Source organism: Chelmon rostratus, chromosome 9 (genome assembly GCF_017976325.1).
Source record: "Chelmon rostratus isolate fCheRos1 chromosome 9, fCheRos1.pri, whole genome shotgun sequence".
NCBI lineage: Eukaryota > Metazoa > Chordata > Actinopteri > Chaetodontiformes > Chaetodontidae > Chelmon > Chelmon rostratus.
In genome coordinates this window covers 19093023-19165111 of record NC_055666.1, presented here as the reverse complement: position 1 = coordinate 19165111, position 72089 = coordinate 19093023, and the positions used below count along the sequence as shown (strand labels likewise).

Here is a 72089-nt window from a genome sequence, read left to right as displayed (position 1 = left end):
TGTGACTAATCAATCCACATGAGCAATATATATAGAAATGCTAAATTATAAATAGCAAAGCACACAATATTTAGTCTTCATAGAAAAAGGAGACATTGCAGACACCAACATTTGGCATACATTTTTAAACTCAAAGGCTGAAACATTTGCTGCTATTACAGCAACATCATGAGAGTAGTTTCCTCTCCAATACATTATGCTTGTTCTGCATGACATTTAGGCCAGCATCGGTTTAAGAACACTAATGCAAAGTTATGACAGTGTAAAGAAACGTCTTGAAATGGGGTCACATGAGAACCTGTAAAACTGGTAGTAATTTTATAGCAGCTGTGCATCAGGGCATTCTGGGAAAATGTACATTCCATCAGACCGCGAAGCCTGTTTCTAAGGTGCTTGGGCAATGATTATTGCTCTCAGTCTCGATTCAGAGTTCAGTGGGCAAACAGCTGCTGCTTACTCCCATTGTGCTGAGTAGGCTACAGCCAAACAACTAAGCCTGCCTATTCAAAGGACCATGTAGTTGCACCATCTAATACAAGGGCTGTTGTGACGGCAGGCAGGTAGCCTTATTTCCTCTGCCTCAGCTTTGTAATGCACAATTAATGAGCCATCTCACATGGGTTATACAAGGCCTTTTAAATCGTGGGATACTTTCATGAGCACTCCTTTTTGGACTCTTTTGTCATGCTAGACTGGCCACCTAGAAGATGAAATTTTTAAGGTTTTTTGTCTTGAACAGCTGTGTAATGGCATCTTTACTGGAAGCGAAGCTCTTACAATACTCTTTAGCAAAGGATTTGATTAATCATAATTGACTATTGAGGACAGTCACCTCACAGCAAGAAGGTCACTGTTTCAAGCCAACTCAACAATCTACAGCCTTTTTATGTGTTGACATTGACTGCTCTCTGTGTCAGTGTGGGTTTCTAACGGTCCAAAAACTGCAGAATGCAGGTTAGGTAAATTGTAGACTATAAAGTTGTCTGTAGATGTGAATGTCAGTGTGTGGTTGTCTGTGTATGTTAGTGATATGTTGGTGACCCCTCCAGGTTGTACACAACCTCTTCTCCATGACCCTGAAAGGAGTGGTTCAGAGAATGGATGAATGGATAATTGACAAGTGAATCAAATAATACATGCTTTCATGTAGGATCTAGATTTGGTTAAAGGGACAGTTTGTTTATGGTTTTTAGCACTAGATTTTTTCCTCAGTCCATTGTTGGTGGCTATTTTTTCTGAAAAAAAAAACATGTATAATGTATATCCTATACAGGTATTTGTCAGGTACAAATGATGAATGTATGCTCGTGTAAAGGAATGGTGAATGGGAGGAGGTGGGGGTTGAGCCTATGGTGGGAGGTTGTCTAGGACCAAAGGCATCAATCTGGAAGTGGCTGTAATTGGCTGCAGTGTGGCGTTATCTCATTAATATGGAGCCCAGGGGAAGGAGACAGCCAACTTCCCCCTCTGTGTTTGGTTGTTTGACTGTATCTCCATTGATGCTAAACGCAGTGCTCCCAGGGCACCCCATGCCTGTTGCCTCCTTCGTTAAAACCAAGAAAATGAATATTAATGTCATATAGAGTGGAAGCTGCAGTAGCAGAAGGGGGTCGTCAGTCTAAAGGCTGTTACTGCCGATTTCTGGGTTTACTTAATAGGGTCTTTCTGAGAGGGTCTGATCCTGCAGGAGGGCATGCTCTATCAACATGCAAAGTGCTGTTGGCATCTTATTTCCCTGTCTATATATATATATATATATATATATATATATGTGTGTGTGTGTGTGTGTGTGTGTGTGTGTTAAAGTCACATAGAAATATATGACTTTAACATGTTAGGTATAGTTCTACCTTTTAATTCTCAGTGGCTAAATACTTACTACAAGAAGTTTTGAGCGTATAAATATATATTCATGGCACCCACTGGTGCAGAGTAAAGTAAATTGACAAACCTGTGTCTGCACGGGCAACTGGAAGAGTGGAGCTCCTTCAGCCTTGATCTTGGGAAGGCAATAAATCGTGTCAGTAACCACAGCAGTAACATTTCTGACAGCTACCACTGCCTGCTTTCAATTTCCTTGACACCAGTAACACCAGCAAGTAGATGTGTCAATTCATCCAAAGAGATTAGTAAATAGCCACAGATAGCAGCACTATACTCTATGTACAGTTGATGAACTTGCTTGAAGGACATAGATTGGATCAGAAATCTGAGAATCTCTCAAAACAGTTTTGAGTCTGTCTCATTTATTCGCACATACTTGGAGAAGAGGCACAGATGCCAGAAGAACTGCTGAATAGTAGTTGGGCGATGCTTTCTTGAGTTAGATGAGAAACACAGAACAATATCACTCTTAACTGTCCCTTAACTATAAAGCTATAGCATGGCATAAGGAGTGCAAGCAGGGGGTTTCAAACGTGTTATTCTAGATCCCACTGGCTTTGGAGAAAAGGGATCCATAATAACTACGGACGGTATAAATGTTGGACAGAGCTTCCAGGTCTGAAAAGCGAAAGCGATGCAGCAGTGTCTTAAACGTGCATCATTTCTAATGGCAGCAGGGGGCCACGCCACCGGTGTATGTAAGCTTATGAGAAAATGACTCTCACTTGATTCATTACCTCAGTAAACATTTTCCTGATAACTTTGTGGTCTCAATCACTAGTTTCAAGACTTCTTCAGTACAACATGATGTAAATTATGGTCCTGTTTTAGGTAATGTGTTATCTTTGTCTGTTGTTCTGTGGTTTGTTTGTATTAAGTATTGTATACGTTTGTAGCTCTTTTGTAGTACTTTATTTTTTTTGTTCAAAGCTATTAATAAACTAAAATACTGTCTATGGACAGGACTTGAGTGTATGTGCTTCCTGAGAGGAAGTCTACAGAGTCATTTTGGTAGAAAGAAAAAGTAGAAAGTCAATGCTGAATGTAGTATTGTTACATAATCAACTATAAACACCTCATTAAGGTTGGGTGAAGAGACTGCCCAAAACTACTAATGTGTCAGTCCCTCCACCAGACTGCTATCTGTTAGCAATGAGCTGATGAATTATTAATTATAGAATACATAGAATTCTCACAAGGGAGCTACTCTGTATCCTCAGAGCAGACAACCGCAAAGGGACGTTCAAGGTCAGATAAAATAGGTTCCTTTGCCAACAACGTAAGGATAAAGATACTGGAAAATACCTATAATTGGTTTAAAACACTGCAATGTGGAAGGCTCCCCACCAGCCCTGCGGTCATAGCTGCTCTTTTTCCAGCTGAATTTCAGCGCCGTTAATAAAACTTCAATTAACCATCAGGGGTCCATCTTCCAGCTCACCTTCCTAATCTAGTTTGATGGAAGCAGTTAAAGAATCAGCAGAGCCAATTTATACCGCTCGCACCTTAGTAGTGAGAGGCAGTATCAGATACTTGTAGTCATAACAGTGACACCCTTTCACTGTCAGACAAACTGTGCAAAGCTGCATCGTGTGTCTCACTTTCTTAACCCTGTTTGTCTTTAGCTTCCCTCAAAATGTGTAGTTTTATAAACACTGACACATTGTAGACCTGATGTCACACTGCTTAATAGGATCTGACCCCTGATGGTTAAATTATTTAGGTGCTTTGAAGAGAGAAACCCAACAAGCCTCCCTAATTGATACACCCACACACAAGCACACACACTGCTGTGAAAGGGTGTGCAGATCCCCAGCATTGCAGAGGCACCATTGGCCCTTTGCCATTCTTCTCCCAGCAAATTGGAGGTTTTTAATGAGCGACCACCCTGTCTCTCCAGCATTGTCTGCGGCACAGCTACCCACAGCTGGACTTTAGGGTCTGAAAGACCTTCTATTATGTTTCCTCAGTAAATGAGATGAACTGCAGTAATAGATTTTAGTTCTGTTCTGTTCAGATCAGTTCTCAATTATAAGTTTCCACATAGTTCCTTTTACAAATCACTTCCATCAGTAACTGCATTTTGTTAATCTGCAATCTGCAAAAAGTCCCTTCACGGCCAATTTAAGTTGATTAATCACAATAATTTGGGATTTGTGAATTTTTGTGAACACTTCCAGATCACTACCATTAAATTACAGTTAAAGGTTTCATCATTATTGTCATTATACAATACAGGGCTGTATAATGAAGTAGCGTTGTAGCTCCCATCATGCTACACACAATAAAACAATCAAACAGGCAGTAACATAGAACACATGTACCAAAAGCAGCGTGCAAGGAAGGAATAAACCAAACAGAAAACTGAATTAGATTTAGGAGGAACAGCTATTATATATTTAGTTATTATACGTACAGTATGAGTGTGGTGTAGAAGGTAGCAATAATCATTTTGTGTCCTTCACTAAGAGAATAATGTGGAATTACTAATCAACACGTGCAAAACATTCTGTGGAGATAAATACGTTAAGTTAAGCTCAGCACTTTTTGAATAGATTTTATTTCCTGTTTTTACCATGAGAGGCTGCTGCACTTTTGCAAAAAGTAGCCCCCTTGTCCAAGTTGGCTCCCCTGCAGAAACCTGAATGTGCTGAGCAAAATAATCACCTCATCAATAACATATCAATTTTGTTTGCCTCAGACATCGCGCTGTAATTCTACTCCTTTTTCCTCTTGGGGTATCTCCAGAACATTTGAAGGACTTGAAGGACTAGTGACCAGAATGCCATTTGTGAGCTCCATGGCGCGTAGGTAATAACATAACAGCATAATTGCTCCACTTTCTTGAAAATAATCTTTAAGTCTTTAGAGGGACAATTGCTCACAGATATCACACTTCAGCCAGGATACAGTGCACACATTGTTGTTTGGGTGCTGTGATAGCTGTCATGGCTGTTGTTGAGGGTCAGGTGGATTTTTAAAGAGCATTCGATGGATCAGGGATTTGTTGTCCCCTTTAGAGCTGACATTTTTGGTAAATACAACACTGTACACAAACAAAATCAAACCATGGATAGAAACAAATAAATCTTACAGTGTGTGTGTGAGCTTCTTCACTCATCCATACTGTTTACTGTGAAGGTTTAGGAACACAGCGTTTTATCACTTAAATGCAAAACATAGCCTTTCCTGATCTGGGTCCATTTTTCCAACTTATCCACCACCATAATCAATATTGACCAAATCTCATCAACTGCTTCACTGATATCTTTCTTGCCGGTTCACGCAGCTCCCCAGTCGAGTGAACTGTACACTCTAACAAGGGCCAATTGCTTTAACATTTCTATGCTTACTCCTCAGTGGCCATCTGCTGCTTGCTGTTTACGTATGCCATGTGTAAACTAGCACAAAATAAACACCAGAAATTCATCTCATATACAAACTGAAAATGTCTCATTAGAATAAGTCAGCATGTGCCAGTATGATGGATGTCACGCAATTTCTATTAAGCTCTTCACAGAATATTACAATGTGCAAGAGCTTACCTGTGAGCCATTCATCTACAGCTAAATCAAACTGTGATCATGAGAAAACAATAATAAAGCATCTTATAATGATGCATAGTTTGTATGATGCTAAATGCAGTATATATGCTAATAATTCATTTGATAATGTTCGCTACCGAGTCAAACCTTATTGTGCAGAGAAAATACAGATGATCAACAGAGCGCTAAGAGGAGCTCAGCAAAAGATGCTGTCAACTCACTGTTACTATGGGTAATGGTCATGTTTTTTGTTTTAGACAATTAATCTTAATTGTTTGAATGGAAACGCTTCCTGTCAATACGTGCACAGAGAAGTGAAGGGGGGTCTTGCAGCTGTCAGTTTGTCAAGCAGTGTAAGGTTGATTTAATGCTCCCTCCATATGCTTGATCATGTAAAACACACAAACCTGGTGGTGATTTGTTGGCTGCCAGTCTTCCCCACATCCAGGGTGAGCCAGTGGATTGATCAAGCCAGCTGGATGTTCCAGGTCCACTTTCACTTTAAAGCCATTAATCCAGGCCTGTCTTTGTGCTTTTGCTTTGTTGTTATTTGACGTAAATTAACAAAAAGCATCCAATCTGCTTCATTTGCTAGCAGATCCAGTTTCACTGAACGCAGGATTTTTCAGTGTCAGTCTGAACCCACACATGCTCGCCTGTAAACATTTTAATGAGGTGTATACATTATCATTGGAAATCCTCTGTTCATCTAGTATCTTATAGAATAAAACTGGAGGAGAAAGACACAAAAAAGAAAATGGCTTGCTTGAAATTCAAGTTATGAAGAAAGTAATGCAACCCACATTAGAGGTCAAACTCCCAGGTACACAAGTTGCACCTCACTAGTACAAAATAAAGAAAAATGTGATTCCTCTTTGTCTGTCCTTTGGCACAACATGCATGAGGAACAAAAGAAGTCATTAGAGTTTTCATCTATTAGTCTGCAGGCACGGAAATGCATATATTTTTATGCATTTTCTGTCTTCTTCAATCTAACCAAATCACATTAAAAAAGACTTTTGAATGTTGAATAAAACTACCTGAATCTAGTTTTTTTATTCTAGGTGCAATTCCAAGTGTGAATATGTATGAGTTATGCACTCAAACTCCATTGTTGTCCATTTATGTAAAGTAGTGTGAAGAGCCAGGTTCAAGAGCCAGGTACATTCAAACATATTTAGAGTTAGAGCAGTCCTAAAGTTAGGTCTCTCTTTTTCTCTTCCAAGCCATCTCTCTCTATATTCATCTACATGTATGCACAGAATGTGAAATACTGGCTAAAATAGCAAGTGATAAGTAAACTGCACTGTGAAGTTAATTAACATTGGTGCCATTTTTGACAGGAAAAAAAAACACATGCTATAGTTATGGAAGTTTCTCAGGTGCACGTGCACGTTTATGTACGTGTGAAAAACACTTTAAAGTGATCAGCTCTGGTGGAGAACTTTTAACTATTAATATCCTGCTGGTTGCCATTACTAATCTCTGAAAAAAGGGTTCTACATACTGTTTATGTGCATGGGGTCATGCATGCACATATTTATGCCACAATCAGTTGTTAACACCTTCCATGCTCTATTAATTTTGATTGGAAAGGGAGTAGTTATGGATGTTAAATTCTGGATTTTAAAAGGTTAAACTTTGCTGGTGTATGAGTCGAACAAATATCAAACAAATGAAATGTCAAAGTTAGTACCCCTGAACAAATGAAATGTCAGGGACAATACCTTGGCCCAAGCCCTCCCTCACCCTGCTCATCATCTCCAGGCAGTCATATTTGTAGTCAGAGGGCAGACCAAATAGGCTTTCTTTCACTGAGCTGACCTATTAGCACCCTATTATTTGAACTGCTGAATGAAAAGTGCTAGGGTCCCTTCAACTCACTGCAGAAAGTTAAGGTCACAAAGTAAAATTCTCTGGTACTTTTCTCTGTCCTTTGGCTCCGGACTCTGCTTTCTCCTGTTTCCTCTGCCTGGCACAGAGCCTTGATTCCTCCCAGTGTGGACATTCTCCCATGCACCAACTCTGACTATCAAAACAACAGTCATTAGGCAAATTTGCTTTGGTGCAGGATTACGTTAATTATCATGGAATTATCACTTCATTAAAGCAGGCAGAGATAAATTATCTCTGATGAAACGAATGCAAAATGAGGAAATAATGATGAAGCCCCCCCAAAAAAGGGGGGAAAAAAATTAAGAGACTACTCGTCGAAGGGAATCAACTCATTGTGTTGCACAGAGTTGGTCCCTGAGAGGCATTGCAGCACAAGACAACATGACAGAGCAAGTGGGTTTCCACAAAGAGGAGTGAGGACCACCTAAACCTTTATCCAACGCAGTCCAATTTTCCTCCCCAAGCCTCAACAGAGCCTGCACTTTTCCCTGCAAATTGCAAGTATCATTAATCATGCCAAATACCAATTTTAATGAATGCCTGCATCAGCCCAGTAATGCTCTTTGTTTCCAGGCAAAAAGACTGTGGCGCTGCAGCAGGGCCATGTGATTTCTCTAACTGTAATCACTCAGTAGTATTTTCATGGTCACAAGCGTTGCACTGTTGACCTCACTGCAACCGTGGTAAAATGATGGCTATCCAGACGACGCCACCCAACCGGGTTCAGACTGTGTATTTGCTCCCAACAAAAATGATTAAAATCTGAAGAGCCTTGGCTGTAATCTTTGCTCATTTGCGAGGGCAGCAGTAAAAAAAAAAAAAAAAAAAAATCACACTGATAGTTATTTATAATCCAGTGTGCTCAGTTTTAATATTGAATTAATCATTTAGTTACTCTTGCTTTCCACATTGTGAGAGATTACTGGGAAACATGCATTTGTTGGTATGTTTGTACCACTGTATGCAGCACTGGTAGTTTAAAAAGCCATTTCTTGTTTGATTTAATGACAGTATTGGCATTGTACAACTTGTTTTGACACACCATTAGCTCTTTCCTCGTGATCTTTTTAAAGCGCTTCAAGAGGAAAATAAATCCCCTGGGGTGATCGATATTCTTCTCCCTAGTCTTTGTTTTTTAATCCTAAATGACTGCAGCACAAGGACACTGGTCTCTGCTTGATTTATAATCATTAGAATAAGCATATTTCTATGGCAACGTTAGCTGGGGTCCTATCTTTCCACTGCTTAGCACTATCCACTGATGTGCAGTATGTATGAAATAAAGAGATCCTACTAAGCTTTACACAAGATGAGTGAGAATTCTGTGGGGGAATCATGAGGATGCAATACATATATGCCTGCATGTATTCATGCATTTCAGCGTTGCCAAAACGATGTTTTTCCTTTCTTTATGCAGCAGGTTTGATTATCCATTTTGTGGCTTATTCTTGAGGGCTAACACTGTAATCTGTGATGTCACGTTGACTGACAGATTGTTGCTCTGCGAACTGAAAAAGCTTTTGTCTGAATGGAGCGGAACATTCTGGTGATATGAGGGGGCAAGAAGAATTCTTGTCTGTTGTTGCCTCAATTACTGTCTCCAAATGCACTAAAAAAACCTTCAGTAGCATCTCCCTGTCATGCAAAAGGCAACAAATCTTTCTCTGAAAAAGGACGTCGGACCTTACGAATCAGCGTCTATGTTAGCGGCCTAATTATTACTAAAAAACAACACAACAGCTGAGTGATTGTTAGTATTGTGGCCTCACCTGCAGGTTTGCAACTGAAGAAAAGTCATTGACTATAAAACATTTAGGTCTGTTGTCATTGTTGTTACCAGTAACTCTCCTTCCTCCATTGCAGTAGCCTGCTACTACATGCTGTGCTGATCTAGGGACTGATGAACTGCACCATTGAAGCTGTAATACAGGCTCCACTAAATCCCTTAAGGACCTTCTCCTAATGGGGCATACTGGTCCATAAAAATGCTAGTTTGCTTTGGAAATTGAGGTGCAGGTTCATTAGAAGCCGTCCTGTTGAATTTGAGAATAAGCTCCCAAGTGAGCCAGGCAGAGGGGCCAAAAGAATCACCAGAGACGGGGGAAGGAAGTTTCAAATACACACAGTTTCTCTTTATGGATCCACGGCAGGTTTCACCCTCTCTGCAGTGTTGGTGGTATCACCCAGGGCTTCCATTGTTCAAGTGTTTCAGGGGAAAACCTCACACTAGGCTACTTATTCTTCATGAGGTCACATTAAACAAAGACATTTACTCTCCTGGGTTTTCTGTGACTTCTAAAAGCACTGCATTGCGAGACTGAGCTGCATCGGCTAGGTGAGTCAAGAGGAAACTTTCCGAAGAGGACTTGACTCTATGAATTCAATCACATGCACAATTAAATGACACCGTTGGGAGCCTTAAGAACGGCACAAAAATATGATCAGTGCAAAATGCACATGAAGATGTCTTGCAGGCATGGCAAATCAAAAGCATAAGTGTTGGTGAATCTGCGATTGTATGCTGAACTAGAGGATTTCACCAACACAATACTCACAGCGTGGAGATATATACACCGCTGTGCAGACTATCCCGGTGTCGAGTAACAAATTACATAAACCACCCACAAGAAATCTGTGAAGATGTATTTGTGATGATGCAGCTACTTGCCACCAAGGCCAGAGTGCAGAGTCTTTCTATTCAAAAATGCTTTATTCCAGACACTATTTCATGTTCTCCCTCTGTGCTGTGGAGAAATCTGTCTTGAACAATTTCTCCAACTAAGGCTCAACAAAAACCATGTCCAATTTCTTCCACCAGCTGCACTAGAAGCTACACACACCTGTAGTCAAAGCTCCAGGCGATCCATTCACTTTTGTTCAGAGATTTAAATAACACAGAGAACAAAAACTAGCGTGCACCATACGCACCACTCCGGTTTCAGCTGTTTGTGGAATCTCTCATTCTTCTCTGCAGAATAGTGAAATCCATTGGACCCTTTTTTGTCGCTGCCTCTTAAAAGGAGTACAATAGAATTCATTTACAGCAGTCTTGTGTGAATATTCCGCATATGTATATATGTTACCTTTGTATATGTGCATAATGTTCATAATCAGTTTTGATTCAGGTTTTGTTGAAGAACATATAGACAGAACGTATGCACACTATATGTCTATGTATCTATGTTTGCTAAAAAAACTACTATACATAAACAAATGATGCTCCCTCACATCACCTTTGATTGGATGCTTGCTAGAGGGAAAAAAGACATTTGATCAGGTTTGCGTTGGTAGAAAACGGTTATACATGGAAGCTGATGCACAGCTGTCCTCTTGTGAGGAATGGGCTTTAGATTAAACTCCTGAAAGAAATATAATGCGGCACAAATTACATTTTTTATCAACATAATCAGAGAATGTTCTTAAAGGACATATCTGCAAGCGGCTGATAGTATTTACAACACATTCACTGACAAAATATTTCATTTGTTTTGCCCTCAATAGCTGCTCTTGCAATGCAATTATAAAGCAGAAATATTTTCAAGGCTCTGTTTACTGAAAGCGCAAGGTTAGGGTAAGATCATGGTATTTGGTTAAACACTGCTAAAGTCAAAAAGTGACAGGATGTGGTTACCAAATCCACAGTCTTTCCCTAAGCTAAAGAAAAGTGTCTCTGCTGCCTAAACCAGGATTCAGACTGAAAAAGGGCTTCTTTGGTGGTGGTTTGTTGTTTGAGGTACCAGTGAGACAATGAAGTACAATACAGGAAGTTTGAGAAAAAGATTAATGACTTTCAAGGCTTATCAGATGCATAAACCCTGCACAGCAGTTTGTAATACTCAGACAGGATTTTGCAACTCTGGAAAATTATATCACAGCAGCAACTATTTGATATTTGGTCATGAAGTAAACAGTAAAAATATGCAGTTCACATCACAAAGCAATCCACCAGGAATGTGTCCTTGCACATCATTTTATAGGTGACGTCACCTCGACTTGCAGCAAACATTTTGCTTGGTAAAAGACAGACAAACAGTGGAGGGGAAGAACACAGCTGCATGTTGTCATCATGGATAGATACTGCCGTAGATACAGCAGAATGTGTTAATATTCCTTCAATATAATACTATTATATGATCTAGTTACTTAAAATGCTGGAAGGAGAGTTTAGCATAAATCTCCATTGCATCTGTGCTGTATTACTAATGAGAAAAGGCCGATATCGCTGTCTCAAAGCAAGACTTTGTGTTAATAATAAAAACAATAGTGAAAAATGTATGATTGCTAATAACCAATAAGTTTTGGATCAGATGTTACTCATTTTTGTTCTCAACTGCTGTACAGAAAATAACAGCCTTGTTCTGTCACAATGGGACATCAGAGGGAAATTAATTAGGTGACATAGAGGACAAAACAAGTGGTTTTTTTATTCCAGCTTGCCAGCCTTTTGTCTGTCTACAGTTTAAATCACTTTGTTTGTTCTGCCAGCAGGAAAATACAGTATATCTTTTTTAGGGCCACATGGCTTTTGTACAAATGTCTTTTTCCTTCTTTGAGCCACGTAATAGATCACAATAGGAAATGTGGAAAACGCAGTGCTATAGAGCAATGGACTGCGCTGTACATCGGTGGCACATCAGCACACAAGCAGCGTTTTGAAGTTTTCTTCACAGGTGATTTGTTTTTTGTCATTTGCCTCATGGTCGACTCAAAATGTTTCAGATGATCAGTCCTCAGAGAAAAAACAACAACCAGCAGGTGATTAACACGCACACGTTCTGCTCCAGGGTGACAGAAAAAAACGTAACTGGTCAAGAGTCTCCGTACATAATTTGAAAGTCATAGTGGGAAGAAAAACTGAACAAATTATCCTACCACTCCACTTTGAACATGTTATCTGTAATCAGTTTGTGTATTTGAAACCATTGTAAACTAATTATGATCTTTATAATCACAACAGACGTTGTCAGCCAGAGATCTTTTGCTTGTAGCGGAGGACAAAAAAGGCAAAAATACAAAGAAAAGGCACTGAATGGGTGAAATCACGGGTTTACTTGGCCGAACAGCCAGTCAGACAGGTCTCCGTCACTGACTGCCTCCACTGACAATTCAATTTATCATGCCGAATTGGCCGAACGACTGCTGATGAGGGCCAACTAGAGCCAACAGTGCCGGACGCACTGCAAAAACCGGTGTGCGGTGCCTCTAAAGTGCTCATCTTCATTCACCGCTAGCTCCGCACTGGCAGAGTATTGAGCTTTACACGGCTTCCTACCAAGACGCTCATTTTCACTGCTGCACTCTTCTTCACCTGCACACAATGGAAGCATCGCTTCCCCAGCACTCCATGTGAAGACGGAGGGCCAAGAAATGAGCGCTGAACCGTGTAAACTGTACAGCTTGCTTAAAAACATTATGTTATATGGTGGCAGGAAAACAAAAAGGTTAAAATCAATATGTCATTAAATGCATAGTGGGTGATCAATAGAGTAGGTTAAATTGAGTATGAGTCACACGGATGTGATGAAAAAAGGTAAACAGCTTGAGAACGCTTTGGCTCAATTCATACTTTATCCAGAAATCTTCAAACTACGCACAGGCTTTAGAAAATAAAGACCTCTCGCTCCTGCAGAGCTTTTTGAAGATGTTGCATATTTTAGAAAATCTTGTCTGCGTGCATACCTCAGTAACAGTGAGAAGTGACATTTGAAGTGACATGCTCCTTTGGTTTTAGCTGTTCACAGCACATTCTGGTCTCACTTCGAACTGCAATCCATCTTTCTGAATTACTGTAGCAGTGGAACAAGTAGAACAACTGATCCAGTCTCTTTATTACCCTGTATATTCCTGTAAAAGGCTTAATTCCAGAGAGACAGAGTGATTTATTTGAAATGGACTCAAAAGGGGATTAAAAATGGTTCCTAAGAACCATCTGTACCACTTATGATCCAGTATCTTCTGTCAATATGCTTCCCTTCAAAAGGGCAGGGAGGTCAAGGGACGTACCTGTGCCAGGGCGAAATAAATCATTGGCAACAGAGAGTTTAGGTCAAATAATCACCCCTCTGATAATGCACATCCATGGAGAGGGCTGCTGAGATTCATTGCTGCGCTCCTACTGACAATAATGGAGGCTTTCAAAGGCCACAGTCTTTAATTTCTTGTCCCTGCTATCAGCGGTTTTATCCTCTGGAGAGGGGGAGGTCAACTGCCCCTGTTCCACAGCCCCAGAGCCAGCATCCCGGGCGTTGAGGGCTGAGAGAGGTGGCCGAGGTCAGGCTGTGATTGCTGCTGGAGATGGCAGGCTGAGGGGTCCTGGGGCTCATCGGCCCCTTCTCCAACAAAGAGGCTTTACAAAGCAGCTCCCAGGTCAGTTTTATCAGGGCATCACTGATGGTTATGATATGATCTGTCTAGCATCACTTCCAATTAAAGCTCGCTGGGGGAATGTGGCCGTCTCTTCTCCCCATCTCACGGAGGGCTCAGTAGTGGTCAGTGAATGTAGACTATTGTTTGAGCCACTGATTTCAGTGTGAATCAAAGTTCCATTGTGACTACCACAAAGGGAAGTGGCCACTGGCCAGGCCTATTAGATATGTAGCAGTGGTGGGGAGATGGAGAGGGTAATCAGTCTTCTTACTGATAGCAATGACCAGCCCACTTCTCACTGCAACAAAGACTAACCTCCTCAATACAATATAAAGCCATAACAAAGGGCTATTCTTCTTGTTTGGATAGCCTTGCCTTTAGGCCAGGAAAAATGCGTCCCTGAGAGTTGTCATAATTTTTGCGTTCTCTGGCTTCACACTACAGCCTCTGAGCTCATATCCCATTCATAGAGCACGCCACTTTCAAATGACTTCAACTGCAGCAAAGCCTTTACAGCGGCAAGCTCTGAACTTGTCATCCACAGTGCGATGCAAGCCGGCATCCACCGAGGACCTCAAATCTCCACCCAGGCCCAGACCGAGAACTGTGCAGATGTGATGCGAGGACACATACTGGGAGGTGAAGCCAGCTCTGGGCCGATCTGATTTCTCTCCAGCAGCGATGATAATCGTCTTGCTTAAAGGTGTGGACCTGCGGAACAAACCATTATCCAATCAGTAACTCATCCAGAGAGAACGTACAAGAAGATGATTGAGGAAACCGCTAGAGACCAAAGAGTAGACTAAAAAGTAACAGCGCTTTTCTTTGAAGATACTTAATAGTTTGGAATTTGCAAGTTAGAGCGAGACGTACAAAGAATAGCTGTCAAAGTGAAAACTTTTTTTTTGGCCATGTTTGACCGAACCACTCTGCCTTGTGACTGGGAAGTCTTGACCACTTCACCTGCTTTTCAGGGGAAGAAAATTAGAGAAGAGATGTGAGTCTGAAGTGCCTAAAGTCAGTGTCTCATTTGCATGCCTGAAATGAAATGAAGTTGGCAAACTGCAGTGGACCAGGGAGAGAAAATCATTATCTGTACACACTGTATTTGAGGGCGCAGTCACTGCTATAAACAATCTCATATGGTGCCACTGGACTTTGCAGCCACATCGAATAACAGATAAAACTGAATGAGCCCGGTTATCTGTAGCGACAGACAAAAACAAAGAATTCTCACACAAATGCCTCTAAACTTCACATTAGCTGACTGTGTTATTTTATTTCCTTTTTGCCAATCTTCTGAGATTCAAAGATTGCAAACCAACACGAAGGCAGTGAGACATTCCTGTCACTTAACTGTCTGCGATGTTTTGTTAGCTGTCACCTAATCCCATGGTGAACCTCCACCAGAGGTTAGTGAAAAGGAGTAGCTGGTCATAATGAGGTAGCAGCAGCTGCAAACCCTTTTGATAGAATGAGGTCAATAGAGCGACAGAGATCAGTGCGCCTGATTGGGGGTTGGTTGAAGGGGGGAGGTCTCATTCAAAAGAGCAGGCGACAAACTATTTTGTATTGAAGGAATGCACGGCTGCAGTCCCTCCTCCTGCTCCTTTTCAGTGCATGTCTGTGTCAGAAATAAATCATTTTAATTGTTCTCTGATTCCCCCTCTCACCATTTTGCAGAATGATAATTTAAACATTAATAGGATGTTAATAGGATGTGTGTCCTGGTAACCTTTGATATAAATCTCGCTGTAATGGAGAATATTCTCCATGACCACCATGAATCAGGAGTAATTAAATATGCGTGGACAAGCACCATTTTGGGGATTTACAAATACGGTTCCTGCATTGCAAATAAGGTTTGACCCAGGGGGATGCTGTTGATATGGGAGACAAAGTTTTTTTTTTTCTCCACAGGAATTACTGCAGTATTGTGCTCCTAAGTCAGTTTCCCCAGTTAATTATAATGAGACTGGCTTCTTTAAAGTGCATTTTAAAATGCATACTTTGCCCTTCAGTTGGAGGCAGGACTGTACCTTCAGCTCAGGCGAGTTTGTTATGGAGACCCAGGGGTCTAAACACTACTGAAAGGGCATGAGTACCTCATATGAGTGGGGCAGGGCTCGGATGGTGGTATTGCCCATGAGAAGAGATTTTAGCTGGAAGAAACAAGATCCTCCTTATAGACTAATGGATGTGTTAGCAAGTGCGCTTTCAGACCAGCTTTCATGTTGGCTCCACCAGAGGGTATAGAGGGAATGGCAAATTAATTATAGAAATGAAGCCAACCTCCTTTTCTTATCATGGAGGGCAGCTGTGTGTTTCCCCTCTTCTCTGTCTACAGCGCTGGAATGTGTCCTGTTCTACATCTAGTCTCGGCTTCTCCTCATCAATCCATACAAACTTACTCAAGAGAAACATCTGCTGCGTATGGGGGAGGTGAAAAGTGGAGCCGTTATTGAGTGAAAATGTCATAGAAATTTTTTGCAGACTCGCAGAGAAAGAATCAGGCTCTGTCTTGCTTTTCAACTTATTTCATAGCTTTTAGACCCTTCCACTCAAAGTCGACTAATAAATCAATATTTCAAGTGGGATCTGGTGTTGTAATGACATCATACTGCTGGCTGTGAAAGCACATTAACTGCCAGCTGACTGTGAGTCTCAGTGACAGGCTACATGGTCCTGATCAGCGTCTGCATTGTTGTGCTTTGAGAGACATTTGGAGATGTTAAATGTCTCAAAAATGGCACGTATGACCCACTCTGGTAAATGAAAAGAGCACCACCGTCAGAAATAGATACTAGCACACACTCACCTCACTTGTTGGACCATTCCCAGAGGCCTGCTTTGGAAATAATGGGAAAGAGCAACAGTGAATGCATGGAATATTAATGCAGAGTGGGAGCCAGCCTCGACTCCGACTGTTAATTTCCATTTTATCATGACAAATAGAATAGACATCACTCCGTGTGTTATCGTGCTCTTGCATGCATGTCAAGGACAGTTCTCAGACTTTCACATTACAGACTGTTACTATATTATTGCAGACCAAAATCTAGTTCAAGCAGGACAACTTGATGCATGCTGTTGCAACACTCACTCAACTCCAGTGCTGGTTTATAGATTATTCAAGTTAATTCATGATAATTTCAATGCATACTAAATGCAGATGTCAAATTAACATTTGTTGTTTTGTGTTTCGGTTTGTGTACTTATTTGGTCATAATTGTAATTACTAAACAGGAGCAATTGAAGTTTTATTTATTTTTCTGCTGTGACAGTGCGGTTATGTTAGTGATGCAAGTCTGATTGGTGCAATAGCTGTGTGGTCAAATCACAACCTCCAGTGGCCATACTAGCTAGCTAGCTAGCTAGCTCTGTCCTTTGTATAATGTGGGACAAACACAGCACTGAGTGTGTGAGAGCTGCCGGTGACTCAGTAAGTGTTCAAATAGTATGAACTGAAAGTTAAGTCATGTGGGAATCAGTGCCGATGTTAGCGACCCTGGCTAGCATGCTTCCATTTTCCCAGTGGAAGGTTGTTAGCCTAACTAGCTAACTTCCATCTTCCAGGTGAGATACAAACTGAACAGAACAATGGATCCTCCCAAATGTCAAACAGTGGGATGTGATGATAAAATGCGCAAATGGTGCACAATCACTGTGTATGTGTTAGCTTCTTGACTAACAGGGGAAAACTTCCTGTGAAGCGCTCCAGTCAGTACCTCACCATGGAAGCTGACGGCTCGTCTCCTAGCAATGCCGGCCCTCAGGAAAAATAATTCAAGGTCAGTCAACTTTTGTCATCCAGAGGCCTGAAGCTTAGAGACTGCACAAAAATAAGTCCAAAAAACAGTTTTATCCTCCTCTGAAAAATGAAAAAATCTGCACCAAAGCTCCAGTACCATTATAATGTATAATTCCTCCCACAAAAAAGTGAGGAGAATTCAAATACAGTAGAACTTTAATACTAACTCGAGTGAAGACAAGGAAACAAAGCAGAGAACATTTAATAGTTTAATTATAAGCTGCTGTATACATTCAGTGATTATTCCGATTTTCATGTTGCCAGAAGCCATGGGTGAGACCAGCAAAACATTCAGCTACAAGATCTAGATTTGTTGTATGCAATTTGTCCATTTTCATTCACATTTTTCCACATTGTACATAGTTTACTGCAAAGCAACATAAAACCACATTGCTGATGTGCAACACGGTTCTTCCAAGACCTTAGTTCATTCCAACACGATTCCACCCAGTCTGTTGTGTGGTGCTCGTAGGAGGGGAGAGCCCTGTTTATACCACGCTGGTCTCAACCTTATCTTTGAGATCAACTGAACACAGATGGCACAGGGTGACAGCAGTGCTGAGCAAAGCTAGTCTGCGAGTCCAAATGTCCTCAGCTGAAGCAGAAAAAGTCTTGTTTAAACTCAATTGGGCCCAATAGGAAAGCCGACTCATTAGACAGATAAAATAGGTGGAACCCTGTTACCAGCTTGAAGAACACTGGGAGTCTGTGTTTCTCCTCCTTAGATACTAAGTTTAAGCAACATCCTGCAATCTTTAAGGTTTTGTTTGCATCTTTTTTGGTTTCTTTTGCTATCTCACTCTAAGCTCATTGAACTGACACACTAATGTTGGTGCTGATATCGCTTTTTTTGTTGTTTTTTTGTAGGGTTTTTTTTTTGTCTTTTTTTACATTTTCTAGTAGCCCACACAGAAACTTGATGGCACAAGAACTGACCAATAAGAAACTCTTTACAACAAGGTAGACTGCAACAGTTGCCAGGGGTCACACAGTAAACAAAAAAAATAATCCAAGTTCATCTCGAAAATAAAAAACAAATCAGGTTCAATATAAAAGCAAAGGACAAATGAACAAAAGCAAGTTAATTTCAAGTATAACTTACTCATAAAATAACTACACAGCATTAAATATTCTCATTATACATTTTTAAATTATTTATAAAATATATTTTGGCATATGTTTTTTTTTTATTTTTGTGTTTGTGTAACAAACGCTACTGTAGCTTCAGTTGAACACCAATGTTTATTTGTTTTTTTCTCTTGAAACAAAACATTAAAGGGATTGTCACATAACAACGGGTTATTAAAAATGATAATAGTAAACCCTATAGAGAGTTTCACATAGCAAGACATGAGTGACGATCCCTTCTATCCTAGCCCCATAGTCAAAAGTCAAAAAAAGTACAAGACCAGAGCACAAAGTTCTAATTTGTGCTCCACTGGCTACAATCAAGGTTGGGCACAGGAGATTTCAAAAGCAGGAAGTCTTTTTTTTTTTCCATACAACTCAATTTGAACACAAGGATCTGTCTGTCCCACTTCCAGTGTTCAGAGCGGCTGGGCAGATAGCGAGAGTTCATTTAGCTCCATCCTTGATAAAATATAAATACTGTAAAGACCTCACAGTCTGGTGACACTAGGATGTCCTCAGGGATACGCAGAGAAAGTTTCTCTTATTAGTCAGGGGCAAATGAGACTGAGAGGCCTCCCTTTCCTTCTCCTGAATGCACTGAAAACTGTTGGAGTAAATTGAGGATATTTTTAGATGAATCCTGTGTATGTCTGTTGTCGTTTATTACATTGATGAAGCTCACTATACAAAGGAACAAAGAGCGATTTTGGCAGTTGGACCAAACTGCAAAACCAAAGAAGGCAAACATCAGTTTGTGATACAAAATTAGTTCAAAAGGCATAACTGTACTTAAGAAGTGGCACCTCAGGTGTCCAAAGACGTAGCGTCCTGCTTTGGCGCGAGGGCTGGAGAGCTCCGCTGGCCATGTCCATGCAGTCAACAGTAACCTGCCTGTCCACTGATTGCAGACTGATAGAAAGAAAACCGAACAAAAAGCAAACAAGGAAAAAGTACTGCGACTACGACAAAGCCACATCCACTACCTCGGCTCGAGCGCACAACTAGCTGCAGCATACTACAGTTCATCATCGTCAGCCCGAGCTGGTTCTTGAATATTGTATACTGCAAATGGGTGTGTCTCTCTACTTCCACAGCCTGACTTTCTTCTGTGTACACACAGCTATTGCGGGGTACATATATGTGAGTTTACACTGTATGTGTGTATGCATGTTGGCGTGTGTCAATAGGGAAGCTCGCTAAAGCACAATGTCCTTCAGGCGCTTGCTGCTGGGGGATTCCTTGTCTCGGCCATCGTGGAGAAGCGTGTTGATCTCCCTGACAGCTGGCTCACTGTCCTTCCCCTCCGGCTGCCGCAGCAGGCTGTGGTTGGCGATTCGCTCTGCGTCGCGGCATTTCAGTGTGTTGTAGGCAGATGACGGCTTGGACACTGGGCTCTTCAGGTGCACCGGGGAAGTGATGGGGCTGGCTGCCTCGCGCCCATTGCCAGCTTCACGGACAGCCCCTCCATTGGCCTTGGGGCTACACACCTGAGACTCCTGAGTCCGCTTTCCCTTTATCTCTCCCCGTTCCACGTCCTCAGGCCCATCCTTGCCGAAGGTGGCAAAAGTCCTCTTGGTGGTGCCGTCCTCGTAGTGCGGCACATCCACCGTGGTGGCCTCGATGGACAAAGCGATGACATTACGGGCGTGCTCGGGCGACTTGGCGCGTGCCGGGATTGGGACGCGAGGCATCCAACAGCGGTCAGAGTGGCCTAGGATCCGACACTCGTCCTGGCAGTGAAAGCCTTCACTGGGATCTGTGAGGGCACAGAGAGAAAGCACGATTGTTAGATTTGTCTATAAAAGCAGCTTTCTGCTCATTTTCACGCAGGTCTCACCACGTTTTTTCTCAAGAAGGTCACACCAATCATGAAACAACAGAATAATGCTGCATTTTGCTTTAATTAAAACAGCGCATGTTAAGCATTTCTGAATGCTTTTCTTTCTCTTGCAGTGCATTCCCGCACCTGCTGAAGACTGCAGTCCTGTTAACACTACCCGCTGATGACTAGAGCTGGATGTTTGGGGCACTTCTAATATGCCAATTAAATTATGTATTGTTAAATCAAAAGTCCATTTGCAGCTCTTGTGTAATTGGGTTTTCTGTAGAAACACCAGATGAAAGGCAGGTTTAAACAGTGCAATCAGATATCTCACGGAGAGACACCAGACGAGTTGCGGTGTTGCTGCCTGGTTCGTCTCTCTCTCCCTCTCTGTCTCTGTCATCTGGCGCCGAGTTATAAATATGTAATGATGTTTAACGCTGGAGTGAAAAAAAGATTTGCCTGGGCCTGTATAACTGCTCTCTTTTGTACTTTGTTGTGTTGGAGGGGAAGGACTTTCAAGACAATTTTTACAGTGTAACAACAACAACAACAACAAAAAAAAGTGTCATGCTCTCTTACTCAAACTGAAATGCTGCATATTTTCTTCTCCTGTTTGTTTCACGTCACATATATGTGCACTCTATCTGCTGAAAGGGCTTGGTGCTAGAAATAAATCTGCACATTATTTCGCTTGTCTTCGGAAGATTTGATAAATAATATTGATTGTGACAAAGCACATGTATAGCACACACTTTCAAAATTACTCAGCCCCAGAAAACAATTCCAAAATCCCTCTGTGCCACGGCGCTGTCGTGTTTTCCACCTGCTCCGGTCTTGAGAAAGAACCTGCCGCACATATTCGCGATGACACATTTTTGCACTCCCCTACTGCTTGTTTCACTCCGAGCATGAGCCATCCTCCGTTCCAGAGGCCCAAGGTGACAAGAGGGGATTGTGAGAGGGATTGCCATCGACCCAAATGCATACGCTTACATCTGGCAATCGCAGCTTGACAGATCACCTAATTAAAATCACTAATGATCTGTTTTTCTCCCTTCTTTCCTGCACTCATGAGAGGCACCTCTGCTTAGGCCCTGGGGATCGATATTTAAAGATTGGAGACAGGCTTTTCAGGGGCAGATATGCCAGAGGTGTCTCTCATAAAGTATAATCTGATGAGGCTGACGGATAACATGGTGACTAAATGACTGAATGAATGAGTAAAGAGTATCATGGGGGGTTTCTTGGGAGGGGGGGTCATCATGCTTGAAGGCTGGGAACATGAGCACCACCAGCAAAAATGCAGACCATGAGTGACCACATGAATGCTTGATAGCGAGACAGAGGCGGATCAGAATTAGCTTCCTTTGATCACATCACACACACGCCCGCGCTGACACACGCATGGCATTCTCAGCAATAAATGCGAGAATGAGTGAGACATCCTCTTCCACACAAGGGACGCCATTGTAATAAGCATCTGAGACGTAGTCTCACACACCAGGAATTTTTCAGTGCAACTGAAATATTAACTTTATGAAATATCTTTACATACTCTTATCCGCATGATCCATACTGCAGCATAAATATGCATTTTTATAAAATATCTATATAGTAAAAACCATTTTATGAGGCCTGAAAATGAGCAAATCGAATATATTTTCCACGAGCTGCACTCCGGCTTCTATGTAAATTTGCATGCATGCTGATTGGTCCAAGGGACTGCACCGGCGGCAATCAAGGAGACAAAAGGCATGAATCTGGGGGTTTTGTTTAAAGAGAAGGGATCCAATCAGAATGTAATACTGTAATCACAACAGAAAGTCTTTACCAGGTAGCAGGAACATAATGGAGGACGATGAATAATAATAATAATCAAAAAAACATGCCCAGACGCTAGATTAGATTGTCCACTGCGACAGTATTTTCAAAGCCCTTTTAAATCCCATGTTCCTTTTTTTAATCCTATGTAGCTGCTTTGTCATTAACTCTATTTTGAACTTAGCCCTTTCTGTTGCTTTCTTTGATACATGACAAAAAATAAATAAAAAAATCCTTCAGGCAGTCAGTCAGTTTTTCAGCCAGCAACGTAAAGTGTTTGGAAATGTTATATTTTTGCACTTGCTGACACCGGAAAATCTCTGTGTGTAGTATGATGCATTTGAAAGTTTGAGCATGAATTTCAAACTTGTACGCATATGCTAGACTTCAGCTCGACATTCAGCAGACCGAAATTTCTCCCCAAATCTTGTTTGACATGTTTGACGAAGAAGGTCTTTTTCTCCACTGATTAAAGATTTACAAGCATGTTGGTAATGAATGCAATTTCCTCTAAATACTTTGGCTTTTTTCTATAGCCTGAAGCACTTTCTAAAGCATGAAAAGCCTCGAGGCACAAAGAAATATACACAAGTTGTATGCTCTCTACTTAGCAGTGCATGCATATGCAGTGAATACCGTTTTCTCTCCTTTCCTTCAGGGGTCTATGGGAGAGCAACTGGGTTGTAAATGACATTGTTATGAAAGCCAAGTGCCATTAACACTCACACATCCTGCCTCTGCTCAGAGCTTCATAAAACGCAGATGTTGCTCTAAAAGACCCACAAAAAATGGAAGAGAGAAAATTTAAATAAAAAAAGTGACAGGCCATCGACCTCTAACAAAGCACAATCTCCTCCTATTCCACAAAACGGGCGATTTGTAATGGTAAGAGATGAATTAATGGCTTTTACAGCGTTACTTAGGTTTGGAAGTCAACAACTACAGAAGACAGTGAAGGCACCTCCTGCTGTGAATGCGTATTCAAAGTCATCAGGAAAATAAGCTTGCCAATCAGTTCCAGGAACAAACTTAAAGTACAGTACTGAGCAGGATGTCATTGGGAACATTTCCTATCTACCATTTAATACCTATTAATTACTGAGGGAGCTCCATCGGGAGGTGGAGGCTGCCTGTGTTTTTTAGTGTTCCACATTTAAAATACAAGCAGGCTAATGGCACTGCAGGCGAAAAATCCACGTATCAAATAGCACAGCGCTGGTATCAAACGAGACATACTGTACTTCAATGCTGAATTTAGGTCCAAAGACTGGCAAAGGCTGGGGAGCACTTTAAATAGGTATGCACAGCATTGGAAAATAATAAATATTGCCGCTTCAAATGTAAAAACCAAATCCTTCTGATAATGCTGGCCATGTTTTTCTGTTTTTCAGTACCTGGAATAGCATCGCTTTGCATCAGCACGCAGAGAAAACCCACACGTTCCCTGCCATTTCATCTTGCATCTGCAGCCTGCCAGCAGCCGATTCAATCCTGTCTCTTTCCCTCAATCAGATGAGGGCGTCTTAACTTCAAGTTGCAGCAGACAGATCCTCGGCTTCAGCGTCGGGGTTCCAGCAACCTGACAAGCTCATTGCTCAGTTTACCCTCGTGCACCGCATGTAATGATCCCTTCATGTCATGCAGCTTGAGGTGCTAGTTGTTTGTCGCTAATGTAGCACAAAAAAGAGGACTCGGCAAAGGACATGAAAGGGAAAGGTTCTGTTCACCGAAGGAGGCAACTCTCCGAAAAAACTCCCCAAGCTTTCGCCAGCTACTCTGTGCTCTGTTTGCCGAGCACACGGCGCCCGGCTTGGCAAACGAAAGGCGCTTTTCCCTCCAAACGCAGCGCACACAGCCTGAAGGTTTAAAACAATGATGTGATCCCATAAAATGAGTGTAAGCAGCCACGAGCAACAGAAGGTCAGACAGGAGGGCCAGAGATGGGGTTGAGCCAACATGAACCCAGATTCAGGTGACAAAGTCTTCATTCTGTGTTTCTTAGTTTAACTGGAGCCACAAGGCGACGGGGACTCGCAGTATGACACAATTCAGTCAGTTTGGTTTTACAGCTTGATAAACCCTAAAAAGAATTTGGAACAGCAGCGTGGCATGATAAATCATTTTTACAAAGAATGTCTGCCACTTTTGGCTTAAACTACTTTTTTGTATTTCCTCTGTATGCTGACATTTTTGTTGTAGCGGTAACAATGAACGTCCTGATTCTGTTTGTCATATTAAAATAGATCCTCCTGAACAGACAGCCAGACGGCATAACGTAGATGTTGCTGTGATGTAGCTGTTAATTTACAGCAATTTCAGCCGAGACATGCTTTAATTGTGGCCTGCATGGACTTCGCCGTTTACCTTCAATCTCCTTCTCGTCCCTCGCTGTCTTTGATATTAAACCCTATGAAAATGCTGCGACAAAGCTGTCGAATGTAGCCTGTCCGTAGTCTGAAAAGACAATGATTCAGCTCTGGTGTTGAAAGAGCAAACAGCAACTCTGACATTATGCTTTGTGTCTCTTTTCGCTGCCGCGCGACACGAATGAAATCCAAAAAGAATCCAATCCACCAAAAGTTAAATAAATGTGACCGCGGCCCTGATGACCCCTTCTGAGGACAGCCTGGGAAGACAACGCAGGCTGAGTGGTGTACAGAGGGATTCTGTTTACCACTGAAATGCCGTCCACTTTTCTGCTCTCATCCTGGTGTATCTTTGACAGTGAGATGGCTGTTTTCTAATTGCTCTCCACATTAATTTTCCATCCTGGCAGTCACATGGCAAAGATTGATTAAATCTAAATTGTTACTACAGAGTCTTGATGGAGCCTGTGATGCAGAAGCAGAGGGAAGTGTCACAGGGGAGGAAATATTCAGAAAACACGGCACCAGCTGAATAGCGGATGACGGCCTGTGCTTGGTCGGCGCCCGGAGTCCGAAGCGTGCTCGAGACCTAACGGGCTTGGCCCTGCCTGATCCTAACACAGGGGACGGAGCTTAGCATCTAGTCTGCCCTAACTACAGCGGAGGGCAGTTCTGCGGCCAGCTGAGGCTGAGGCTTGGCCAGGCAGCCTCCTACACATCTCACCAGGGAGAGTCCAAGCACTGCTGTCATCCCAGCCAGCCAATTCAGTCTGTGGGCCATAAATCAGCCTGGAGGCCTGGCTCCTGCGGGAGTGGCAAGATGGAGTGTGATGGTCTTGTTTTTACAAACAGTGGAGGGGCACCCTTACTGCGCCACGCAAGCCATCATTCTCTACACAGCGTCGAGTCCTCTCCTTCTCCCCGCAGCATCTGGTTCAGTCACATCAAGCTATCCCCCCCGACGCCCCCAGATTCATCCCTCGCAGCTCCTCGCGCATGCCATCCTTTATGCTTCTCCTCCTTCTGTTCTCCTCTTTCATCTCATCAGTACCGCTGTCCCACGTACATTGGTGTAATTAAATAAATCCTTCACCCAAAAATCTCTTCCTCTCATTTCTGCCTATCTGACCAGATTTGCTTCCACTCTCGCCGTCAAATATTAATTGTCGAGGAAATTAGACTCACTGGGCAGCCTTGTTAGTACTGTCTTCTGAAGCCAGGGGTTCATGTGGCCCTGCTTCTATTTCTGAGCATTAGTACCAGTCAATTTATCAAGAATGAATTCACTGTTTAATCCATCCAGCACTGCACACAGCTTGTCACTTCCAGCAGGCCTGCCCCTGTCCACCCAAAAACTGAAGCAGGATGGCGTGTTAACTTGATTTTTAGCCAGTCTTGCTGTCACTACACTTTTGCATTTGTCAATAATCATTTTAAAAGCCCAACTCTTTGACTGTTTATTTCCACAGCCTGTATTCTCTCCCCTGCCCAGCCCAGCCTGTATATTCTGCAGCAGGTCCTGGTATAAAGAATGAATTTCCAAACTGGTGTTGACAAACAATGCACTAGCTTCTAAATTGGTACAAACAGCATCTGTTTAACAGCTGTGTACAGCAGCGGGAGGAGAAAAAAAAAGGCAACCGCTACGCTGTTTTATAAATCACTATGTCATCGCAGAGCACTGTTTTGCTCAAAAGCAGGACCACTAGCCAATGGACTGCTTGATGTAGTGGAAACGATGCGAGCTGGTTGTCATGATGATATACATGAGTGGGCTGGTTTCAATGCCTCGGCAACAAATACTATTTTACTGAGAGGATTCTCTCACCTCTCTCACCCCCTGCTCCTGCCATCACTGCCTCCTAGAGGTTACAGTGTCTCAGTAACAGTTTTGTAAGGCTCCAGAAGTGTCTCCTTTGGCTTCTGTCATGACAAATGCAGCGCTTGGAGGGGCAGGATTTACATTGGTTGGATCTTGTGTGATCTGTAGGTTTTTAGACCATAATTCATGCCCTGGTTTTCATACACTACATGAGCCAGTGACTGTTTAACTCTCTGAGCAATGCACTCTGGACTGGATTTAACCCAGGCAGGAAGCATAAAGACCTAAGCCAGGCTGAACGTGGCTCAACAGAAAAAAAAAGAGGTTGCAGAGAGGTTCCAAAGAGAGGCAGCAGCACCAATACAACACACTTATGTATCCACAAAAAATCAGAAAGCCACACGGCCGATCCTGCAACATGCAGAGACTCGGTGGAGGAAAAAAAACATTCTTCCTGTGTTCGTCCCTTTCTGGACAATTAAATACAGATCATTTTGCTGGCAGAACAAACAGAACAAATCACTGCCCTTAATTTCCACATTTTATGTACCGTTCTGCTGGAAGGAGTGAGATTATAATTTTTAAAGGGCTACGCATTTGGATGTGTTGGGCGACTGGGACATAATAGTTCCAGGTACACTTTTATGTGACAAAGATGTCAAGTCACAAATTTACAAATGATAGGAGGAGGGTTATTAAAGTGTATATTTTGGTTTAACTACAAATTATAAACACAAATTATAAAAGAACTCTGTGCTTTTCCTCTGCTATAAGACGCTAAACACACTGCCGTCATTGGAACAAAAAAAAAAAAAAAAAAATCATCTTAATAACTTCGTGGTAGTAAATTAGATACTTTCGTGGCCATATATAACATTTCCAAGAAAAACTAATCAGGGGTGTAATTCTGTGATGAATTTCATCAGAGAAAAATCATCTTCGGGTTGGAATTATTTTTAAAGGGATAATTATTTTAAAATATGAAAGATACAAGATGAAAAAAAAGAAGAGAATCCAATTAAAGTCAAAATTAAACTGCAACTTGAGCATAATTTGATACATTTCCAGTTAAAGTGGGAAGAATCACGCAGAGAGGAATCATTCAAAAGTGAGACAATTGTATTTTTATTTGATTTGATTTTTTGTTAAAATATCTGATACGCTACCGCATTATTAGCTGTGTTATTACCAATTTCCACACTACCAACACAAATTCTGAACAAACTTCAGTTAATGCGGCGTAACTTGTCAGCCAATTCAGTTCTTGACCTTAACGACACTTTCCAATTTCAACACTTTGGTGATAGATGATAAACAGATAATATGATCTATGATAAGTAAGCTCTGAAATGATGTTTCCATTAATATGATGCAGGCTATATTGGACTCTTTCATAGGTATTTTGTTGTTTTCATGGTTTCAGAAATCTGATTATGTTACTCTTTGTATCCGTATTCGAGCAAGGCACAAGTTCAAGTGTTGCATTGTGATGTGATGCATGTGATGCTATAATGACACGACAAATGTCACCCTTGTCAATTCTCAGCGTCCAAATTACCCTTGTAATGATGGGCTTCAAATTAACCTGTGTTCTGGTGCTCCAAACCCACAGCAACAGTACAATGCACTCCCAAAACTCAGCACAGCAGGCCGCTGGCGTCCCAGTCGCAGACCTGCCCACTCTGCCGTGCCAGCCAGCCCGATCGCCCGCCTGCCTCTGCCCGCTTGGCTCATTTCCTCCACAATGCATCGGCAGAGGACATCTTTAAATACACTGGAACAAATGCAGCATTTCTGTGTTTAAGCTTGACCGAGCTAGCAAGCTAATTTGCTCCTAAACCCTTGAGTCTGGGAGAAGCGAGGGGGGCAGAAGCAGACTCCTAAATTACATTTGAGAATGGGGTTGGGGTGTTGCGGAAAGCTATACAGGGAGCAGGGATGGAGAGGAGAAGTCGAGTGGGTGTAGCAATGGCATCGCTGTGGACTGTGATCGCTGAGGTCAAAAGTGTAGGGAAAAACCAGTTCTCATGTCAGGTGAGTCCCTAAGGTCAAAGCATCTGCTTCCTGAACCAAGGGGGACAATTAAACATTCCTTAATGCAATCTATATTTATCAGCTAGAACAAATCCCTATCACACAAGTGTAAGTTTCAGCAGTTTTAATGGGCAGAAGAGAAAAGAGAAGAAAACTGCAAATGTCAGGGAAATGTAACACTGGATGATGGAAACAATGGTTCGTGCGGGGTGGAGCTTTGCTTTAATAAGCAAGAGGTCCATGACAAATTAAAGATGTTTCACCAACACTAAGATTTATATTCGTGAATCCACATTTTCTACCCTGCAGTCGACAAACACAACTAATCAATTGTGGGGAAATAGATTTATGATTTAATGGTTCTGAACAATATATAACCTATAAACATCCCAGAGAAGGAAAACCATTATAGTCTCACATTTGCCTTTAAGAGACATTTCTCATAGTTTTCCCTTTTGACTATTTTTTTTCCCCCTTTCTCAAGTGCTATTTCTATTAGCCATCTGAAATAAATACAATACTTCAGCAGCTGTCAATGTGTCCAGCTCCAAACAACTGGGGACAGCACACTGGGCAGCATACCAATATCTTTGGATTTCGTCTCTCTCTCTCTGTGAGCTTCAGCTTCGCCTCAAAAGAGTGGCCTTACATAATTAATATAATGTGGCTTCTCATGCAGTCATGTTCACTTTGTGTCATCCAGGACTATGTGTTTTATATTCCATTTTATCTTGTCGCAGAAGCACCAGCATGGTCCCTCCTCACTCTCATTTTCGTCTCTTTTTCTGCTTTTTCTTCGTTAAGAAAAAAAAAATTCTACTTGTCCCTTTTCTCGACAATTTTAACAACCTTTGGAAGTAGGACACTGTAACATGGTGAGTGCGGTGGTGGTGAGTGTGCTGGTATGCAGTGTGATGGGCAGGTTTAGCTCAGCAAGGCAGAAACATATACAGTAAGAGGGGTGGGCCACACTGAGACACCGATTGTGAGAGAAAAAGACAGTCCCCCTGTCTCCCACTGAACAAGATGGACAGTGTCACTTGGGGATGAGCAACACATAAAAGAAATAAGGAAAACACAGCAAGGGCCTTGCTGTGTGGAGATGCATTAGATTTACACCTACTGGGCAGAGGGAAAGCAAGAGGGAGGCCTCTCTAACTCCTTCTATTTCCCCGTCACAAAGGCCTTTCTGTTTGGCATCTGGGAGGCTTGCTGCTTCTCTCCCAGGTTCTCCATTATTCACCACAGTGAGGTCTGCACCGTGATTCCACTTAATATCAGACAGTCAGAACCAATGTCCGTTGCATTAGCCACCCACCAACCAGTTCTACTCTATATAGAGGATTGTCAGCAGTGAGGCAGTCCATGAGAAGAGCTGCAGCTCGTATCTAAGGCACACAGATTGAAATGGAGGAGGGAGACTGAAGACTGAGACTGAAGAAAAGAGAAGGAACTAATAGGCACATCTTTTCTGATTTGAGGAACATGACTATAGCATACATAAGGATGATGGCAGGGGTCTGACACAGTGGTAGTAATTGGATTTCTCAGGCCCTGTGCCCACTCATGATAACATGCTGAGCTGTGACATGAAAAGTCCTTATGTGTGGCAAGGGAGCAAGGTGCAGCAGAGTGGAAGTGACAGGTGTCAAAGATCCAATTCTCTCGCTCCCTCTCGATCCTTGAGCTCCTTTTCTCCGGAGACCGCGGAGGAACAACCTGCCCTGTGGTAAAGCCAAACACCAAGCTTGGCATTCAGTTGCAAATCCAAGCTAGTTAAACCTATGTAGAGTGCAGCGGAGGAGGAGGAGGAGGAGGAGGGAGGGTGGGGGGCTGGCAGCACTGTGGATATAAGAGGTCGCGGCCTGATTGCTTGCTTTATTTATTTCCTGATGCTAATGCGAGTTGAATACAGAAGGAGCACAGGATGCCTGCGATGTGCTGGAGAACACACAAAGGAGCCTGAGACCCCCACCACAGATCTTACGGAGGACGAAGGGCAGCGCAGCGTCTGGCCACAGTTCCCTCCCTGTCCTCTGGATGCAGTCTGGCCTCATCTTTAACGAGGACTGCATGAGAACAGGCACATCATTAAAAAGAGCCACTCTGAGACTTTCCTGTCTGCCATTAAACTTTACAGCCGACCTCTTCCATTACCTTTTATCCTCCCCTTTAAGGAGGTGGGGGGCAGCGGGGTTTGAAAAGTCACATTTGGCTGGCATGATGCATTCATTGAGTGAAGCCTGTCCTTTAGTCAATTGCGCATAGAAGGAACAACAAATAAAGCCTCCTGGAATGTATCAAAACTACTTTTTTTTTGCATGCTATGCTATTATTACTGTACATAAGCAGATTTATGTAACAGCTACTGTAGTATTTACACAATGTACTAATGTGATATGATAATTAGTGAAATGCCAAGAAAGATGTGTGACAGCCTAAAGGAAACATTGTATTCGCAGCAAAATATAAAAATCGGGGACCTTTGTGAATGTTATGTTGATGAATTTGTTTAAATTTGATTATCCACCCCCGGCAGCTACGCCCCACTGCAGCAACACCACTCTGCATCCTGTTCGGCTCCTGACCTTTCTCACACATGAGCAGAGTCAAAGCAGGCAGAAATCCGACTACAGTGTGTGCATAGTACAGTCATTTAAATGGACTGGTAGCTCTGTGCGGTGTTCAGGTTGTGCACGTCATGATTTTGATCTTTACTCAGCTAAGATGACTTTGATGAGCTCAGAAGCAATATGTGCTTCTTGCTTGTGCATTGAATTGGGGATAAACAGAGCACCAACGTTTAAATGACTGGGATGTTCTTGAATATGAAGACGTGTTGAAAGGCAAAACCCAAGCAAGGTCTTGCAGAGACGGCTGGCCAAGAAAAGGTCGTCAGAGGCTCCCTGGGCGCACACACACCTCAGTGGGTCTCTCCTCTCTGTTACTATGCCTTCACTCGCTCATCAATAGTTTATAATCGGGGTCACCGGCAGCCACAACGTGCCTCCTGCTATTGAGACCTACTCAAAACGCTGAATTACAACATAGTGAGATCATGCCTGCAAGGTCATCTAGGGGACAGCGAGGGAACACTGACACTAATTGGTGAATGAGAGATGGTAATGATAGCGGTGATTTGGATGACTTCTCTTTAACCTCTGTTTAACTTCTGCCGAGTGTAAATCCAAAGAGCACGTTCTGCCATGCTGTGTTTTACAGTGTACGCGGGGATCCGTGCGGGAGAAATTCTGCATTTCAACAGCGGCCATAAAATGTTAGAGAATAAATTATCCTCACTGAATATACATGAGGAGAGCAGAATATGGAAATATTATAGCAGTATGCCTGAGGTAGTAACCTTTTGTTGCCACAACTGAGGAGGACGACATAACTTTACATATTCCTTCTACATATTCCATCTGAGTTATAATGTTGTCAGGAGAAACAAGGTGATGAGAACCAAGATAAAAACCAGGGTGGAGATGACAAAGGCGTTGGGGGAGACACTGAAAAGAAAGAAAAACTGAATGGAAGAAATCTCAAATGGATTAAAGAGGATGGAGGTACAGTGTTGAAGTAATGGGGGTTAAAAAAAGAAATGCACATTGCTGCAGCACAGGAGATCCCCCACCCCCCCTGCTCTCTCTCTTCCTCCCTTACCCCAGCTGCAGTGATAAATGTCTCTTTGTATTCTGGACAGAAAACTGCGGGCTACAATGTACTTGTCAGAAGACAGCTGATTTTCCCCTTAAACAGAGCAGAATATATTCTTAATCTTTCCTTTCACAGAGGGAGAAGATAAAACAAATGCCTCGTGCCAAGACGCATAATGCCCAGAAAATCTCTCCCCATTCACTACACGTTTGAGTGGCGTGCAGCAACCGACGCGCTCCTGCGTGCACAGCGCATGCATGTCTGCAGCAGGTGTAGCTATAGCATGTGCAGCTGCATGCCATTGGTACTTTTCCTAAATTTCCCAGCATCCTTAATTCCCTGCAGTACAGCAGTATGGCTCCACTATGAGGACTCATAAATGGGAGTCAGTGCTACAGGTAATGGAGCTGATTATAGCTATCTGGGCTACGGGCCAGCTGCCAGACTCTGCCCTGCCTGGAGGGAGCACAGGCCGCCTGGTGTCTGATATCCTGGGATCCCTGTAATACAAGCCCTGCTTTGGCAGTCACTCGGTGACTATCCTGCCCACTTCCAGCCACACACTGAGGCTCCTTTGAGTTAGTCTATGTGTATAGTATGTCCTCATCAGGTCGTTTACTCCACATGCTATCAGTCTATAGTCATAGCATTTCAGCAACAAGGCTGTGGTAAGACATGCTATCGTAAAGGCGCATTAAGGACTCTTGAGCGGAACTCAAGCTGTCACCAGAGCATCAGGATCGGGTCTGCAGTTATACTATCTGCTATTTTCTGTCCTACGGGCAGCAGAGTGGTTCTGGAGGACAACTTCACTGTTTCACACACAAGTCGCATTCCTGGCGTGACAGACAACAATGGCTAATCAGCTGGGGACACATTCCCCTGGTGGTGTCACAGACATCTTTCTCTCAGCTGACAAGCAGCCATTAGAGTCAGTCGTCAAGCCTCCTCATTTCCACTTTAAGTCAAAGAGTTGGGATTTCCGGACCAGTGCTGGAAATGAAGTGTTAAAATATACCATGTTAGTGTCATCAATTTACCATCCCCACGAAGACAGGAATGTAATGGCTGTGTAATTTTCAGTATATTAGAGTTGCCGGCCTGGTTTAACTACAGCAAGTCCTCCAAATGAGATAACACAGCACGTAGTTTGCACACGTCCTCCAGAAGTTCACACAGAAGCCTTTTCTGATCCGACGGCACTAACGGCAGGACATCGTTAATCACGTTTACGATGTGACAACACGACGGTTAAGGTTTAGTTAAGCGCAAACACGATGTAGTGATGCTTACAATAACAAGCGCTTGGTTGAATTTAGGGAACAATCGTGGTCATGTTTGAAAGAACTGTGGGAAGAAAACAGGAAATAAACAATGATCTGGTTTTAAGAGTCGTTTCCACCCTGACCTCCCCCCTCTGCACACGCTCTATAATTTCACCTGACCTCCTTTGCTCTCAGCGTATTTATGACGGCTGCTTCGTCTCTTGAACGCAGACATCCTGTGTGTCATTTCGGGTGAAACGGCCGACGCTTAAACCGTGCATCTTCACACGTGAAATCTAAACAGACATGCAAGAACACGCTGACTGAAAAACCTGCATCTGTGTCTTTGAAGGAGAAACAATTTGCCTCGGCTCCACCGTCGATTTCACCATCACGATATCGGTGCCTCTGCACTTGCACTGTTTGTGGGTGGGAAGCACGCAAATATAGAACACCGTGGCAGAGGAGGCTTTGTTAACCTCTCATTACGTTGATTTTATATGTTATCTCGTAAGATAAGATTATCACTGCAAAATGGAAATTCAGTTTCAGATTAGAATCCACGGCAGTAGGCCCACATGAAAACCGGAGGCACGAGTTCCTCGTCCTGTTAAAGATGCCGGTGGGCAGCGAGCATCACTGGGAGGTGACTTCGAGAGAGAGAGAGACTATGAGCAAAAACAATATAATTGAAGTTATCTTATGAAGATGACTAGGTAATTATTATAAGCATGATCTGCCTGAACAAGTCTGGACTGTAATTTATCACTCCCACCGTCTACATGTCCAGCAGCAGCCATAAGAAGTTTTTTCTACGAACATATATACGCCTACACTCGGCCACTTTGTACAGAACGCCGCTAAAAGCTGCTGCTAATTACTCATCTTGAGGATGGAATATTTCTTGCACTCTATTTCATCTCTATTTGCACTATAGTTGTTCTATTTGCACTTCATTTTTTGCCATTACAGTTTTTGTTCTTGATCTGTGCCTTGTTATCCCCCCTGACCCCCAGCTTAACTGGTCAAGATTTAATTTGTTTAACGCTTTTTTACGCCCTTGATGTTTTGCTTTAGCAGTTTCAAATGCAAACACTGGAGTCTGAGAGGCATGGCATTTCGATCCTCTATAGGTCCTGTGCATGTGCCAGACTTGACAATAACGCTGGCTTTGATAAGTATGATCTGGCCATTAGCTGTGTGTGCTTTCATCACAAACGGTGCTGCGCCCCCCCCGCAGACATACAGTCCTCTGTTTTAACCCTCAGTCTTATTGCCGCTAGCTTTGTATTGCAGTGGAGACGGGGCCGTGCCCACGCAGTGACCTCAAAGAATTAAAAACACAATGGTGGCGAAAGGAAAAATGGCCGCTTCCTCGGTTCCTCAGTCAAGAATGAGAATCAATGGGGGCCACAAAGCCGAAAAGACTGGAGACAATGCTACAGCTCTGCTGCTGGAATTTCACTCCATTTCCCCCCTACCACACAGTATTTCTCTCTCAGGTGCCATCTCCTTATCTTTCTCCCTCTCTTTCTTTCTCCCACTGTCTCTGATTAACCTTTAAAGACACACACTTGCAGCCACACACACACTCACACACACACTCCATACATTGTGTACACACTCTCAGACAGATTTAAAATTCAGGTACTCTCTCCTCTCTCCCTAATACACACTCGGCCCCCATCAACTTCAGCACATTACCTGTTCTTAATCTGCCTCCCTCTGTCTGGGATCATCCTGATCCCCCTGTTTTCCCATCTGCTGTCGATTGGGGCCCAGCTTGGCTAGGTGTTCAACAAACAACTGTGATTCACTTGGTTTCTGTGGAGATTATTAACACACCTAGCATGCCACAGCGTCATGAATAAGCAATGGAGATCCGGAGCCCTATTTTCTCTCTGTCTCTGTGTTTCCTCTCTCTCCCTCTCTTTCTCTGTCTGTCTCTCTCTCTCTTGCCCTGCCGCGTTGTGAACTGAATGCCAGGATTGTCTAGAAAATGAGCTGTCAGTGGAGGGCCTGCAATGAGATACATCAGGCTCATTGTGAGCCCTAGAAAATAATGAACTATTCCCATTTCTCTCTCTGATATGTTCAATACGCTATCCATGACAAGTGCAGAGAGATAAGCAGTCCCCTCTTGAGCTGATTAAATACACGGGGTATATTCAGGAGAGCTTTGGCAGGACGAGGGTGCAGGGGCTGCCATTATAGTATTACAATATTACTATATGTTTTCACTCTGGGCTGGAGAAGAAAACCTTCTGCATGTATTTTTGTTTGTGTCTGCGGCAGCGTGTGCAGCTGAGGAAGAGCAGCTAGAGGCAGTCCTTGTAAAAACTTAACAGAGAATCAAAACATGTCAAGTTTGTTTAAGTCTTTCTTCACATCTCTTAACTTATTCCCTCTTGGAATTAACTAAAGAACTGAAGGGATGGGTGCGCACATGATTTTTAAAGAATTTGTTGGTTTACTTATGCAAGTACTGCAAACAAACTCTACCAAGAGGCCACAGCCAATGTTGTTAATTTAGAACAGACATAAAAGCAGTGTAGCCTGTGCAAGAGCCGGCTTGCTTTACACAGAGTCCCATCTTCCCTTTAAGTGATAGAGGCCCCTCGTCTATTTTACCAGGTGCAAAATCAATATTGGTCTGCTCCGTTTTATTACATTAGGTGTAATTTCAATAAGACAGAGCCAGAGACCTCACGGAGTCGCACGATTTCATTCGGCGCTGCTGAGCACGATAAAAAAGACGAGCACAGATGGACACAGCTTGAAATGACATTTTATTTCCTTGTACTTCCTCAAATCTCTTCATCTCACCGGCAAAAATCTGCATCTTGGAGGTTCATTACAGACTTCGCCACACCTTCCTGCGAGCATCCTCTGGTGTGTTTGAGCGTGCAGTGTGTGTGCACGTGTGTGTGTGTGTGTGTGCACACTCTATCTCCCCTAATGCTTGCATTGCGTTGAGCTCTTTGTCACTGTCAGCCATTTTACCTCCACCACGGGTTACACATTAGATTAGGCATATCCAAATCAAAATGGATGGTCCCAGTATAGAGTTTGTATGTTAACCTAATCAAAAGACATCATAACGCAACACGTGTTGTTGCCAGGCCCGAATCACACGAAGACTTCTGATGCTTAATTCAATCAAGCTTTGTTTGAGAATCAGTCACATCCTCTGGCACATTCTCAGTCTTGGAGTGAGAGAATGAAAAAAATCACTCCTACCTGTCAGAGAGATTGTTTCCTCTTTTGCTCTTTTTATTTTCTCTCGCTAAGACTGCTTACTAGACTCTCGGCTCATCTCTCCATCTCTGTCTCCCTCACGCACAGACTCCCTCTCTCTCTCTCCCCCTCTCGTGTTGTCAGCACAGCCCTGTTCCTGTTGCCTTCCTGATTCTGACACCTGTCAGCATTTTCGTTAGTAGATCAGAGAACTGCAAACTAGAAATGTTCCCGTGTTGAATTTAGGGCAAGTTTGCAGCAGGAACATGTGAGGTGCTTTAACTCTTTCTTTAATTCAACAGGGGAAGGGAAGTGCTTGACTGGCACAAAGCTGGGAGATGTGGGCTGGAGATGTTTGCAGTCAGTAGACGGAAACAGACGAGAAGGACGGAAAGACATATGGAGGGAGAGAGGAAAGGGTGTGTGTGTGTGTGTGGGGGGGGGGGCTGAAATCAATTAGGAACAGTGAAACCCTGCGGATCTGCTGATGGAAGAAGGGAATATGGAGAAGTCTGCGGCCCACGGAGGGGGCTTCCATTCCTGGGCTCCAGCTTCAGGCACGCACCCATAGGGAGGCTAACAGATAGATGAGAGATATTCTCCAGAGGTGGAGGCCAAGGAATATGTCAAAAATAAAAGAGGCCTGTTCCCTGCTCTGTCTAATTGAGCAGTCTTGTATCCCTTCGAGTCTAATAAGCTAAGAGGAAGGGCTTTTTTTTTTTTTTTTTCGGGAAAAACACTTACATATTGACCTGGTAATAAATCCAAAACGGAGACCACAAACCTCTAAACCCACAAATCGGACAGTGTAAAAAGACATCATGCTCTCCCTTTCCCCCCTGCGGAGATAACTCGAGCGATTTAACAATACATGAATCTTAATCCTTAAAAACCATGGCTCATCCATATCCGGGGGGAATTAAAGTGTGAGCTATGACAATCAAAGGAAGTTAAAAAAAAAAGATTTAGCTCTCTTTGTCACCAGCCCCCTCGGAGTCTGTTCCCTTGCCTCTCCCATGACACTAATGGTTCTGCACAGCCAAAGCTAGCATGTCGCACATTTCAACCAAATCCCCCTAACTTCACAGACATGCCTATAAAGATAAAGAGGAATTCATTTTATATAGCTTCTTCTCAGTTTTCAGCTACAGCGATATCATCCATTTTTCATTCTATTGGCAGATATGAGGGAGCCATTACATGTTAAAGATAGCCCTTCCTTTATAGATTTTAAGAGATTTAATGTAATTTGTTCTTCAGATACTTCCCTAATCTAATCCGGTGGGTGAGGATATTTCAGGTCAGGTTTTCAAAAAGAGCATGCACGCCTCTTTAGATTCTTGGCAGGGATTCAGCAAAGAGGCATTCGCTCAGATTTAGGTCTAAAATCTCCTCGCAAGCACTTCGCTGAAAGTTACCTTGGTAGTGGCCTGGGCAGAAATAATGAGTACAGCACCACCGTTGCCACAAAAAGCATAACTCTGATGGACAAAAGCCAAATATCAAACTCTTAAAATGATGCAGAAAGGAAAAATGCCCACTGTGACTTAGAGCTGGGGTAGTTAGCCCTTGAATGGATTCCCACATGAAAGCCCGCCAGATGATGGGGGTGCAGGGTCTTTGTGTAAAGGTAATGGTGTGTCTCCTGGGCAAACAATACCTTTACATGACACTGGGAATGGTAAACATTTGCACTGTAAAAGCCCAAGAGTTTAACCCTTCCTCCTTCCCGCTTCCAGTTTCCTTTTGTTCTCGGCGCTTATCAACACCAGAAAACAGAACAATAAAAACACAGAAAAAAACAAGGCTCCTCTATCCTCGGCTTGTGTGTGTTGTTGTCCTTTGGCAATTGCAGTCTCTCAACTTGTTTTCTGCTTTAGCTGGCAGGAGAGGCACACTGTACAGCAGAGTTACTCCCAGAAGACATCTTAGCAGCGGGGTGTTTAGTGAACATGCCTATTTGTTTTCTGACAATTCCCTGTATTCACTCAATAGAACTAGCAGATAGTGTCCATTTTTGTCAATTAAGACAGATGAGCTCAAAGTAAAACCACATCATCACGTGGCTGTAACCGCTGCGCCGCTCTCATATTTTACGAACCTCAACTGTTCTATTTCTGCCTTTGCAATCAAGCCAGTTTGCACAGAGGAAAATGAAGCAGGGGGAAGAGGAAGCTCCAGTTCTCCAGAGGAACCCAAAAAAAAAAGTCTGACGAAGTAAAATCCTCATACAACAGCAGAGACACATTCAACCGGGCGTCATGCTGAATCTGCCCATCGCTGTCAGCCCAACATGCCCTTTAACTATGTAATTAGACCGCCGAGATGGGCATAGAGGGACGATTTCATTTGCTGTGTCATTACATTTCTGCACGTGCAAGGATCTCGGTCAATTCATTTAATAATTACGAACAGCCTCTCATTACTCTCTGGTGTGACCACTGCTGCTGACTGACTCTCAAAACAAAAGGGAGGAAAGATTCCAGTGGAGCCATTTTGTTAAGTCCTTACTGAAGGAAAATTGCGGGCCAAGAGTGAGCCTGAAGCTGACTGCAATAAAAAAACAAAGAAAAGAAAAGAAAAGAAAAGAAAAGGCAGAAAGAAAGGCCAACAACAAACCTTCTGATTGTAATTCCAAACAGACACTTTGTTATCATCTATTCGTTCTGGTCAAAAGAATGGACAGCACTGTGAAATAGCCTCTTGTTGTGTTTTCCGGCAATGTGTTGCTGCATTACACATTCAGGAGGCATGCATCCATTTTGCTGAAACAGATACAATCACCGGTGGTGTTAATGAAAAAAGAACAGCCTCAGAGAGCTCTCCCCACTTGTAATATTCTTCATGTACATCATTTCTAATTGTCTCCAATAATGAGATCCCGCTACTTGAAGACCTGTCAGCGTGCATTTTTTAAGGCGCGGGAATTTTCGCGGGATGTGAAGTAATTCCAGCTGGCAGCCAATAGTCAGCAAATCCACTTTTCATTGCTCATTACTCGTGCACGTTGACTTTAATGGTCGCCATGGTTCCTGACGCTACATATATGTCTGTCTGCATCCCTCGGCACACGCAGCAGTGCAGGCGGATCCAATTGCACGACTCTGGCCTTGATTAACATTTAAGTGCGAGTCGTCTAATGTTATTATTCCCCGGTCGAACAACATCGGCAGCCAAACTGCTCAAAGTTAAGCATCTGGTGAGTTAAACATGTCTGCAACCAGACGAGGAAGGACTTACACATGTCTCTTACTGCCGCTTCAACCACACCCACACACTTCACAGTCCAATGACAAAAATTGCTTATCGCTTGCTCATTAAAATTTCTTTCCTATTTGAGCTGAGGAGGAAGAAAGCAGAATATTGAGAAAGTAGACGGCCTCGCTGGGCCAGCGTTAGCAGAAAGGAAGAAAAATCATGTAGCTGTGGGAAGAAAAAACTACATTTGGCACAAGTTCCCAAATTGGAGCACAGTGCAAAGGTAAAGTTCAGATACAGCGAGTGATATCTGTAAAAGCTGTCCTCACGAGTGTGCTTTGAAAATAAAATGTCCGGTGTTTCCTCCTCGCTCGGAGTAAAATTGCTAATGTGAGTCATCCTAAAATGTCTGCAATTTTCACACACGCTGACTCTCGTGCTCTGCTGAGCGGCTGCACCTGTGCACGCGGTGTTTCCTTTGAGCTCGGTAAATACCCTCAGGTGCATATACTAACATCCTGGCCTGCTCCAGACAGCTTCATCCTGCTCTCTCTCTCCCTCACGCTGACCCACTCTCTTGCTCAGTCTGACTGGCAGCAGTTAAGAATGAACATGACCCTAACACTGACTTCTGCCAACCAAGTGGATGTCTTTTTAAACGGTGAGTCAGAAATGAAACATCAACATTAATTCCCTGCTAAATGATCCCCCTGAATAATGGATGAGGGCACGTGGAGATATGTAGATTTCCACCTTCTACCTTTGTGAGCCTAATTGCTGCCATTCAGGCACATCTGAAGTCAGCCCCACTTCAAGAGCAGACATGGCTACTATCAGTCAATAATGTTGCCTAAGCCTGTATCAAAGGGTAGCCTTAGCTGTCAGAGATCCTTCACATTAGCTGCTCTGCAGGACATCAAAGAAAAAAAAAACCTCTGCTGTTATTCATACTTGCACATCTGAGGCCCGCAATGGGCATAGCGCGCCTTAAAAGATGCTCTGGTGGCATAGAAACAGACCCGGGCACACACACAAGTACACATTGGTCTTATCATGAAAGTGGCGAAACACACTCCAAAGGATGCTGTAGTCCTCGACACGCACACACACACACACAAACACACACACTCACGCTCACGTATAAGCAGAGGTTTTCTTACCTTGGTCTGGCAGCTGGCAAACATTGGGGGGGACAGTCATGTTCAGCACGTCATTGACAGCCGTGTCAACATAGTGTCCTCTCTGGACATCATGTTCACTGTCGGTCTGGTCGCTCTCCTCGTGGCCGCTGTCCTTCAGACTGTTCCCCTCCAGGTCCTTGAATGTCGATGTGCTACATGGGGGCCAGGAGGGAGAAGAGGGAAATGTTGATTAACTGTCACATCTCCTTCTCTCACACGCTCTCCTTCGTCCCCGTGGTTTGTGACGAGCTGTCCCTCTCTCTCTCCCTGTCAATTTTTGCGTCCTTTCTGTGAATTCTTTGCCCTCTTTTGCGCAGTCTATTTCCATGAATTCAAAACAGACGATTAGGATTTTTTTTTGTTGCCGCGAGTCTTAGTTAAACACTACATAACAAAGAACAAAGCCTCGCTCCAGCTTGCAGTAGCAATGAAGTGGGGAGGACATTTAAATCTGCTGAGAGCCTTTCTGGATTTAATGGACATTTTTCACCTTCACAGATAGCACGGCAGCTATGGGGTGCTTCGGACTGGGACATTTTGGATGGATGCACTGACTTCAAGGACAACGCATTGAACGAACAGGTGGCACTCACTCACTACAATCAAACAAATACTGCAGTAATCAGGAATTCCTGGAAGGAAGATGGATGGAGGAAACGCTGGAGGCATACAAACTGAGCATCTGTCTTGTTTGGGGCTCACAGTCAATAAAGAGGGTGGGCTGGGGGGGCACAATCAACAGCTGCACAGTAACAGCGTGATTTCCCTTCATTTGATTTCCATCCCACTGGAACAAATTCTGCTTTACAAACAACACTAAATAGGGGTGAATATATGAACATGTGTTCTTGCAGGAGAGAAAAAGAAATGTATGAATGAGTTCATGTGAGGGGTGAGAGGCGGCTAGTAAGGAGAGAGAAGAATAGGCAGAGGAGAAAATGGGAGTAAACAAAAAGAGTGGTAGAGAAAGCGAAGGACAGTACAAGGTAGCTGCATTCCTCAGCCCGAGCCTCACATTCTCCAGCCTGGGAGAGAGGACTGCAGGTAATGCTGGCTCTCTGATGTTATCACTGTAATTGCACCTGTCCCAGACCATAGGCTCACTGGCTCCTGAGGGGATTTCTTTGTAGTGTGCTGCAGAGGCCCCACACTTGAATGCTCTTTGTTTACATTAATGCAGGGAATCTTTTGGGGCAGGAAATTGCCATAATGGCTTTTCAAAAGGCCGGGATGTCCTCAAACAAAGGAAAGGCAGGAATGTTCCATAGCTGCAGGTAAAAGGGGAGAATTGTAGTTTTCGAAGTGAGCCTGGTTACAAAAACCTCAATGGCTGGAGGGAATTATTATGTGACCCCCATCCCGACCTCCACCCCAACCCCCAACCTTGCATTCCTGCTATCTAATATCCTGGTTCAGGTGGACTGAAATACAAAGCACAATGAAAACATTCATTCTTTTCTTCGTCACCCAAGGAAAAAAAGAAAGAAAGAACATAATTATTGACTATTCATGAAGCTGCTGTCTTGAAACACAGTGGGGAAAAAAAAAAACACTTGAGAGATCTCCTGAATATCTTTTAATCATTGGGTGGTTGTTTTAAGCCGTAACCTGATGCAATTCAAGCCACATGTGTGTGTGTGCTAATGAACTGAATTACAGAAGAGTAATAAGGTTATCTGCAAATATGAAAATCATTACTTGCTGATTCTGCTGCTCTGTGTAATCTAATATTCTGAAAGTATGAGGTTTGTGGCTCGTTTCAACAAGTGTCTGCTAAACGCATTACAGAGTAATTCTATTTATCCCCAAATCTTATCCTCCCATTGCAATTACACTGAATGAAAAACATGCAGGAACGCTTGCAAACTGCTGCAACGGTAGCTGTGCACTCATTAGATAAAACAATTACAGATAACAATGGTAACGAGGTGCTGGTAACAATTCCTAATCAAGACATACCTTTTAATGAGGTGGGCTCTGCTGTTCACGTAACTGGAGTCGATGGAATAATTCTCCGTCTGTAACAGAGCGATGCAGGGGGTGGGAGGTGAATGGGTGGGGTGGGGGGTTGTGGTTGAGGGATGATGGGGGCAACAGAGAGAGGTACTTTTAATAATGGAGGCAACCAAAATAATGTTACCAGTAATTGGCTTTCAGTAGAAATGTTATTTTACACAAAGGCCCCGGTGAGCAGCCTCGGCTTTCAAAGGGCTGAATCCTATTCTCTTTCAAAGCACACACACAGAGAGGCTGACTGGGAGTTGAGAGCCGAGGAGAGTGCTGCAGTGAGCGCAGCCTCTCTTCTCCTCTTCACCCTCCCCGCTCTCGATCCCTTGCTCCCTCCCTCCGCTGCCGGTCAGCCCACTGTCTTTAAAATGGAGTCATTAGGGCGGACAGACTATCATGCAGACAGAGGGAGAGGAAAAGTTTCCCTTTTTTCTTCTCTGAACTCTTCACTTTCACCATGTTTGAGAAGACGTTAATGTGGAAATATTAAATAAATAACTGCAAGAGAAGTAGATGAAATTAAGAGTGTACCAGGGGAATCTTAACTCCGCAATTGCAGATGAAAAGGCTTTCAGAATATGCATACGATAGATCTCTGACCCACATTAGAGAACACAGTTCAAAGGCATCCTACATTCTTTCTTTTTTTTCCAACATTTATTTAGCAAGGAGAATGTCTGACGAGTAAGAGCACATGGACAGAGGAGTTAGTGTACACTGAGCAGGTAGCCCCTCCTGCGTCTGCCAAGCATCTACTCACACTAGGTAAGATGTCAGAGGGCCAAAGGGTATCAAAGCCTCTCAAAGGACTTTCCCAGCTCTGCGAAAAGCCAGGATATGACCCTTTCGACAAAGTTTGATAAGATGCAGGTGTTTTCTGCAGACAGAAAGCAGAGCCTTCACTTAAAATTCCACGCCGCAGATACTGTACCCTGATAAAAGCTGTGAGTCAATGGCTGACTTCCGAGGGAAGTCTACAGTGCCGATATCAAAGTCCTGTTGAGAAAAAAAGTCACCCCTCGTGATAAGAAAGGTTAACGCGGGCACTGGAGCACGATTGCTGATGATCAGCTCAGCTACACATTTGACACATGCCGGCTGGTGAGGTGGCAGCGGCCGTGCACAGCTGTCGCACATGGCCACCGAACAGCTTTGGATTAAAACGCAGCGTGCGGACGCTCTCCGCGTTATATGCTAATGAAGTTGAAAGTTGTGAACTTTTTTTAAGCGTCTGCGTGGAAGCGAAGCCACAATGCCGTTGAGTCTGAGCAGTGGGGACGGGGGAGCAGAGGAGGTGTCAAACATTAGTCCCGGTCTTCTTGGATCTCTTTTGAGATAAATAAAAAAAGAAATAAATACATGAATAAATAAAAGTGTTGCTGGCAGATCACAGCAGCCAATGTGTGATGTTTACCTCTGGCAAATAGCTCCCACGACCTGTTTGCAGTCTATGAAAAATGTAAGAGCTTGTTAATGCTACCAAATGCATGTCCTTGTTTGTTTAGATTCTAGGTATTGATGCTATTTTCTCATGGGTTAAAAGACTACGAATATCGTGTGTGGCATTATTATCTGCCTGATGCTGATCTTGTCCCTTTAGTTGCTGTAAACTTTAAGGAACTTGTATGTACGGAGGTGTAATCATCTTTCAATATTCTCCAAAGTGCATAGGTCTACCTTCAATCATTAGGAGATAAGCTGCTGTTTGCCATCTCACCTCTCGCACTCCTAATTATTTTTGCAGGAAAACTGCATAACGATAAGAAACAATGCGAGGGCAGGCCCCTGATTGGGGTTTGCTAAATTACTATGCAATGTGTTTGCGTTGAAGGTTAGCATCATTCTGTCTGCTTTTCACCATTTACCCCTAATTAAACTTTAACTCATTACTATAGAGAAGATAATTCATGAAAAGGAATTTAATTAACATATTATTATTAGCCCTTAATTTGGAGCGCACCATGTTTGTTCTCTTGTATTACCCCTGACTCCTTTTGTTCCTGTTCAGCTTGACTCCATTAAATATCAAAGGTAAAGGCAGTGGCAACACACTGCAACTCATCTTAATCATTAAATACAGATGAACACATATTATTATATTAATTTATAAACTATGCTTTATTTAGAAATGTATGTTTTTTTATCACAGAAAAACATCTTTCCTTTAAAAGATTTATAGATGCTATTACAGTGTTTTTATTGCTGGCTATTAGAGATCAATAACGTTTCTATGCTACATGCTGTATATGCATGTTTTGTGTTCTATCTGTGCTACACTTTGGTCCCAGTGAACACAAATTAAAACGGCCTCATCTTCTACAGTGGCCGGGCATCCAGTGAGAGGCTAATGAAAATGCAAGGCATGAGTAACAAGGGGAAAACTTCATTTAAAAGACAAGATAGAAAATTTCTTGTGAATGTCACTCTGGCTGCAGCCTGTAATTGGTTTGGATGGCAGGTTCTGTGTGAGCACGGCCCGGAGAGGAAGGCAGTATGCCCCCGCTCTCAAGCTGTTCCAGTCCAGAAATGGAACTGTACTTTCCATAATGCAATTCTCTCTCAGGGGTTTTACATGGAGCTCTCTTAAATGTGCACTAGGTACAACCAAAGAAGACTCTCCACACTATCCAACCATTCAGTGCTTTTGCTTCACTATTTCTTCCTCTGTGGCTCATCTTCCACACAGCAGCTGCTCATTAATCAAAGGATTCACTAGCGATAACCACATTTCCTCTATTCATCAAATTGTCAGTGGAAATAAACAAACACCCAACATGTGAGGGTATAACCTTGGGCACTGATGAGTCACTTAAGAGAACCTATTCTGAGGAAGAATCGGATGCATTAGCCCAGGTTTCCTGTAAAGAAATGTAATGTCTGCCCCCACATTTCTGAACGACCTCAAATTGGAGGACATGTCAATAGATCTTGCTGAGAGGTCAAGTTTCAGGCAAGAGGATGAAGACTGCTTAACTACAGCGAGGACGCCACAAATGGCTCCTTAATCAGGTTGGACAATGTGTTGTTGTGATCCGAGCGGCCCCAGTTTGCCGGCCAGAGCCACTCTATCCCCATAATTATTGTTCCGTTTCATCTGGAGGACTGGAGGGAGGGATGCAGTCCCCGGTGTCGCTGGGTGACTGATAGGTAGTGTCAGGATGAGTGGGGAGGGAAGTGGAAAGAGAGTGGCGAGGGAGAGAGGGTGAAGATGGGAGGAAATGGGTGAGACTTGACCTGCGGGAGGCTTGCGGTCCAGCTGCTGCAGCCCAGTAGCTTTCCCCTTTTCACCCCTTGCTTCTCTCTCTCCGGTAAAACCGGAGGCACAGGGACGATGGGCTTGCTTCTCTGCCACTGAGAGGAAAAGCAATCTCCTCGCCTAGTTGCTGCCGTAAGATTTGATTTGCCTTCCTCCCAGCGTGACAATTGGTTCTGTAGTCTGGATGCAAGTGTATTCATTGTGTGGGGGCATGGGGAGCACCAGAGAGAAGGGGAGGGATGGGGGGAGTGAAGACACCAGTTGTTACACCAGTAAACACCCGACAAGTTCAACAGATGTCACAGAGATAGGGGAGAAAAAGAGAGAAAAAAAGTCACACAGCTGCCTTACTGTATGTATTATTGAGGCGTATACAGCACAGCATAACATTTAAAAAGGGAAGCAAGCTAGAAAAAATATGGACAAATGCAGCAACATGCACTAATACCATATTATTTTGAAAAAGGGGATGCATGAGATCAACAATAATCAGCAATTTGCTTCATATTCAATAAGTTTTTTTTTTTTTTTACTGGGGGGCTGACATGAAACCAGAACACTGCTGTGTCTTTGTCTAAATAGATTAAACCTTATATAAACAGAGATGCGCACGGCCAGTCTTTTGAACAAAGCTAACATATGGGATAAACTGTTTAACATGAGTTATACTGCTAAAAAAAACAGCAGGGTAAGCAGGGTGGGGCGGATTGTACAAAGGCTGTGTCTGGAAAAAAAAAAAAAGTAAGGCATCTAAAAGGAGAAAAATTGATTATAAAAGTGAGTGTTTCATGTCTGTCATGGACGCAACTCTTTAATGTCATCAATTTAGCTGACAAAAAACATCCAGCCACGCGCGACGCAGACACCAAATGCTCTTACTGCCACACTAAAATGCACAGTTTAAAAATACAAAACAACAGACGAGACGGAATCAATTAAAGCTGTCAGATCGAATTTTGCTGCTTCATTCTGTGTTTGAGCAGTCTGAGGTTGTGCCTGAGTCTTCGTTTATTGTTGCCGCAGCTCGCTCACGAACTCCCCTCGGTCCCGGAAGGAAATGTTACACATTATGTGCCTTGTTATTGATATCCCACTGCTAAAGGAAGGGATGAGGGGAAGAAGAGATCCAGGGGGTTTACAGGGCAAGCCAGCTGCAATTAGAAAATAAAAAGGCTTCATTATCCAGCGGGGTTTGGTTGTGGTGGGAGTGACGGGTAAAAAAAATAATTAAATAAATAAAGAGAGGAGGAAATTAGAGGGAAAACTTCACCGGCTGAAGGATGGCCAGTGTCTTAAAGTGCCTGTTTACAGATGCATGTATTCGCCTCATGTAATTTTGCAGCGAGGATGCAGAGGAGTGTGTGAGGCTTGAGTGTGTGTGTGCACGCAGGTGACTTTCTCATCCTATACATCCTAGAAAGAGAAGTGCTTCACTTTGAGCCTCTTTCACATCCACATTCTTGCACACACAGACTCTCGCTTTCCGCCTCCCTACTAAAGCACTGCTCTAACAATCCCTGATTCGCAGGGCTGAGCTGGCGCACAACCACGACGCCTCTGGGTGCAGCACCTCTAAGCAGCTCGCATTCAGTCTGTGTGACACCCATGATGAAGACAAAGAGACCACCACGGCACCTGCACGCTAGCCGTGTGAGAAGGAAGAAATGCTCTTTGGCATCCTGAGCTGCCGTAACCCTCCACCTCCACCACCCCTCTGCCCTCTTCCCCGACGACCATCATCACCACCATCTTCCCGATTATAGAATTTCCCATAGATCCTCTGCCATCTGCTAGATTATAGATTTCCCTCTTCCTTTATAGAGGGCAGGGCCCCTAAGGGAGGATCAGCGGTAAAAAGGGTGAAAGAGTGCCCGAGGCACAGCCATGGTTGTGGATGAGATTACATTTTCTATTTCTGCCTGCTAAAGGGGGGTTGCCGTGATGAATACAGAGAGTTGTTACCATTTAATATCAACTGGCTCCCCTGCAAACTCAAATTATACACAATCAATTGTGACAGAAGGGTACACGTGTGACAAATAACCTGCCACATTCTCTGCATCGTTTCACTTCATCACCCATCAATTCACCCCAAACCCAGTAGCCCATTTGGGAATCAATCATGTTATGAAAGTGAGTGATTCCGCGGAGAAAAGGTTTTTAAAAGCTTCCTGGCGCCGCTGCAGCTTGTACATTTCTGCGGTCTTTGTGACCGGGGAAAAAAAAAAGACAAAACCCTGGGTGAATTAAATGCTATTATGAGGTCACTTGCGTCCTTGACCACATGTGTTAAGGGTAGGCATTGTTTGAGCAAACTAAATAACAGCTTCTCTGCAACACAATGAAGCAGATACGTAAACAGCGCACCACTTCCTGCCTGCGTTTCTCCCTCCTTTTTCTCGCCTTTCCGTGTGAAATTGAACAAATATTTGCTCATTCTGGCCAAAACAATCACCCCCTGTCCTCATAAAGAAAAAAAGGTCGAAGCGCTGAGGCTGTCGCTTGCTCCACCTGTGTTTTAAAACATGCAGGAAACTGCAGCCGTCTTTTATTCTGAAACAGAGACAATAGTCCAGACCAGTCTCCATGTCACTCAGGCCTACAGGCTCCAAAGAGCCGCAGAGTCCAGTTAGTAGAGATGTGATTAATTATACATACATTGATAGAAACAACATTCATTATTCATGAGCTTCTCAACGTCAAAGCTATTTCCCTCCCTTTCAGCATGATGAAAAGATTTTAAATAATAGGCCCCCTTTGCAGACGTCTGCATTCCAGCGGAGACGGCTGACGCTAAAGAGGCTTAAGTCAGAGCTGTTGTCTTACCAGGGAATCACTGCTCGGGACCAACATGTTTCAAACTGTTGGTGGCTGTGTGGGTTCCGGGGTCGCTGTTTTTGTTTTGTCTTTGTCTTAAGAGACAAGGCTGGTGCTTTTAAGCCTTTCAGATGGAGTTATAGCGTCCACTTGGCATGAACAGGGGTGTACGGTGTCAGCAGGCGCACGAGGCTGGGTAGAGTTTCATACAACACCTGTTCAGCGTTCAGCTCTGCGTGTGTTTTCAGGCTTATTCTATCTCCAAGTCAGAGAGAAAAACCTGAGTATCTCTACAAGATTACGATTCATGGTTTTTACATAGTAAGAAAAGGGGGGGGGCGCAAAAAGACTTGACTACCTTACGCTGTTTCCTAAAAGAAATCGGCTTACTTCCCTTAAAGCCCGTGGAGCCTAATCAAACTCAAATAGCAGGAACTTCCCCTTTAGGCAAGTCTTGAGGGATTTTCTTTAATTTGGATGTCAGACTGAAAAGTTTTCACACTCCTCTCATCCAGAAATCCGTTAATGTGCGTATGGCGCCGCATGAGAGTGGTAGGTGGTGCCTTTTTACGAACAGACTCCGGAAATGTTGAGGGTAACGTCTAATCCAGGTACACTTTGTGGTTTCTGTGCCGTCTGGGAATAAGCACTACAAACATATGGTTGGAGCAGCCATTTAATTTTTGAGAGAGAATTACTAGATAGCATTTTCTCTCCTCAGTTGTGCCCTATATTAGCCGGTGTTGAGGGGAAGTGGGGGTGGGGGCACGCTAAATGAGCGCACAAGGAATTCCCAAAGGTGCCGCTCACCTCCCCTGGGCTGGGCCTTAAAAATAAACATTCAGAAACACTGCAGATTATGTAAACACGTTCCACTTAAATGCTTACATGAGAGCAGTGACTGAATAAACAGCACAACTTTGAGTCACTTTTGAAATCAGTAAACTTAGAATTAATTTTTGATTAACTCAATACACACGAGGAAGCCAGAAAGGAGAGATGCGTGAATCTGCGAGGAGAGCTGATCAGCTCCCACTCCACGGTGTGGTGCAGCACGGCTCGGTACATTTTCTCTTAGCAGCATTACGACGGCTGCCAGTCACATCGGGGCTGCTGTAGTCTCTCTGTCTGTCTCTCGCCCTCCCCTCCCTCTCTCTTTTTCTCTCGCTCACTGTGACAAGGCATCTTTCCAGACATTTTAGTTGGATGGAGATTTGCAGCAGCTCATTACAGACTGGGAGGCTCTGTGAGCGGATGCAGTCACTCGGAGATGGATTGAGTGGGTCTGTTTATTGACATGCCTTAATCTGACACTGGGTAAAGGGAATGAGTCACCGCCTCCAGACACACTACCACATCACAGCCACTCCAGCAAATAGGGAGGCAGCACCCAGGATACAAGTGGAACTTCATCAGCGCTCATTAATCCAACTACCCCAGGCCACTCGCTCAAACAAACCATGTTTACACTGCGTGTTGGCTGGATGGAGGGGTGATGGAGCTTTTCAAAGGGCATGTGTGCAGGTGCTCGGATCCGCAACGCACACACACATACAAACATGTACTCCAGACTCCAGCTCATCAAAAACCCACCCGCCCTCCTAACCCACAACTCTCCAAAACATAATATCTGTGTACACCAGCTGCTGAAACTCAGTCGACGCACTTTGTCTCGCAAATCAGAGCCGGCGCTCAAATCAGGGGTAGATGATCGGGCTTGATGCCAAAGTACGTATCATAGAAAGGGGCTTTTTATTAAACAGATGGGCATACGAGATCTTTTAGGTCGCGTCACAACAAAGCTACTCCTATCAGTGCAGCCTAGTTAGCTTTTTGATCCTGTTTGCTGGTGCTTCAATGTGAAGCACATCTGCTGGTAATATTTGGGATGGTCTTTCTAGGCAGCTGTCAGCGCCGGGATTGACAGCAGAGTATTAGCTGCTTGCACATCACCACCGCATCTGTAAATCCAGCTTGTTACCAGGACTGTGACAGGCTGCCATCAGTGCACAGAACAAAACAACATGCAACACTATGTGGTCCAATGGTACTGTTTGTTTTCCATCACACTGCTGTTTAGTACATTGTCTAAGAGATGTGAACATGCGAATCCTCTGTATTTTACATTTAACTGTAAATTTACTAAAAAAGAAAAAACAAAACAATCTAGACCGAGAAATATGTGTGAAATGTGTAAGCCAGTCACAAACAAAAATACATCTTTCTTGAAGGAAAGCACACAAACGGGAATGAACACAGCGTGAGTCAGGCACACATTTACAGTGAAACACACGCGTTCGTACACGAGCGACAAAGTCGGAGTGGAGCCTGCTGTCGCCTCCGTCAGGGGCTGGGAGCCTGGCAGCTTGAGTGCAGGGCCGGTGGAGAGGGGGCCAGATGCAGTGGGCTTGACCCACTCATTCGTCAGGGAGGGGGGGGGGGGGCAGCTGAAACACACAGGGATTAGCTGCTCTGACTTCATTTAATTTAATTTGTATTAGGGCCGTCTTTGGGGGCAAACATCGTTTTTCACTGCGGGGGGATATACGGGGTCATGGAAAACAGCAACAGACGGTGGATCTCTGCCCCCTACCCTCGCAGAGGATCCACAGGGGAAGACAAGGCACTGTATTCCCAGACCTCTCACACACACACACACACACACACACACACACACACACACAAGAGCAGATATCTTGTTTCTCCCCAATTATGTCTATATTATGAAGTCAAATCTATCCCATTGAAATACGTCTCAGATCCCGCATCCACCTTTCCGCAGCTTGATTTCTTGAAATGAATACCTTGAATCCTTTTGTTCTGCCACCATAAACAACATGCAGTAATTTTCTGTGCTTATCAAAGCTCTGCTCCGTGCACTAGTGTGTGTGTGTGTTTGTGAGTTGCAAACACACGCACTAAGCTGTTATCTACCAAGAACATATCTTAGGGGTGGATGTTTATCTGTGCTGATGCAGATTGGAGTTCTCTTTGTCTCAGTGCAGTGGTACATAATATTATTTGTCTTTTGTGTTTTTTTTTTCCCCCCATCGTTTATTTCTCCTAAGCTGATATAGTTTGATATCCTATAGCGGAGAAATCCTTTTAGTTACCGCCAGGCATCTAATGTGCTTTTACTTGTAATCTGGGAATTTAATAAATGAAAAGGAGAGGGAAAAAATCTGTACACAATCGAATAATTCAACTCCCCATTGTATTCCGTGGAACATGACTTACGCTGTTAAGCAGAGGAGGGAAACAACTGCAGTGAGTGAGTGAGTATCCAACGTGCCTCCTCACAATTTACAATAGCTCTGTGTGGAAAAATATGGCAGCGATCAGCCATGAAGTCTGCTGTAGCCAAAGCCTGCGGTCATATGAAAGCTTCCTCTCTGTCTTGTGCAGGTGATATAGTCTGAGAGAAAGCTAATGTTCCATGCGCTGGGAAAAGTAGTTTTATTACAAAAACATCCAAAAAATAGAGAAAAAAGAATGCGTGAGTCGCGAAAGCTTTGCTTTGTCTCTGCTAGACAGAAAGGACTGTACTGTTGGAGCCTGTACAAGACTATCAGGCGCTCACTAGCAATCTTTTTTTTCCCCTCTCTCCCTCAGCCCCTATCAAAAGATGTTACTGTGTAAAATGTCAAAGAAAAAAGAGGCAAGAGAAGTAATCTCCTTCTCCTTTTTGATCGCAAGTGGAATAATTGGAACCCTCTTAGGCTCATTACATGAGTTGCCCGCCAGCCAAAAGACGGCTCCAACTGCCCCTCTTCATTCATGTTGGAGCTTTGAAAAATATCGTTTCCTCTCGTAACAACTCTTTATGAGATGCAATGACTAGAGGTCCTGGTACCTAGACTGCAACGGGTAATCCTACAATGCCTTTGAAAATATATCTTTCAACTACCACTATCAAACATCAATTCAGGTCAACGGGAAGGAAACAGCAACAATCTGGCTCTGTAATAATGTCATTATGCATATTGCACAGCACTTTTCACCCTCGCTCTTTTTGTGGCAATGCCCTTCTTCTCAATTACATAAGGTACTGCATATGTGTAGTAGTTCATTTGGATCCCAATTACTAATAACCTGGTCTTCATTGTTATTACAACTATGCTTGTAATTATTGTGACTCTAATTACTATTACTGTATTACCCAAATTAACCTTATTCTGGGTTTAGATCACCCGCACTGATGGTAGCCAAGACATGCCTATGAAGAATGGCACCAATGTCCCTTCAGATAAATCCAGTATAATTAGCTGTGTGCCTTACAGGGCCTGTGTGATGGTAATAATTAGAGCTACTGTAGCAAAGGTCATGCAAAACAATTTAGAGAGGATGCCGGCTGCATGGGTAATAGGAAGAGAGGGGGAGCGACAAGAGGGAGGAGAGAGCTCGGGTGAACGTGGAGACTCCCTCTCCTTTTCCATCTTTCAGAGATGGAAGACGTATGGTTGTTACGTCACCGCTGCGCTCGGTTCATTTTTAACCAATGCTCTCAAAATAACAGAAACCGAAAACCCATTTTAATGGCAAGTAGACTCCCAGCTAACGTAGTTTAAATGGATCCATGATTAGATTTGAGGAAAGTGCTACAGGGTGTATCTGTGAACTGGTATCAGATGAAATCGATTCGCTGCCTTTGAGGTGTGATAGCTGCCCCATCACCCTGCTGTTTCGTCTGTTCATTATGTCGAGTTTAATGTGTTTATGCTCACCCCTAGTTATCATTATTAATTGTGTGTGTGTGTGTGTGTGCATGTGTGTGTGTGTGTGTGTGAGAAAGAGTATTGCTTCACCCAAGTGCACAGGTTAATGAGCAAAGTCAAAAATGTTGACACTAAGGTAAACAAGCACTAGCACACTAAGGTGCTTCTATTTCTAAGCTCCCCCCGTGTGGCTTGGCTCTCGATGTAACTCCCAGTCTGCACCTGAGCAGAGAGCTCAGGGATCACAGCCTGCATCCAGCAGGAATTCACTCTGCTCCCTCACCTCTGCGACATCACACCCTGATGGGATAAGTAACAGCCTTGTGCTCAAATATAGCATCTCAAACAACACATAAGCCTTTGCGTGCTAGATTGGTCGACATATACTCCCCGATGCAATGCTGACACCCCCCCCAACTCCCAACAACACTTCATTAGCAGTGAGCGATACAAACAGCCCTAAACTGGTAACACAAACCCTTTCTATAGCTGCTGTCTCAGTTTGTCGATCATCACCTGAACCATGTAATAGCTGCTTAACACATCAGTGTTTTGCATGTTTTAGCTCATTTATTAGAAATTAAGGACTTTACACCGATGTCAACAGAAGTGCTGATCTGTTTTCGACTTTTGAATGTGTCTTCCCGCCCTCTTGGCAGCTCACGGTCTGTTTCCTTTCAGCACAGCATTAAAGGAATACATCGACACTCGGGGAATTACACTCATTCGCTTTCTTGTCGAGAATCGCACGAGAAGATTGATGCCACTCGTATGCGAGCCAGCAGATGGTTAGCTTAGGTTTGCTGGAAATACTGAGCACAGCTAGCCAAAAAACTACCAGCACCTCTAAAGCTTGCTAATAAACATGTTGTATCTCGTTTGTTTAATCTGTACAAAACCTGAAGCGTAGAAACGACAAGTTGTGGTTTTACTGAGCGTTATGTGCTGGACTATTTTTTGGCCGGGAGTTACGGTGGACGAGTCTCATGTTGGCTACAGCACAACAAATAAATGGGGGAAAGACATTAGTATGATGCTTTAATGGCAATATTTGAGTGATTATTAGAGGATGAGTATCAGCACTACTGGCACTGGCTTCACATTTTGTGAAAACTGCTGAACATGGGAATAATGTTAAATGTAGGCAAAGTGCAAGTTTCTGTCATTGTAGCTTTGATCAGTTTATCTTTGACAGATGATTTCGGATATTCCAATGCTCATAAATCCACTTTTTTTTCTGCAACAAAGGCTTGAGCCACTGTGTCACACAGTTAATAAATGTCTGTGTAAAAATGATTAAAGGCGACCAGTACTGCACTCGTAAAACACTGCCGGACATCTGATTTAGCTGCTTTATTCAGTTAGACCGTTAACTCACTGGTGAAAATCTCTGGGGTGGGAACGGAGGCATCCGCTAACACCCATATGCCTTTGTGACTGTGAGGGTTTAAAAACTGTAAATTGTGATTATCATTGATCTAATCTCTTTCACTCATATCCACGCTGGCCACACTGGGGGACGATGAACCGTCCTCCCCCACATCCGATGTCCCAAACAAGTGTTGAGGGAAGCAGTGATAAGCAGGTCCTTATCCTTTTAAAGACACTCCCGTAATCCAACAGCGGTGGGGGGAGGGAGGGGGCTTCAGCTTTAAGGGATTTAGTCTGGATTATAGCTAGTCCTCCAAATTAAACCAAAAGTCAGCTTTCTGCAGTTGCTCATGCAAGCTGGCAACTGGCTCGTTACCAGAGCGACTAACAAGGAAAGCGACGGAGGTCTACAGTTAGAAAACGCTCTCATTCAGCCACCAGGCGAACAAACGTTGGTAATGCAGCAGCACAGCTCGACCCGTCCTCACCTAAACTGAGCATTCTGCCTTTCTCTCCCCTTCTACTTCCCAGCTGACCTGCTGTGACTACACTCAAAATGTCCTCCGTGCTGTGTACCTGACTCCCGTTGCCAACCAGCTTAGCCGCAGACAAGCTCCTCAGCCAGGGCAAGGCTGCTCTGTCCCCATTGATGCTGCTTCCCACAGCAAAACAAGGCCAAATCTGGGGCTTAGAGGCTAAAATAATCATTACTGGGTAGCGAACAAATGAAAAGTCAGAACACCACTCCCATGTGTTTACTCCCCCACCACCCTTGGTATTTTGTCTGCCGTCCTATCGCACACAAACAAAAAGAGGGCAGCCACACATTAGCATTTAGGATGGACAGCATTTTGGCCTGATAACACAAACTGAGAGAAAAACAAAGCTGAAACTGGATTCTAGAATATGCAAATTATTCTAGAAAAATATACAGTCTGGCAACAACAAATTAAATTAATAGTTGGACATTTTGGGAAATATGTTTACTCACTTTCTTGCAGAGAGTGAGAAGAGAAGACTGACACCCTTCTCACATCTGTGTGTTAAATATGAAGCTGGAGCCAGGAGATGGTTAGCTTAGCTTAGCATGAAGGTTGACCAGCTAGCTGTTTCCTCTTACTTGCAGTGTTGGTGCTAAGCTAGGCTAAACACATCACAGAGCAACCTTCTCATCTGACTCTCTTTAATTAAACTAATATGTTACTTTTTCTGAATGTTTTATTTTCTTATTGTAGTTTTTGTGATTCGCATTAATGTTCCTTTAATGGTTGACAGACCGTGTCCTCTGTCATCATACATGTTGATGCATTAGCAAACCTTACAGCCTGTTTAGGTAACAGTCATTGAACTAGATGAGGGCACTTGAACTCAGCACCATAGTAATCTTCCTGTCGTGCTCCTGCACAGAGCAGCCAACCTCTGCACAAAGATTACAAGCAGTCTCCCCTTTAACAAGAACAGATATGTGGCCATCCCTTCTCACTGGCTCCCCACAAGACTGAACCGGGAACAGCTCTCAAACAGAGAACAGGTACACGAGAGTAATCTTGAACTAAGGAGGTTACTGGGGAAAGCACTGCAGTCGGAGCCGTCTGACAGAGGCCAAGTGCTTTTCATTCATTAACTTGGCCGCCTATGCTGTGGTATGTCAAACGGTGGACGTGAGGGGAAAGTCAAAACTGACGTCCCATTGTGCTCCACAGCCAGACACTGACTGAACCCTGAATATCGCTTTTCTGATGCCATAAGAGAGCACAAAGAGGCGGGTGAAGTCGTTATCAATTCCCTTGCAAGGCAATCATAACTATTATCATTAGTAGTGTTTTCATCCTCTGAGCTCAGCCCAGAGTAGATATCTAATCTATTCCCTGGCACACATTCTTGTCTTTCCAACTTGACCTGGTATCACTCGAGCAAAGAAATGGTTTCCCGCCTCCCTGGAAACTAGATATGGGCGTAAATAACAGGCCCGGGCCCTTTGTGAAAAGCCCTAATCCCAAGAAAACAAACCTGAGCGAAACAGACCCACCTGAATTGCTTTCAGGAAAACGAGATAATCAAAATGCAAAACAGCCTCTGATAGAAAAATGAGCCGACTCCTAACAACAAATCCCCTACACCTAACATCAGCAAATTCCCATCCTGAACTTTTATTTGTATGTTGTGTTTCGGTTTTTAATGTAATCACGCTGCACACGGCACTCCATCAATGAGCTATTCTGATTTATGTCAGCCCGAATCAGACTGACTGCTTGGAGCTTTGCAGACATCATGAATGAGAAAAGCAGCCACACACTGAACACATTAGGGGTCCCACCATCTCCTCAGACAGGGGGACAATGGGTAGGGGAGCGGAGATAAAGGAGGGGGATAACAGGGGTGAAGAAATGGCTGACGCTGATCGGGCAGGGAAAAAGGGGGAGAATGGAAGAAAAGAAAAGAAGAGGCCCAAGACACTGGCCACACAGGGCAGAGGGAGCGCGAGGGCTCTGAGAGGCCTATACTCGGTCATAGCCCATTAGGCTGGCTTGGTGAAAATGCTACAGCTCATTACATGCTCTGCCTCTGTTCTGTGGATGAACAATGCACAATTACGCTACCCTGCTGCTCCTCTAGCCATACTGCTGCATGCCTCTGAGGTTGCCGATATTGCTGCTATAGTGGCTCGCCTGCCAACAGCCTCTGCGCTCATCAAACATCCCATACATGCGCTCCCTAATGCGCATCCAGGTTTATGTCCAGAAACAAAAGCGTTGTATGAATTTGCTGAAATGGAAGGAGGGGAGAAACAGGAATGGCTGCTCCACCACTGGAGCAAACAGAACAAAGGTATAATGCAGCATTTGTGTGTAATACAATGACGTTCGCTCCCTTTTGTCTGCTCTGCCTTCTTTAAATTCTATAAAAAGGTAGACATGTGACTATGGGATAATACTTTTGTTTCCGGCTGAATTATGTTTCACTCAGTGTTACAATTACTGCAAAGCCAGGTGCAGTGCTAACATATAGATGTAACAGAATTAATAAAGTGCGAGCACAGGACGCTGAAAGCACCATGACAGTATCTGCAATGCAGTGAATAACTAAACTCAGGATTCATCTATCCACCAGCAAATTGGTTCACTTCAAGTCTTCCTCCTTTTTATGCAATTATGCATGCAGTAGCTGACATTTAATCTGATGGGGGAAATGCTAACTAACATCCTCCTGCTCCCTCTTTGTTTTAGGCAAAAAACAGGACACTTGGAAAGGTCATTCTTCCCTGGTGTCAGAGCTGGCTGCTTGGAAAAGTTTCCGTTCGCAGCGAGTATTGTTATTATGTTTCACGGAGTCCCCTCCCCCCCCGTCCCCCTGCCGTTCAAACAGCATCGGCACTCAGGAGAAAGCCCTGGGAATCTCTTCACAATGAGACAGCAAGTCCGGTAACCTGCAGTTCAACTTCAACAGGACTGTGAAAGAAAATTACTGATATCCATGAATTTTAATTAATACTGCTTCTCTCCATGCACATTTGGACAAAATTAGTTTTTGCCGCACTAAAATCATACCGGTCGTTACTCGAGAACTGTAATTACTTTTTTCTCACTTCGTTTACTTGGCGGAAAACATTCTGGTTTTGTTGTTCCACAACAGATCTGAGAAGAAAAAAATCATTTCTCCAAAGACTGATTGCAAATTCCCTGTTACGTATCTGCAGGGAGGGATAAATATATTGAAAGGGTGTCAATGTTTTCTTACAGTGCATGCCAAGACACATTGTATAAATGCTTCTGTTTTAATACTTGTAAGCCAGAGGGACAGAGGTGGGCACATTCCTCTTGACACAGACAGGATACGACAGAGCAAATAGCATCGAGAGCTTCCACAGCAAATAGATTTCACTCTTGGCCATAACAAGCCTTAGGGTTTTTAAATATGTAAGCTGACCTTTTCTATCCTATATTAATGTAACTACAGGCATTTTCTACACAGGCAGCAAAACCTGCATTAATGAGAGATCCTGCAGCCTTCCATCGTCATAAGTTTTCCTGAGACTTATTTGGTTTTATTAGTTTTTCTGAGTTTTTGCTTAAAAATGGTGTGTGAAAGGTTGTGCATGATCGCTGCAAAGACGTCTTAATAAATCCGTTTTCTCGATGGCGGATTTCAACGCGTTAACCGCCTCTGTGTTGGGACTTGAGAGTCCAAGGATTTCCATAAAAGAAAACAGAATGCGGCATATTTGTGTCAGAGAGTTTAATTTGAGAAGTAAAAAAAAAACAACGCCGCAGGAAACTCATTTAAATGGGTAATTACGTCCACGCAGCATTGCTTGCAGGGCTTAACAAGGTGCGTAATGATGTCCCCTTCCCCAGCGATAAACATCATCACTATGCCCATTCCCTTCACTCCATTTAGCCGCCTCTCATTTACGTGAGGACCCATCAACCTATAAGCCCACCGCCATTATACCCCTTTTTGCATTTAGGTACGTGTCCAGAAAAATCTGTTAACATAAACTGTTGGACAGCTAATGCTATTATGTGCCTATCTCTGGCTGCACAAAACGCCCTTCCTTTGATGTTTAATAGCTTTATAAGAAAGCGAATTCTTGCCACATGATAGAGCTTTTAAATTGAAAACATGTTTTCCTTTTCAGTGATGTTGTCTAGAGCCACATAAAATCATCTCAAAAGATGGATGAAGAGTTAAGTTGATTAGGACCATATGGTTTTACTGTTGTATTTTGATGTAAGTGTGCGCCTATGCGTGTCTGCTGATGTATAGAACAGCTTTAAAATGTCCGTTGTAGGATATTTGTTCTGCTGACATTATCAAGATTGAACGTTTGAGAACACTTGATGATTTTGTCCTGGACTGACAAGGTTTCCAGGAAACAAAGTTGGTGCAAAACTCAAAACTTTATTCTCAAACCACCATTGTTTGTGAACAGAACCTTCCGCGTTTGCAGGCACATTGAAATAAGGATAATATTTGGGGGAAGAAAGCATCTTGTACTAACAATAGAAATGTGACATTATTGCCTTCTGTAGAGGCTGATATGCTTTGTGCAATAAAGTCTCCTCCCCATCCCAACACCACATTTTACAGAGAAAAATAACATGTTTCGGGCAGGAGCAATGCAGGTTGAGTAAAATCATTGGCATTCTATAAATAGATCTCTCCCCCCTCCTCTGCTCCTTCCTGTCTCTCCTCGTTTTTCTAGGCCTCGCTGTTTTCTCTGCAGTATTATTCCCTCTGTGCGCTCCTCGCCAGTCACATGTGGTTAAGGACACATACGGTGACATGTGTACATCAGACGCCGTCACTCATGTGTTTTGACTCTTAAACTCTTTGGCTGGATGCTCTGATCCCGACGAAAGGGTGGCAACCCGGCAGGCCCGGATGCTTCTGACTGGCCGCCTGGGGTTGTTATGTCATTTCATGGTACCTCTGCAACATCGAGAATGACATGCAGTGATGGGGCGTTGCGGGTTGGGGTCAAGGCTATAAAAACCCAACCAAGTGTAAAACTAGCACTGGTTGTGCATGAAGTGAAAGCCATCTTGTTGAGTAATGCCACAGAATCACCCTGCAGCCTCACCAGTTCCGCGTGTTAAACGCGATGGGAGGAGCCAGCGGAGGATTGCGATAAAAGGGCGCCGAGTACATCACTGTCACACTGCTAATTCATTTCTGACAGACGAGACTTTATTTCACCTTATAAACACTGACACTTGAAAAGCCGAGCATTTCTGAAGTCTCTGCCTTACAAATAACCTCTCTAAATAATTAACAGGTTCATCTGCCACTCAATCAGCGCGCATCTGAGGCTTTTTGAGATGAAAAGATTCCTTCTCGAATCCTTTGAAAGGAGGAGACTTTAAAGAATGCAACATACACCTCCCACTCTTCCAAACACATCAAAAATTAATAAAAAATACACTGACTTTTAAGATCAAGCGGTTATGTATCCCATCCCTTAGTGCACAATATCTGTACCTCTGTTATTGCTGTCTCTCTTCCACCATGACTGACAAACTCCAGAGTTGAGCAGATTCTGTGTCATTGGACTCTTATTTTTTTTTCTTAAAGATTTCTGAGAGGCCTTTAGCTTCTTGTGCTGTGTAATGAATTTAGAACAACAGTGATCAATCATTAAATTTAAAGAATGCAAATTGTATTGTTCTGTTTCTTTTGTTTTTGTGACTCTGTTCATTTAAATGCTTAGACCACGACTGAGGACATTCTCCAGCTACTTTTGCTGAACATGTCAGACTCATTCACTTCTTTACACTTCTGAATGTCGCTGAAAACCGAATACAAAGCTGACAGTCAGACACTGCAAATCTAGAATCAGGCAATTAACCTCAACATTTTGAAAGAAGTTACAGCTGGTGTCAACAACATGGGAGCTGAGAAGAGACAGCTTTACTTTGACTCTGTGCTTCTATGCTTTCCATGCTGTTCACTCCCAATTACACTTTCAGCCAATAGTTGACCTCTGTGAATGTATTCCAGTCAACAAACAAACAAAAAAAAATCTGCCAGATAGTCCGAAGATGAAATGAATTCCCACTCAAAATCTGCAAAGCTGCTAAGATGAGGGAAAAATAGAAATGATTTCATAGGCTGTAAAACTGTCCACAGTGAGCAAAGACATGTAGGGTCTATGTAAAATCTACATTAGCATTCAGCTCTCCTGAAAAAATGTGAAACTACGAAGGAAATCTTATTAGCAGCATTTATAGCCAAGCATATCTTAAACACCAGGGAATGATGGCGATATCAAAACAACAGTCAAAGAGCGCTTTAAATGCAGAATCACAACAATGTTTGATTATCGAAAATGTTGGATTATGCCTCTCATTTCTCCTTCTCTGAGATCTCCGAGTCGGTCATAATGTTGTAAATGATAATGTCACGGCCCATATTTCAAATAAATGTGACACTCCATAAGAAATATTGTGTGTGCATGTGTATTCATGAGTATGTGTGTGGGAGGAGATTGGCAGTTTCAACAGATGTGTAGTACGCGCTGACAGCATGACATCTACTTTGCATGCTCAATATGCCACGTTTGAATGCTCCCATGCATATTGTCCCGATGTGAAGTGATAGCAAGGGATGCGCAGCCTCCCTGGAACCACTCCCTGTTGTCTCTCCTGCATCAACATCGCAACGTCTTCCTTACTAACAGGGAACAACAGCAAGACTGGCGCACCGACATACCTTGTCAGTTGTTTTGTTTCAATTTTCATTTCCTCATTTAGGTTCCTTTGACTGACTGTGAGAACTGAGCAAACGAACACAAAATGCACATCTGTTTTGTCAGAATCTCAGCCTGACACTGCGGCACAGTTTCACTGAGTCCTATAGAACTATTATATCTTTACGGAAACAGCGCAGGCAGCACCTGGAGGATAATTGCATTGATTATCAATTAACTAAACTTGTGGAGCACACCCTCCACCAAGCCCTGAACAATTTACACCATGTAGTAGTCCAACCCTCCCTTTCTACTAACTAATTCATCGCCTTTTTTTCTGATTCATTCATCATCTGTGTAAAAGAAAAATCTGCAATCTCTTACCTGACTAAGGCTGATCAATAAGGTAGGATAACTTATTTTCCCGCTATGCTCATTATCTGGAATCACAGGTGTGAGAAGCCTTAGTACACATTACAAATTCAAAAACACATTCTAGCCAAAGGCCATTCCTTTACTGTATAATTGTCTCCCCCACCATGTGATTCACTATAATTAAGCCATGGAAGACAGCTCTATTCTCCTGTGAGCGTTCATATTAGTGCTACCACAGGCAGGTCTAACAAACATCTCACAGCTGATGCTTTTCAAAACAATGGACAGCGATGATCAGGGAGGTATATACTGGTACACATTCTCACAAGGGAGAATACAATATACACAATGCAACTGCAGGTATGAGGCCTTTGGGGAGACCTGTCACTGTTATCTTGGCCAAGGCTGCTGTGTTTGTGTGTGTGTGTGTGTGTGTGTGTGTGTGTGCGTGTGTGTGTGTGCATCCAGCGCTGCTTTGTCTGGAGCAGGAAAAGCTCGACTTCAGCTGCTCTGACACAAGCGGGATGTTCACTGCCCCACATAAACTAACAATGGAGGAGAACTTTGCATCGATCAAAACCAGAATTTACAAACGGGCACTCGCTCACATCCTCTCTACCTCCACTAGCAAACCTAATCTGACCTCATGTCCACAGTCTGATGCCCGCGATAGTTTTAATCTACATGTTTGGAGAATGAACAAACACAGAGACGTCACTGAGCCCTGGTGTAAAAGCAAAAAAGGCTCTTCCGCCTAGGATAAATGAAACATGGATAATTATGAGGTTGCCCTCAGGATGAAAACAATTTTTTGGGGACAAAGCTGCCTCAGTAATCACAACAGTGCAGCCACTCGTGTGTCCTAGCCAGTCAATGGGATATGGGTTGAGGACTTGTGGAGTCAAGTGGTTTCAAGCCCAAGCTTGCTCATTGTAACGAAGCAATTATCAGTCATTTCACTGCTGTTTGTTTGTGCTATAAACGGCATTGTAATTACACTGAAAACATTTTTTATTTAAGAGCAACATTTGTACATACTGCAGAGCTTCTGTCTCTCGCAAATGTCACAATGGGGAGGAAGGAAAACAATAACAACTGTCGCTGCGCTGGGGTTGCTCTGTCAGAGGGTGAGGCATGCGCTCGCTACCGCTATTCCTCGCTCACTTTCTCAATCACACACACACACACACACACACGCTCTTTTCTCAGTCCAGGGAAAATATGCAAAGACCGGGTCAAAGAGATGTTTGTCAACATCATGTGCAAGGCGGAGAGCAATGGAAGCTGCATGCTAAACAGGCCCGGCCTCGATCGAGCCAATCAACTGCCTCTAAGAGAAAAGCGAAAACGTGGTCGGGGCTCAGACACCTGGCATCACACTCGCTCGCCCTTGTTCACTCCTTCCCCTCTTATCTCTCTATCTGCTCTCACGCGGCTCTATAACGACAGCTCCAAGCTTTGCATATTGAATCATCAAAATCAATCTTCAACCCTATTTGTCTCCCTCTCCACTTTTTCATTAGCTGAAACAAATAAAGGCTCTACTAATCCTGCGGCAAATGTGCTTTTATTGGATGGTTAAGCCAAAGAGACAGGATGCTGCTGAAGCTTTTGACAACGTTGGTTGATTTCTTTGTGTAGCCAGACCCACATTTCTTTCTTTCTTTCTTTTTTTTTTGGCTGGGAAAAGGGTGGTGTTGACCTGCATAGCACTACCTACCAGCAAATAAAATCACAGCATACGGGTCACTGCATGCTACCTGCTGAATCCCCCACCTCTGCCTCCACTGACCGGATAACACCACAGGACAAGTCCCTACAACATTTCTCATTCTTTCCACCTGTGTTATTCACACACACACACACACACACACACACACACACACACTCAGTCAGAACCATCTCAGACAGGCCCAGTAAATCAGCATGCCTGTAAGTAGGTCTCATTGACCCCTCAGGATCCATCGGTGCCTGGATCTCTCTGGATCATCCAGTCAATACATCAATATCCATCTTGTGTTTCTTGTTTTAAGACCCCCACTCCCACCCCACACCCCACCTCCTTCTCACTGAATGTCAAACGGAGATTGGAGTCATCAATTACAAGTGTGTGTGTGTGTGTGTTTGTGTGTGCGTGTGTACGTGGAGCTGGAGCTTATTTGCTGCTGTCTATAGGAGTGAGCACACATTCTTATACACACACACACACACACAGATGCACATTTTTGCTGTCACACACACACACACACACAAACATAAATGCCCCTTTCTCCCATGGGATCAAGGAGAAGTGGGTCACGAAGAGAAAGAGAGAGGCTGCCCACAGAATCCAATAGACCAGTTCATACATACTAAAATCTATAAACTAAAGATCAGCCGGTCGGCATACACTCTGTCAGCCTGAATAGTCTTTCAAGTCAGACCTTCAGTGTTCTGCCGGGGCCGTGCACGGTGCGCCGGGGCAATTCAGCGGCTGGCTGTGCAGAGCGGCCATGCGGTAACACTGCAGCCAAATGGACAACACGCGGATAAAGCATTTAATCGATGATTATTCTTTCTGCTAGCACCTGAAATGACGTTTGGTGGGGCTGATTAGCCGGGTCAATACACCTGGCGGGTGCTCAGGCTCCTGTTCTTTTTGCAATAGCTCAGCAGACACAAATAAGAAAAAAAGAAAAAGAAAACAAGTGGTGTAAGAGAGGCCAAATAATCCACTTTGTCAGGCCTCCAAATTCTGCTTGGCAAAGCGCTCTCAGTCACAGGTCAGCCTCAGTGTCTCAGCCCTTTGAAATGCCTTGAAGGATTCCACTCAGATCGACTGACACGACGTCACACACGTCGTTTCAAATAGCTCAGCTTTCCGTCAATAACAGACAGACATTTCACTGACACGAAAGTCTGTGGGACGATGGAATGCTAAATATCACTAGACCTTGAGATGAGTTGAAAGGTGGTGCGCTGAATCTCTATGTCTCATTCTTAAGATTCAGCACGATCAAAGAGAACCATCGATAATAATTAATGGAAAAGGCAGCCTAATCAAGCTGTTTCTTCTCTGCTTATGAAACCTCACGTCGTGAGTGATGGGAATCAATTTTAAAACCAAACCTCCCCCTTTTCTCTACCCCCAACACCCAAAGCAGCCCAGCCAAGGATTTAGGACGGAGCACAGCGGATTGTATCTCACCTCTGGCAGTGGCATGCCGTTGATGATGAGGTCTGGCTGCTGGTGGCCCTGCCCAGTGAACGGGTGCTGATAGCCATGGTTGGGAGCTGCATTGCGCGAGTTCTGGTTCTCCACGTTGAGGAAGGTGCTCTCGGAGCGCCTGCAGCCCAGCGGCAGGCTCTGCTGGTGGTAGTCGAAGTAGTTGAGCGAGGAGGTGAGAGATGAGCAACTCACCACATTCATCTTGTCCGTCTCCTCGACGTCACGCGGCACCAGGCGGATGTCGTTCTTGCTCAGCTTCTTCTTCTTGCTGGACTTCTTCTGGTTGCCATATGAGTACTCCGCCACCCTGCGCAAGTAGAAGAAACTGAACAGACTCAATAAAGCAGTGTCCTGCCTTCCCCTCCCTTGTCCACACGGTCAAAAAGCTCGCCCGCCATGCCAGCTAGGGCACTGTTCGACCATGGGTGCCAGACAAAGGCTCATTGCCTGTGTCCAGGGGTGGAACAGCACACTTAAGTGACCTCCCACTCCCGGCTTGCAATGGAGCCGTCACCCCTTGTTTGTTTTCATTTGCATGCTCAACAATCGACATGTCACAAACAGGCAAACGATACGCAAACATGCCAAAACCACAGAAGCAAAACAAGAGAACACACGGGCACCGAGCAGCACTACCGGTATATGCAATCATATTCAAAGCACACAACCCACACTAATTCCATTTTTTCTTTCATTATCAAGCGAGCCCACTAGCAATACGGAGTGCAGGAGAACTGCAGATTCAGATTCATTTAGCTGCTCTCAGTGGCTGCTGCAAACTTGAACTGAGTATTTTGACTTTAATAAGAGCAAATGAGCAACACAGCCATGTTTTATCAAAGGATCCTCAGACTGGGGGAGATATCGATTCTTCGCACAGCTTTGCAGTTTTCCACCGGACAACAGACGCTGTGTACTCTACAGTGATGACTCCAAACTTCACTAGACATAATCCATACATTTGGGATGTTTTTGTTTCCATTTGCATTACTTCAAACTCTGGAAGAGGCCATTTTTAACCTTTACGGCAGGGAGCATATGGTTTATTTTCTGCTACAGCCCACAAAAAAAAACGCACTTACCCATGAAAGTGCAATATGTGGAATGTCTCTGTTCCTGTCCTGTCCTGAATGTCTCTGCTATGCCAGCCCCCACTGGCCTCTGCTCCTCACTAAAACGCAGCTCTAATCCCCTGTCGCTTTTAAAATCACATTGGTTTAGAAGCAGCACTGTAGTTTGTCTTTTTCATTTTTCTTTTAGATTGCATCTTGAAAACAGTACCCTCCCTCATTCTGCTCCCCCTTGATTCAGAGGAAAGAAAATGGGCGGCTGCAAGGGTAGAAAATACTCCATCTCGTTTTCATTTATCACTTTAACATGTTGTCTCTCTGCCCCGTGCCCAAATTGAAATCTGGGAGGGGAAATCTTCAGAGTCAAACAGACTGACAGAGGACAAGCAATAAATTGGAGATAACTGCTGCTCATATTCGAGGTGGCGACTGAGAAGCAGAGCACATCAGCGCTGATTAAAGCACCCAGCAGGGAGAGGGGCTCACACTAAGAGAGTAAAGTACCGAGAGCAGTTTGGAATTTGGGATTTGCTGTTGTCTATCACTGTTTCTTCTCTGAACAAAATGGATAACTGACGCTGCAAATGCGATACTGCAGAAAGCACTTGTGATCTGGGTGTCAGCTCATCAAATCAGGCCTGAATAAAAACACATTTTTTAGTACTCCTATGATGGGGAGAGATGTGGGTCCTTCCTGTTAACTATGTAAAGGTCACTATTAAAACTGGAGTACCCATGTTTTCACTTACAGCTATTTGAAGAGAATCTGAAAATGTTAAAAGCAGTTACAAGTGGTGGCTACTTTTTACACCTTTATAAATTAGATGAGAATTAGAAAAACAGAAAACACGCCTCTATACTGAGAAAACAATCTTATAACAATAACAATATTAGGGGACTTTTAGAATATTTTTTCATGACGACATGCTTGAAAATGGCCTGTTCACTTAAAATTAACAGAATTATGTTTGGAGCAAATATGATTATAGCTTCAGGTTAAATTCTCAAATCCAATCTATATGTAAATTTGTGGTGTTAACGTGGTACGGGGAAATCAAAGCCAGGGCTGATGATCAGATTGATGAAGAAAACAGAATGTTCAACAGGCAAAGTAATAATAAAATAAAAATAATAATCCGCTCCTTTCCAGGAAACTGGGTGAATAGTTGGACTATGATGTGATTTAGATGTTTTTTATGTAATCTATAGATCTTTTCTTATTTCTATCTAATTTTGTTGCTGTTGTTCCAAATGATCTTCCTCTGTGCAGCAGAGGTACGTCTGACTGAACCTGGAGGACTGTCCATAATCACACTAGATTAAAGCTGAAAACAGCCAATCAGCCATGGTGGACGTTAAATAATAAATGTCTGGGACTGCTATTGAACTGGTGGGACGTTAATTGTCCGGCAACACACCCGCAAATTGAACACGACAGTTGAACCGTCATATTTATGAGCCGATTGGTTACAATGGACGGATTAAATCAATCAATCACGTTTCCTTAACACGGAACAGTGGGCCTCAGCAGAATGTGTCCTCAGCTTCAGCTGTGGGGGAGAAGAAAAAAAATCTGCAGTCCTCACATTCGGGGCCTCTACATGCTGCATGACAAAAGCAACGCACTGACAACTCGCAGTTTCAGGCACGATCGCAGACACGCGCACGGGCGCACGCGCTCTCTCTCAGATGCAAGCACACACACACACACACACACACACACACACACACACACACACACAGATTTAGTCAGTACCTGCAGTTGTACGTCCGGATCTCCTTGTTATCCCTCTTGCACTTCACTGCCACAAATATCATGGTGACAAACAGGATGGCTGCGATAGAGCCCAGAGCGATGATGAAGATGAGGGACAGGTTGACAGGTCCAATAGGCTCCTGCGCGTTCAGGTCTGGGGAGAGGTACACCACGATGTAGGCCGAGGCGGACAGGGAGGGCTTGCCGTGATCCCTCGCCACCACTGTGATCTCGTAGGTGGATTTGGCGTTTTCTCCGAACATCCGGGTGGAGCGCACCTCTCCGTTCACCTGGTCGATTTCAAAGAAAGCCCTGTCCCCCTCTGAGATGGTGTAGGTCAGCCGTCCGTTCTCCCCCTCGTCGTAGTCGTCTGCCTTGACTTGGGTCACCATGTAACCCACACCAGCGTTTCTGGGGATGGAAACCTCCGCTGTGCCATTCACCAGAGGCGGGTTCGTCATAACAGGTGTGTTGTCATTTACGTCCAGGACAACAATACGCACCGTGGCATTACTTGATAAAGAGGGGTTGCCATTGTCTCTGGCCAAAACTTTGAAATCAAATGTCCTGGTGTATTCGTGGTCGAATGATCTCATGGAGTAAATGCGGCCTGATGGGTTTATGCTGACATATGTGTTTACATCCATGTGCTTAATCTCACCGGGGACTATGGAGTAGGAAACCGTGCCATTCATCCCCAGGTCCGGGTCTTCTGCTGATACTGCGAGCAGACACGAACCCGGGAGGTTGTTTTCCATCACCATCTCTTGATAGTGTGGTTTCAGAAAGTGGGGAGGGTTGTCATTTTCATCGGTGACTTTGACTACTAAAGATTTGGTGGCGCGTAAAGGCGGGATGCCACTGTCCTCCGCTTGGATAGTCAGGTTGTATGTGTCCTTTTGCTCTCTGTCCAGCCTACCATCAACAAGTATAGTGGAGAAACTCTCATATTCTTGAAGTCTGAACGGGACGTTGCCCTGCAGCCTGCACTGCACTTTGCCGTTTGCCCCAGAGTCCTTATCTGACACCCTCACCAGCGCAATGACATATCCACGCTGTGCGTTTTCACTAACTTCCACCATCTCTGTGTTCAGTGAGAGTAAACTGATGACAGGCGGGTTGTCGTTCGTGTCCATCACGTTCACGGTGACTTTGCAGTGAGCTGGGATCGAGTTGGGACCTAAATCTTTGGCCTGGACGTCGATCTCATATATTTGCGTGGTTTCGTAATCCAAAACACCGTTGACAGTGATGATCCCGGTTCTTGGGTCAATTTTGAACGCGTCCCTCGTTTTCTCGGTGACGTAACTGTGAAACGAGTACACAACCTCCCCGTTAGTGCCCTCGTCAGGATCCGTTGCATTCAAGTCTATGACTAATGTATTGATGGGGGAATTCTCCATCACATTAACTGTGTACACCGTCTCGTCAAAAACAGGGTTGTTGTCATTAGAATCAATTACCTTGATATTTAACTGGACCGCGCCTATCTTAGGAGGGTCTCCTCCATCTTCGGCACTGATTTCATATGTATAGTGGGACTGGGTCTCCCTGTCTAACGATTTTTGCACGACAAGCTCAGCAATTTTGGACCCGTCCCCTCTGGTCTTTATTTCTAGTCCGAAAAGCTCATTTGGGGTGATGGAATATGATTGCACTCCAAAGATCCCCGAATCCGGATCGCTTGCCCCCTCTAGGGGAAACCTGGTACCAGGGGAGGCATTCTCCGAAATTTCAATGTCAATGTGGCTCGTTGGGAATCTGGGTGCGTTATCGTTCAAATCCTCAATCTCAACTTTGATGACACAGATCTCCATAGAGTTTGACATCACTTCTAGGGAAATAATGCACTTTGGGTTCTGCCGACAAACTACATCCCGATCTATTTTCATTTGGGTTGTAAGGATTCCGGCTGGACTGAGTTCCACCCACCGTGGTTCTGAATTGGAAATAACCCGTAAGTACGGGGGCTGCGGTGCAATCTGAAATCCTTGCTTTAGCGCGTCCTTTGTCACATTTCCAATCACTGACCCGGGCTTCATCTCCTCGTTTATTCCATACTTCAGGTTGATAACAGCTTCGGCCCCGACCCAAAACAAGAGGAACGCAGCAATTAATTGTATTAATCCCATCTCCTTGGTTTGCATTGTACCTGTTGAATTTTTCTCTGCCTAATAAAGACCTTGATTATTACGCACAAGAATGCACGTCAGAGAAAACAGGCAAAAGGCTCCAAGCGGATCATCTCATTAAAGTGTCCGGAAAAGTGTTTGGATGACGAATAGCTCGTGTGTATGTGAATTATATCATGGCGTGGAAGCTATAATTGTTACAAGTGCCTCAGCCTATTCGACTCTTCTCAGGCAGAGCACATCCTCCGGTCTGCTGCAGCGGACGAAGCGTTGGGCACGACAGATTTGGGAAAACATGCTGAATCTTCTCACAACAGTGATTTAGGCGTGTAAATCCGTGCAGCTCTCATCAAGCGGCAAACTGCTCTTATACATGACTCACACGGCGAACTGTCCATTTTTCAAGTGGGCTGAGAGGAGAAGAAACGCTCGGACTGCATGGACGCAAAAAACGAGAATTCCTGTGAGCCACAAAAGTCCACAAAAATGTTCTAATGTTCTGTGCAGATGAAGTAATGGGCTTCAAAAGTCCGCGTCAGATTCTCCGCCTTGGTGCCAGCAAATATTTAAGTCGCATTTTGGATAAAGATCTTGCTCTGTGTGGTATATTACAAGCAGTGAGAAAATTTCCTCTTCGGACGGCAGCTATAGGCTCTCAAACTGCACATCTGATGAAAAAGGCTAAAAGGCTTTGCAGTCACAAAAATCATTCAACAGCTTTAGTCCGGATATCTTTGCCTAAAGAACAAGGCTGCAATTGCAGGAATGTCTCATCACATCACTGAAGTCCCGATTACCTTTTTATTTCCAGCAGATTTAGTCTTTCATCCCCCTCCGCAAGTCTTGAAGCTTTTTTTCTTTTTACTTACTAATTAATTTCCTCGTATCTCACTTGGAAAAACGCTGCACATATCCCGATAATTAGTCCATGCAACACACTCACACGCGCAAAAATCCGATGAAAAGAGCCAGTGAGGAGAAAACGAGGCAAGAGCCTACTGCATGTGCATTTCATGCGGGGCTGCAGCAGAGTAGAGGCACAGGAGCCTATATCCAGCCTGGCTGAGGCAGAAAAAAGAAATCACCACTCGTTGCCAGCAGGCTGTCTAGTTGACTCCAACAAGCGCTCCTCTCGCTTCACTGGTGCACACTGG

General features: G+C 43.7%; 1 protein-coding gene across 1 annotated transcript; it reads right to left on the bottom strand.

The window, feature by feature from the left end:
* Positions 1 to 17715: 17715 nt before the first annotated feature.
* Positions 17716 to 71002, bottom strand: pcdh19 (protocadherin 19). Its single transcript, XM_041943992.1, has 5 exons — positions 68804 to 71002; positions 65957 to 66284; positions 42999 to 43057; positions 41019 to 41191; positions 17716 to 20389 (listed from the first exon to the last, which is right to left on the bottom strand). Exons 1-5 carry the CDS (start codon positions 70948 to 70950, stop codon positions 19830 to 19832), a joined length of 3267 nt encoding a protein of 1088 aa, XP_041799926.1. The 5' UTR covers positions 70951 to 71002; the 3' UTR covers positions 17716 to 19829.
* Between the last annotated feature and the right edge of the window lie 1087 nt (positions 71003 to 72089).

Excerpts from the sequence above, each read along its gene's own strand:
- pcdh19 (XM_041943992.1), bottom strand. The coding sequence starts at position 70,950 with ATGCAAACCAAGGAGATGGGATTAATACAATTAATTGCTGCGTTCCTC. Across the intron at positions 66,285-68,803 it reads ATCCGGACGTACAACTGCAG|GGTGGCGGAGTACTCATATG; the intron begins GTACTGACTAAA and ends CTACTTGCGCAG. Across the intron at positions 20,390-41,018 it reads TTGCCAGCTGCCAGACCAAG|ATCCCAGTGAAGGCTTTCAC; the intron begins GTAAGAAAACCT and ends GTGCCCTCACAG.